Below are 65,000 nucleotides of genomic sequence, written 5' to 3'. Positions count from 1 at the left end.
GATATTTATCTTTATCTTTGATTTAAAATTTTATCAATTAAATGCCTTGAAAAATAATTTGTGTGTACACACAAATGACACAATGTCAGGCTAGAAGCAAAGTTTTACCTGTGACCTCCAATAATGACACAACCATTCAAAAGGCAATTTCATAATCAACTTATGTTATATCCTAAATGACTTATATATAATTTTTACTGTGACAAATAATGCATGACATGCAATTATGGATAGTGTGATGCTCTAACCTGACTGTCTTTAATTTTAGTTTGTTTTACCCCTTTAATCAATGTAATTCAAACATATTTCATATCTTTTTCACCTTTGAATCAAGCATTTACCAAAAAACAGTGAGCTTAAAAAGACATCCTAGACTACATACCAATAAATTCTCGGAAATTGTCCTGCACTTTGTTGATGCTAGCTCTTGGGCTTCCAAGCACATGTACCAATCACGGGGTTCTGCAGGGGGTTCCTGTGACTAATTGGGATTCCCGCGCATCCCCTTTTGCCGCGCATCCCCTTTAGCGCGGAATTTTTCCCTCTCAAGAAAAGTTGTCGCTGTCACTAAACCTAGAAAAAATGAGCTCTCCTCTCGATTCGCAAAGTGATAGAATCTTTAGTGATGACGAAGGTGAAGTAGGTTCCTGCACTGGTTCCTCGCCAAAACAGAGAAACGGGACTTGTAGTACTCCATGCCAAATTGGAAAGACCCCAAAACGACGCCGAATTCTGCCCACCATGTTGGATTCATCGGGAGCAGAGGAAAGTGATGCAGAAAATTCTCAGACACAGGTAGGGTTGTTCTTATCCTCATAAAATTTTGAACGAATGCAGATATAGCACACTTTTGTACCTTATCGCTTTATTTTGATTATCAAAAAAAGCAATTTAAAGATAATAAACTTATAAGATAGATGATCTTCGCATAGCTTCCCGCGTACAATTCATATATTGTTTACATTGTAGAGAAGGAAGTAAACAATATTAACATTAGTTTCGTATTTATGTGGAAACGTTACAAATATACACATACAGTAGCAAAATTATGCTGATTACTTCAATTTTTTTAATTTAGAGGACTTATTTGTACTTTCACCTTTTCTTTACCTTTTGTTTATACAAAAATTAACAATACGAAATGGCTTTATTACAAATACTAGAGAGGTTCCGAAAAATCTATTTCTACTTTCACTTTTAATGTTTTGATTACAGGGAAATGACAGTTCGAGAGCAAGTAGTACTTCTTCTACACCGACTGGTCACCAGCTGCAATCAAGTAAAAGGGTCAAAGTGAATCAAACACCTGTCTGTGAGCCAAATAAATGTAAGTAACACAATAACCGACGTTTATCAGTTGGACACTTGATGTATTTTTTATAATCGATTAATTAATGTAAGTTGTAAATGTAACGTTACATTTTTACATGATGATTATTAATTGTGTAATTGTATTGGCATTTTTTTAGAAACACTCAGACCATCGTACCTTTCAGTCTCTTTAAATTTTAAAACAAATCAAAGATTGTGCTGAACGTTTATTGACATAGTTTTACATCTTGTTGCCCCTTGAATGTCCCCCTATTGGTCAGTTAAATAATAGAAAAAACAGCATGAGAAGTGCAAAATTATCAGTTGTGTAACATGTTTGTGAGTTTTGATCTAATTTCAATCATTATTTAATTATATATAGCTACAACAAGTTTGTTAGAGAAAATCCTTCTCCAACAAGATGAAATATTAAAACGAATCAAGGCGTTAGAGAAAAAAGAACAGGAGAAGGAAGAAACACGGGAAGAAAAAGTATACGTACCACCTAGTATACGAGTAAGTACATGTGCAAATTTTTAAACGATAAAGCAATGATTTAATTTTAATTTTATTTTATTTTTTTAATTTTTCTATTCGATTATTTTATTTATATATATACACACACCCACACACATGGTGTATTTAGAAATCTAGGACGAATCGCTGGCAATAATAGAATATTTATCACATTTGTTGTTGCAGAATGCAATTAGGGATGGCTACAGCGATGGACTCAAACGGGGATATACTTGGATGTTTGACAAAAAGAAGTAAGAATAGAAACTATATAGAAACACATCCATAAATATTTGTTAAATGGCTGCTTTTATAGGTTAAAATTATGAAGAAATTAAAGTGAGACATAAGAAATTCACAGCAATTATAAATAACTAACTTTTGATATATCACATAATAAGTTTTAAAACTTTTAAAAAGTCAAATGATTGTTTTTATATTTATTATAAAGTAACAATTTCAGACAGCAAGATGATGAAAACATCGAAATGACCAACCATATTTTGATGTTTGTTAAGGGCTGGAGCTCTGATGTTGAAGAGAGGGTCATCCACTGTAAGTTTTACTGTCACTTTCATGCACATAGTTTACATGTTTGTGTAATTTCTTTAATGTATAATTGAATCAAGAGCTGATAAATTAGGATTTTTTCCCACTTTCTGGAGAAAAATGGTGACATAGGTTTTTCTTCTTCCAAACAAATATAGCATGCATCCTAATCGCAGTATCTACCTGATAGTTTTCACTCAGTCTGTTTGTTTTCATTTGCTACTCCTTTAAGAATTATCTGCTTTCTCAAATACAAAAAAATCATCACAATTGTAAAGTTCTCATTTAAATACACTCCACCCCAAGTAAGTGTACATGTCATCTGCAAACTCCATGCATCTGATAGGTGATTCATTACAAGGTTTGCATGTGCACACCTTTTTTTTATTTTTTTTTTCTTAGGTGGCATAAAGAGATACTTTATTTCTAAACGACAGGAGTCCGTCCTCAAATCGAAAAATAAATTGCAGGAGCAAAAGCAGAAGAGAGTTATTTATGAAAGAAAGAAGGAGGTAACATTAACATATTCATATTTACTTAAGGTGGTATGGGACACCTTTCTATTGTGACATACCTCCAATCGAAATAAACTATAAAATGAAGTACATGTATAATTTTATTTTAAAGTTTTCTTTACCAAATTTGTTATCCAACAGTGTAACGCACTGGGTTCAAGCATTAGCTACGTATCTGTAAGTCATGAGGTTTGAATTCCGCAATGACTTTTATACTTTTAATTAAATTTAACGTACCTTAATGTTTTCAAAATAATTTAAATCATATTTTTTTTTTGTCAGACACTGTGAATTTTAAAAATTCTAAAATGGTAAAAGCATTTTGATGATAATGTACTTTTATCCACATTAATATCAGCAGGTGTCTCATACCACCTCAATTATTCATTCTTGATCTGCATCACTGCAATGTACTGTATTTAATTAATTAAAACATTTAATTTCAATCCTCTACAGAAAGCAAAGAGGAGAAAAAATGCACTGGAACACCTTGCAAGTAGGGGGTGGGAAAATGAGATGAGAAGGGCCCAAGTAAGAAACATCTTAAAGGTGGAGTTTACCTCCAGTGATGAGGAGTGTGATGGTGGATTCATCTCCCATCCACTCTCGTGGCAGAGCGATAAACTTGCCAAGGTGAAGTCCCACCTAGATAAAACTTTTCTGGAGATTTGCTCGGTAAAAAGTAGGAGGATGCTACAATCTAGGAGTGTTGGGGCAATTAATATTAAGCCAACTCCTACGTGTCCAGAGGTGTGTCCTTGGATGGTAAAAAAAGATTAAGTTGTTTCATTTTTTAAAGGTATATATTGTGGCATTTTTTATGATCAAAATCTTGTAAAAAAAAGTTTCATTTTACTTCATTGAACCATCAAATGAATTTCAACGATATCAAATATTCATTTATTTATCCTCGTGGAAATATTACAAATTCTTTGCATAACTCTGTCTTCAGCTAGTTCAATTATATGTATCACCCTTTGTCTGAATTTTATGTGGACTGTTACTTAAGCATTAAATGCTTATATATATATGTTTGTATGAAATATTTTTGTATCATTTTCTTTGTCAAGGATATTAATAATATGTTGAATGGCCATATAATATCTTATTTAGTTTGCTTCTTTGTTGAAAAATCTCGAATACTCAGATATCTCGAAGTTTTTAAACAGTCCCATCTAGTTCGAGATGACTGAAGTTTGACCGTATATACCTTTAAAGAATTGCATGCCATTGATGTTAAGACTTAATGAGATTTATGCACTCAGTAATTTGATACCAACTTGAAAATCATGCAATTAAATATTTTTTTAAAATTATACATGTATGTGGAAATATACATGTGCATTAAATTGTATGAAATGAAAAACTCTATTTACATGTATCTGGTATGTACAGATACATGAATGTATATAGATTTATTTTATTTGCTAATTTTTTTTATAAAATACATTGTACATGCATGCATAAAAACATTTTCATTTTTTTTTTCAATGACAATTTTCCAAAAGTTGTAAGAAGACAATATGCATGTTCATTGAAAGAAAAATTAATTGTATACGTTTACATATACATATGTATAAAACTATATATATATATGTAGTGATGAATTCGAAGGATTTTTATTGACTCTAGTACATGTATCTGTATTATATATAACTGTATGTAGTGTTGAAGGTTTTTTTATTCACTCAAGTTGCTGTATCATTAATATTAGCAAACAGTTTCTACCAAATGGTATCGATAGTATATTTTTGTCAAAATTGAATATTCGATTTATGAAACTAGGGGGTCATTTTAGCTTCTTTTTTTGCCTCTTAACAAATTTCTGAATCATTTATTTAACCTAATTTGTAAAATAAATTTGTTTTGTTTTAGCTGTAAGCAATCAGAGAAAAATTCAACTAGTATGTACTGTGATTAGAGAAGAACATGTACTGGTATATATAGATTTTGTAAGTTTCAAGATTGTTATAAAGACCACCTGTAATGTTTATCACCTCTTCAATGATTTCTTTTAACAAGTTTCATCAATATGCTTACATTGATTACCATATTTGTATTAAAATTATTCATGTTGTGTATTCTTGCCATTTGAAACCTAGATGTAAACATGCAATCTAATCTCTAGTCATTATAAATGTTATTATGATATAATTGGTTTTTTTTTTTTAGAATAAATTTGTTGTTTAATCAATTGATAATTTTTATTTATATATTCATTTTAAAATTGTATTTAGCGTTACATTAATTGACTAATATAGTTTGTCATTATGAGATAGTTTGTCATTATGAGAAAGGAATTTAAAACTTAATGTAAATTGTGAACCAAAACTGACTGAAGGTAATATTTTCACTGGTCGAAAGGCAGAAAAGGGTAGAAAATACTCCAAGTACAAGATTCACGATGACAAAATGCTGTCAAACATAAGATTATATAAAAGGATAAAAGATAAAAAAAAAAGGTAACAAAAGACGACCTTTTTTTTAATAGAAAGGTAATCAATAGACATAAAAAGGTATAAAAGATGAATTAAAGATTGTTAAAGGTGATATTTTGTAATATATCACAAGGCAGATTGGGAGTATATAAGCGATGCATATTAGATAACAAAAGGTTTTAAAAGTTGACAGAAGTAAATCTTTCAAAATAAGAAAGATGATAAAAGTCCAAACTGCATTAGTTGAAAAGGTGTTGAAAGATTGTTTTTCTTGAATTAAAAGGTAATAAAAGATAGCATTTCTATTTTTAAAAGATTTATAAAAGTGGGCCTTTTGGATATCTTTTTTATGCTCAAAAGTTGAACAAAATATTAACTTTTATACCTTTCCACAAAATATAAAAGATATTTAAAAGGTGTAAAAAGGTAAACAAAAGTTAGCCATTTGGTTATCTTTTGGATAAACAAAAGGCGATTTTTCGTGCAGTGACAACTATTTAAAATTTTTCAGTATAATAATTAATAACAAGAATAGAATTCCTGGGTCCTCCGCCGTTCAAGCAGTATACTAGTATACTGTACTGTGGAATCATTAAATTCCGTGGGGGCCAATTTTCGTGGATTGCTTAAATTTTACAGGTTCGTGGGGACGTAATTTCGTGTATTCTCTAAAACCTACAAAGGAAATATGATTTCATTACCCTTATTTATTAATTCGTGTAGGATGTTAAATCGTGGATGAGAGGTACCCACGAATTCCACGGAAATTGAACAACCACGAAATCTAATGATTTGACAGTATATGAAATTGCAATATTTTCAAACATTCAGGGCTGTTCCAGAATTAAATGTGTGGGGAGGTTGGGAGCAACATTTTTTACCCCGACCACCCATTGTTTTCTATTTTTCCTGTCGCAAATATATCCAAATACTACAATCTAAAATCAAACAAATACCTATTAACATATATAAGTTTATTTAAAATGTACGAGACAATATCACTGTGCAGTTTTTGTTTAAAAATCATATTCAAGTTTCATACTCTGGTTTACATGTTGTATAAAATCACATACCTTATTGTAGAGATATACATGTAAGAAAATGGTCAGAATAGGGGACAGGAAAAACACAAGATGATGCCTTGTCATCTGTTGTCAATATCTGGTCAAGATTGTTCCCATGAGTATTGTCAGTATTTGTATTTTCAAGATCTTTTAACAGTTTCATATCTTCATCAATAATGTTTCCTATACGAATGCGTGACAAAATATTTGCATATATAGGATCGTTCTTTTGTCTTATAATTTCATATAGTTCATGAAGTTCAAAATTCTGTGTCCATAATGAACCAGCTAATGCACGGTATCCTGAAGAAGGGTTTTTGAAGACGGGTAAATCGCCGTCAGGATTCAATTGCAAAAGGTCTCCTACTGCCAAGACAGAAATTCCAGCGAATGGTTTGTTATAGATCTCGAAAATGTGCTGATGTGTTAGATGCAAGTGCAATAGACTTCTGGCTCCAAACATAAAAATTTCATCAGCTATTATGAGTTTGACATTGATGTAATTACTTCGTAACCTATTTAAATTCTCTGTGCCAGGTTTTTTATATTCAAATTTGTTTGATTTGTCCTTTATTGGTAGATTAAAAGCTGAATGAAGTGTTGTACCATTAATGTGTACTGCAGCTTTTCCTGTAGAGGCTGTTAGCAATACTGTTGGTTGATCAGGACTGTGTGCTGGGGTACGCAAGGCTCTTGTTACACCTTCATATATAGCATTGATCAAATGAGATTTGCCTACACCCCCTCCTCCACTCAGAAAGATATGAAATGGATCAGGTACATTTACAGACAATCTCATAGCTGTGGCCCAATAATAGATGAAGTCAAATAAAAGTCTCTGTTTGGAATTTAGGGATTGAATCAACTTGGAAAAATCAGTGTCTGGTAATGTTGATGTTTTTGTCAATGTGAATGATTTATTAGATGATGAATGACGTAAATTTGTTTCTAGAACATCATTTGGTAAGTTATCTGGATTGAGGAATTCATAGTTTGGATCTTCTAAAACTGCTCCTTCTTTTTCCTGCTCTATGTTTGCCATAAAATCTTCCCATGCTTCCGGAGCCATGTCATCCGGGTCAAAATTTTCTAAGACTGAGACTCAACATTCAAAGGATTAAAAAAACGTTTGCTGAAGTACTAGAACATTTTGAAACGGACTCAACTTGCAAACAGTTATTTAACACGGAACCTTTCACTGAATACAGCAAACACAAAAATATAGGAGATCTTTTGATAAAATCTCGCTTACATTAGATACATTAAATTTGGACCCCTGATGAGGCTTCCTTTACTGCCGAAACACTCCACAACTACCATTATAACTACATATATTTCTTCAATATTATAAAGATGCAACAATCAGATGTGGTTTAGAGTGTCGGGTCCTAAATATCAAGTCAGGTTGATTGATGTTGTTTATTCTAAACATACGGCATGCAGTGCAACACAATCTAAGTGCATTAAAAAGTGCTTTTAGAAAAAAATCAAATTTGAAAAAGAAGTGGCAGAAATTAGAGATCAAACATCCGAGGAACAAATTGCACTATGAACAACTTCCCCACTTCACCGAAAACGCCATAAATACTGTCTCAGAAGAACAGTATGGCGCCACGAGTCAATTTGGTGATCAAATTGAAGAAACTAGGCACCATGCCGAAAGAATGAAAAACATTCTTGTTTGCTTGTTGTGAGGAGAAGAAAATTCGAGACGCAAACAAATTTGTGATGGCTGTACCTGTAACAGGAGGTGGGGACTAAAAGACGCACGCGCAAAAAAGAACACACTGTTCCTAAGCCAGAGCCCCAAGGAACCGTTCAAATTATTGTGGAAGAGACAACGGAACAGAAAGAAGAAGAGGATACTGAAAGATACCAACATGTCCCAACGAACCACAAAATACCAGCTGATGTCACGCTTGGGATGCCAACATTTGTCAACACAAACAGCAATGAAGGAGTGTCTTTGGTTCTACGACATATCGATATGAACGGCGGGATAACAAGATATGAAGGAAAAGACCGACAGTGGATGTTTGCATGCAGTGATGGCAGGCCACGTAGCCTTTATCAAAGGATACTGGACGAGGTTATGATTTGAGACCATTGCAATGAGCCTTGCTTGAACATCCAATCTTACAAACAACACCATAAAGAAAACCACAAAGAATGTATCCCATCATGCTCAAGAGAATAAGTAAATGTGTGAATTGATGGGATTCAATACAGAGAATGCAACACAATTTCCAAAATTCTGCAAAAACCACCACGTCGCTTGGCACCTGTTGCTAACATTTCACATGACAGCATTGCCAAAAAATGGTGTATCCTTACATACAGCATGCCAAAGATCTCAACCAACATCAGTCGAGTCCTTTATAAGGTATTACAAAAATAAAATGTCCGAAAATCCGAACTGTGCATATTTGAATATTTGCAAGTCTTTCGATTTTTTCTGGCTATTTTCAATTTTGGTATTGGCATTCGGCGGAATAATGCAGAGCTTGTAAGAAGCGCAAAATTTCACATCAAAGAACTTTTTTTACGGTCTTTTTCATCCCCATTATTAAGATATTGAAATATTTGATGCAATTCAGTATAAATTTATGCCAAAAGATGTACGTGAAAAATAGGATCAAAATGCGTCTTTTACAGTTAGCGGAGACAAATCGAAAGGCCAGCACCTTGATTTTATATTAGAGGAAACAACAAAGCAATCAAACACTACTTACCAAGCGGAACCGTCCATTCTGATGATACATTGAAGTATATCTGCTGTAATATGAAGTGTTTTGAAAACTTACAGGAGAAAGCTTCAAATATGCTGGGAACAAAAACACCAACTGAATATGGCACCAAAATCATCGATATTGATAGTGCCATCCAAGCATTTAGACCCGTTCTAAGAAAGCATCTCTCGTAGTCGCCTGATTCGTTTGACAGGTTAGAGGGAATAAAACTGCACCCAGGTCTTCTTGAATTTTTGACCAATTCAACAAAAAAACGGATGTCCAAAATTGACAGCGATATTTTAGGCCAAAATTTAAAACAAATCAACAGAGCCAGTTTATATTACAAAAACAGAAGAAGAAACTTATTAACACAAACAAAACATGAACTTTATGGACAAATCAAGACATTTAAGTTTTTTAACATCTGACAATCTTCTCCGTGTACACTATTCACAAATCTTGGAAAGTCTGGAAGTTCAAAACGCCAACAAGGCACCTTATGCAAACCTGTACTTTGATCTGAAAGATCTGCTTGTAGCAGATACAAATTAAAGAAATATAGAACCATTAGAGGTCTCTCAAAGCGTTGACAGAAGAAAATTTACAATGTCAAACCCTTTCAACGAACATATCGAGTGCAGTGTTATTTAAATAAATGCCTTAAGGATAAACCTGATGTATCTGGGACAATGAGATAAACCGCACAATATTTCTGCAAAATCAATTGGGTAAATATTCATTTGCATTTGATTAAATTTTTATGTTGCGTTACCCCATCTGTACTTTGTATAGTATATCATATTTACAAACCGTTTCCCGAATTCTAAACTGTGATGATGATTGTGAAAATGAGCTAACTCGGACAAAACTCGTGTCCTTTATAACTGGTGTTTTATATACCACCCCCCCCCCCCCCCCACCCTTTCCTTAAATACACTTCATTTCTCGGATCTTCTTAATCAACGTTTAACTTAAGTAGACGAGCATAAGACATGCTTGTGATTATGCCCCTTATTTCAAAGATAAAGAGGATTGACATTAATTACAATGGTCAGCTTAAATGAGCTAACTCGGACAAAACACTGTTGTACATGTATTATATAATCACTCCATCCCCCTAATATTCTCTTGGTCTCATCACACATAATATCAGATTCCATTTCTCTGATCATCTTATTCAACGTTTAACTCAAGTAGACGAGCATAAGACATGCTCGTGGTTACAACATTTTTTTTTTACAAGATCAAGAGATTTAACATTAAATAGAATGGTCAACTAAAATGAGCAAACTCGGACAAAATACTGCTGTATTATATAATCATCCTTATATGCCTTATTATATCCCTATTATATGCCTTATTCAGGCGGTAGTGAATACCCGCGGCACGCCCTAGCTGGGTAACCTACTGAAGAGGTAAACCCTTAGTAGAGGCAGTCACTGTGTTAATGCCTTATGCAGGACGGACAGTGTACAACCTCTAACTAAAGGCGTACCCCTTCCCTAATACTACTAGAGTATCAGCGACGACTAAGCCAGGCTAACCTCCGAGAGGACAGCCTCTATAATAACCAACTAGTGGCAAACACGGTTGGTCCTATTAACTATGAAAATGTGGTAAGCCTATCTCTCAAGGCAACCCACCTACCAAAACCGTACCTTAGTCTCGCAATTTCTCTCTCTCTTCTCTATGAAGACTGCTAGGGAAAAGAACGCTGCAGCTGCGATGCGCTCGTTTATATACCCTCTGTGGGTCACGTGACAATCTCCGCTGGTTGCTAGGCGACAATACAAACACAGCTATCATGTGCCGTACGCATGATTCAACATTACATAACTTAAAATCGTTACACTACCCACGCCTTCGATGACATGCGACCCGCATGTAAATAAAATATGAAAACTACCAAGTTATATTTATTTAACATCAGTACTCAAACTACAAAGTTTCTTAACTTTGCAGAAATAAACAATTTTCCTTTAAAAAGTGCATTTCAAATGATTCACATATCAAACACAACTTTTTCTTTAGAAACGATCTTAGTGTCAACATTTCCATCTCTGAACTTCTTGACAGTTTTCGTTGTCAGGATTCTTTTCAAAGGATCCGTTTGAGTTCCGCAGTCCCTCCTGCTTCCAAACGAGTTTCCAAAGTGTTCACCACCTAATGAAGTCTGCACGGCTTGATCCTCCTTTCTCAACTTTTTAGGTTGTGCAGGAGACAAGTGAACATCCGAAGATTTCCGCTTACTAATTATCGGAAGCGAAGGCGTTGTCGGCTTCCTAAACATCCTTCCCTCAAGCAAACTTTCATCTACCTCTTTCTCTTGAGATTCAGCTTCTTTATCACTCGTGGTGTCTCCATCATCGTCTTTATCGCTATCCTCATCTGAAATTTCTCCAATAAGATCTCCCGGATCTTGAGCAAGCCAATCGTCTTCCCGCTGTTCTTTCACTTCTTCACACTTATCCTCCTTGCTTCCCAACTTAACGACTTCTTCCTTGGCTAGGCCAGGGTGACATCTCTTCATGTGTCGCTTCAGGTTAGCTTCTTTATTATTACAGAAGTCGCACACAGGACATTGGAAGGTCCGCATAGCACACTTGAAGACGTGTCCTTTGTAGTCTTCTTCACTTTTTGCTGAATAGGAACACATTGGACAACGCCGAAACTCATAATTTGGAGTGGTCTTAGTCTTTGCCATCTACAACAAATGAAAAGAGTATAAGTCACTGTACTCTTACAGACATTATCATACTTAACACTATTTATCAGGTTTATCAACATAATAATCATGAAGCCATTTAGGTGGCCTTCTATCTCTAACAGGTCTATTATTACGGACAGGGCTATCATATGCAACATCATCTTTGCCCTCTTTATCGAGTGGCTCTTGATCTTCCTCTAGTGGTGGAAGTTCCTCATTTGAAAGTACCTGCGGATACTTCTTTCGCATACGGTCAACGTGTATAACTTGTTCACCCCCTTTAGGACCACAGTTGATCAAATACGTTATGTCAGACATCTTTTTGATAACCCTATATGGACCTTGCCAATAGCTTGTAAATTTTGAAGAGGTCCCGGGCTTTCGTCTCGGAAAGAAAACATATACCTCTTCACTGCTAACAAATGTTTTCCATTTCAGTTTTCTATCATGGTAGTGCTTTTGTCTAACCATGGCTTGTCCAATATTCTCTCGGACAACATTGTGAGCAATCTCTAGGCGTTCTTGGAGTTCCCATACCCATTTGTTTGACGGAGACTGTTCAATGTTACGAGGTGGTTCATACATAACATCTAGTGGCGTCTTTGTCTCTCGGCCTAACATTAACATATTTGGAGTCATCCCAGTAGTTTCCTGTATGGATGATCGATAGGCCATCATAACATATGGCAAATGGACATCCCAATCGGAGTGGTGCTGATTTACAAAGGCACTGAGCATCGTTGTTAAAGTCCGATTAAAACGCTCTACCATACCATCTGACTCTGGGTGGTAGGGAGTCGTATGTGTCTTTTGAATGTCAAGTAGCTTACATGTCTCCTGGAAGAGTTCACTTTCGTATTGTCGACCTTGATCCGAGTGTATTGTGTCTGGGACACCAAGTCGAGTAATCACCTCTTCTACAATTTTTGTAGCTACTGTTTTCGACTCCATGTTAGGCATTGCAAAGCACTCCGTCCACTTAGTAAAATAATCAGCTACAACTAGTATATATCTGTTGCCTTTATCAGTCTCAGGCAGTTCTCCAAGAATGTCAGTGGCTATTCTTTCCATAGGAGATCCTGAACCAATTATTTGCATCGGGGCTTTATTTGTCATAGTAGGCGCCTTCCTCTTGGTGCAAACCTCACAACCTCTAATGTATTGTCTGACATCTCTTTGCAAGCCCGGCCAGTAGTAAGACTGTCGTATTTTTGCCAAGGTTTTATGCACACCGAGATGACCAGCTGCTCGATCATCATGGCAGAATTTTAGAGTTGTTCTCCTTTCTTCGTTTGGGATTACAGCTTGTAATTTTTGACTCTTTGAAATCAATCATCCCACTTTCTGTATAGAACACCTTCATGTAAAATCAATCTATCCCATTGAGACCATAACGATTTTACAGTCATGGACTCCCCTGATATGGCATTGTATTCAGGACGCTTTTTATTTGCCAACCACTTCTTTACCATACCTAGATTTCTATCGGAATCCTGCATTTCACTCAAAGTAACATCTTCTGTGAAACCAAAGGCATTGTCTGAATCCTGCTTTAAAGCAAGGCAACCCAGTCTATGATCACTCTTACACTGCTTGCATGGCATTCTGCTCAAACTGTCCGCGTTATTGTGAAACTTTCCTGGCCTATGTTCTATATAGAAGTCATAACTTGACAGCATTTCTATCCAACGAGCCAGCTGCCCCTGGGGATCTTTAAAGTTCATCAACCATTTTAATGAACTATGGTCGGTCCTTATTTTAAACTTTCGGCCATACAAGTATTGTCGAAAATGTTTGACGAATAGCACAACAGCTAAGAGTTCTTTGCGAGTAACGCAGTACTTCCTTTCAGACTTCGATAGACTTTTACTCGCAAATGCTACAGGTCTCTCTACTCCATTCTGTATTTGCGATAGCACCCCGCCTACGGCTTCATTGCTAGCGTCAGTATCAAGTATGAATTCTTGATCGAAATCGGGGTGAGCTAAAACTGGAGCTGTCGCTAGTTCTTTCCTTAGCCTATCGAAGGCATTTTGACAGTCATCGTTCCATCTAAAGGTTATATTCTTCTTCGTCAAGTCATGTAACGGTTTTGCAATCATTGCAAAATTTGGCACAAACCTTCTATAGTAACTGCAGAAGCCTACAAATGACCTTAACGCAGTGAGGTTAGATGGAATAGGCCACTGTTTAACCACTTTGATCTTTTCGGGGCTCGTTGCTATCCCTCTTTCAGATACGATATGACCTAAATACTCTACTTCTTTTGCAAACAATGTGCATTTACGCGCTTTTAATTTTAGACCAGCAGCCAGTAAGCGGTCGAACACTAGAGTAAGATTTTGAATCATATCCTCTATAGTATTTCCTACCACAATGATATCATCTAGATACACTAGACAGATATCCCATTGAAGATTTCTTAGAACTGTCTCCATCAGACGCTCAAAGGTTGCCGGGGCATTACAAAGCCCGAATGGCATGACCTTAATTGATACAAGCCTCTTCTTGTAGCAAAAGCTGTCTTGCTACGATCATCCGGAGACATTTCCACTTGCCAGTATCCAGAGTTTAAATCAAGAGTGGAAAACCACTTGACTCCATTCAACTGATCTAGTGAGTCGTCAATCCTTGGCAAGGGGTAAGCGTCTTTGATTGTCACGCCATTAAGCTTGCGATAATCGACGCAAAATCTGGTTGTACCGTCTTTCTTTTTAACAAGGACGACAGGTGACGACCATGGACTTGTTGACTCTTCAATAACATTTCTCTTCATCATGTCATCCACATGTTTATCAACCTCTGTTTGCATGTGAAATGGAAGTCGTCTTGGGCGTTGTTTGATGGGCTGTGCACTTCCAGTATCAATCTTATGCTCAGTCACATTTGTCTTCCCTAATTCTGCATCTGATACAGCAAATAACTTTGAATACAGCATTAAAAACTTATATATCAAACTGGCATCTTTGGCACCCATTCCTTTTATTGTTCGTTCGTAAAGATCATGGAGGTGATCAGGCATTGCCTGTTGATTGTCGTCAAAGCATTCATCATCCTTTACATCCTCTACATTTTCTATTGGCACCAGGTTTGCCACTAATGTCCCCTTATACACATTAAGAACTTGATCAGACAAGTTCAACATTCTAACTGGTGCAAATTTTTCTCCAGTTACAAGAGCTCGCGCTACTAAGGCTCTGTCTGACTCAATAAACCGACATGAAGGTTCTATTAGACCTAATTCTGGGACTTTATCAAATATTGGAGGTAAAACATTGCACTTGGCGACAACCTCACAACTCGGTGGTATACAAACATCATCTGCTAATGTGACCCTGCAACAGCCAATTTTACCTTCCATGTGTAAAGCATGCCGTTTGCCTCCTACTTTCAGTGACAGGGATTCCATATCTATGAAGCAATGGTGGTCTTTCAGAAAATCAAGACCTAGTATACCATCAACCCCTATTTCTGCAACGGCAAACGCTTGTGCAAAATTGTCATTCCCTAACTGCATGTTGATTGTTAGTAGACCGTCAGTCTTTAGTGGTGTACCATTTGCAGTTACTATTGGTCTACTCAGCCTCACAAGCTGTGAGTTCCGAAAACCAACGGAGTTTAAGATATCCGGAGATAATATGCTCAGGGTAGCTCCTGAATCTACCAGCAATTTAACAGCTTTGCCATTTACTAATGCATGTAAAAACATGCCAGCCTCTCCAACTTTGTAGGTGACACCAGACCTTCCTGCAGAACTTTTTGTATTTGGTTTGTTGGATTTAGGCAGACCATTCTTCGATGGACCTTGGTCTGAACTCTTTGTCTTATCTAATAACTTTAAGTACTTGAAACACTTGGCTTTGACATGTCCTTCCCGTTTACAATAATGACAAACTACAGTAGATTTTTGTCCGCCTCTTTTATGCGTATCTACTGTGGGATGGTCTCTGTCTTTCTTCAGAATTTTTATTTCATTTTGAAGGTCAAGTACCGCCTTTGTCAACACCGATATTGGGTCTAACTTTTCTTCATCACTCTGTGTAGACCTTGCATAGGTTGGACTGTCGTGCATTCGATGGTCTGCCGCCTGAAAAGCATCCAACTCAACAGCATGTCTCACGGCATCATTGAGATCAATGGGCCTTGCTTGTCGAACCCTTAGACGCATGTCTCTATCTCTCAGGGCGTCTATAAACTGCTCTTTGGAAAGCGTCTCTTTTACCTCAACTGGTGCTGTTGGGTAGGCAAGATTGGTAAGCCTCCTTATATCCTGACCTAATTCAGGCAATGAATCTGAGGCTTTCTGTCGTCTCTCACGCAGTTGAGCTCTATAGAGCTCTGTCTGATTTGTCGGGGAGAACCTCTCTTCAAGCGCTTTGCACAATAGTCTGTAGTTGCACTTCTCACCCTCTGGTAGGTTTCCTAAAACACCCTGGGCTTGACCCCTCAATGATACCGCCAAATGCATCCCCTTGTCTGAAACAGACCATTTGTTAAGGGCGGCACAAATTTCAAAATGTGATTTGAAATCAACCCAGGATGAACTACCATCAAACTTGTCTGCCTTAACTCCTGATCGGACGGGCTCATTGTCATCCTTTTTCTGACGCCTGCGTGTTACATTGTCCTTGTAAGGCCTTGAGTCATCTGGGTCATCAATGGCTGCAGAGTCGATATATGGTGTACTTGATACACGTTGCTTGCGGTTTGTCAGCTCATTGAAATTTTCCACAAAACTAGGCTCGTCATCTCCAAGAAAACTGGTGGTCTTCTTTAATTGCTTAGGTTTCGCACCAGAACTCTTATATGACTTTTCACCCAGTAATGTGGTGTGCCTGCTGTCAGGTATGCCTGAATCTCTGGCGTGCGATTTCTCAGCTGTCTTAGGCAACCCGTCATGCAACTGCCGCAATTCTTTTTCTAATGCGCTCATCATAATTTAAAATTAAACACAATACAATCAAAAGAATTTATTCCGACCAAAATTCACATAAAGTAATCAGCTAATAATTCAACAGTTACCCAGATCCCACCGCTGCCACCATTTATTTTTGTAACGTGTCGAGGGGTCCGTACCTAGTCAATTCTAGGGTCTGGGGGTTGAATATAAAAAAATATCGAACAATAATAATTTTCCTCTCTAAAATGATAAGTGATTACAATTGGCCTACAAATATTTACAAAATGGCCTTCCCTTACTTAGGGTAAAATCACAAATGAATCTGGTCGGCCGGGATTGTAACTTTATTAATACCACGAGGTAAACACTATTATATGCCTTATTCAGGCGGTAGTGAATACCCGCGGCACGCCCTAGCTGGGTAACCTACTGAAGAGGTAAACCCTTAGTAGAGGCAGTCACTGTGTTAATGCCTTATGCAGGACGGACAGTGTACAACCTCTAACTAAAGGCGTACCCCTTCCCTAATACTACTAGAGTATCAGCGACGACTAAGCCAGGCTAACCTCCGAGAGGACAGCCTCTATAATAACCAACTAGTGGCAAACACGGTTGGTCCTATTAACTATGAAAATGTGGTAAGCCTATCTCTCAAGGCAACCCACCTACCAAAACCGTACCTTAGTCTCGCAATTTCTCTCTCTCTTCTCTATGAAGACTGCTAGGGAAAAGAACGCTGCAGCTGCGATGCGCTCGTTTATATACCCTCTGTGGGTCACGTGACAATCTCCGCTGGTTGCTAGGCGACAATACAAACACAGCTATCATGTGCCGTACGCATGATTCAACATTACATAACTTAAAATCGTTACACTATTAAACGTTTCACTCAAGTATACGCGCATAAGACATACTTGTTGTTATGACATTTTATTTCCAAGATCAAAAGAACTAGAAAACTGACCAGTCAGGAAGGGCCCCGCTATGACAATTAATATAGAGAAGTGAAAAAAACTTTGAATTCCAACCTCTTTATATTAACAATGATGAAAAATAAATGCCCTGCAGAAGATGTAAAGAACTGGGATATATAGGATCTCGTGATTTGTAGTTGGATATGATTTTCATCCAACAATTAAAATGTTTTTTTCTTGAGCCTTAGTGGTTTTTCAGAAATGACAGAATGGGTTTATTATCTGATTACCTGTTAAAATTAACAGCATTAATGCAGAAAAAAATAAAATAATAAAAAAATAAAATAGTGAAAACGGATATCTTAATATGTATCTTGATTTTAGAATTCAATAAAATTATTATAAATCATTGTGTACGGTATTTTAACCAAAATAAAATATGAATATTATATTTTAAATCCATATTTCAAAGAATGTACACAATACTACACATCATTCAAAATTGACCTTAACTTCAAAACAAATTTCATATGCAGACACAGGCAGTGCAGTAATTAATCTCATTGTGACAGTAGTTGCAGATCTGCAGCTCTCTGGTTGAAAAAATTCGGATAGACAAACCAGAGAGCTACAGTTCCAAGCGTTGTAAAAACCTCCGATTTACGCCGCCGTTTTTGTGTCGCTCGCTTCGGGAATTATATCCGACTTTAAAAGCATTCAACCGCCTAAAAAATTGGATTTATTAATTAAACATATAGTTTACCCTAACTCTGTTAACTTTGTTTTCCTTTCAATGGTTCACAACGGCCATCCTTCGCCTTGGAAAGTCATCGTTTTAAAAAACTCGCCTTATGACAACCATGTTTACCTAGTAGCGAGATCTCAGGTGCGTCGATTTACCCAAATGGACCCAAATTCAAGCGGAAAACAATTATAATAAAATCCTCATAATTTAGGGAAATTTGGAAAAATAAAAATAAAATAAAAGCTACTTTAAAAAGTTGTTTTATTTTTATATAATATATATATTTATATTATTTGAATATACATGTAATTACATACATTATATACTTTTACAAATCGAGATAAAATGCTCATCTTTAATTTTCAAAAACAATTTTTAAAGATATACTGAAATAATTTTAATTATTGTTTTGGACCTTCGGCTTTTATTTTTCCAAATTTCCCTAAATTATGAGGATTTTATTATAATTGTTTTCCGCTTGAATCGCCATTTGGATCTTTATTTTTCTTAATAACGGCTAACAACCCCATGAAATGACTAAAACAAGTGATAATATTAGTAATAAGGATTTTATTATAATTGTTTTCCACTTTAATCGCCATTTGGGTTCATTTGGGTCCATTTGGGTAAATCGTGCTGTCCAAGTGCTTTTAATTGTATGACTAATTTATGCTCGAGTTTAACAAAACTTACATAAGTTGCAATAAACTAACTTTTTCTTGAGTTCACTTAATCAAAGTAATACATAATAGTTCCAACTAATAAAAAAGATTATATGTAATTAGAAGTTATGAAATAGATTTATAACTGCTTAATGTCATATCTTATTATATAAAATAACTGAAGTCCTAAATTAATTAAGCTACAACTAGTAAACACTAACAAGTTGTTTATGGAAATGCATATATTAACTCGTACCGTAGATATCTCGAATGAAACTCTATAAAAGGCCTTTCTAGTCGTTTTGATATATTCACCGTTCGACCACTTCTTCATATAGCCCTGATTGTGTGAAGCGGCTGGAAACGTCAACAAAGGTTGGGTTAATGTGCAACATCTTCAATTTTGGACACTCAAGAAATCCAGTTTATTGAAACTCGTGTGAGATTATGTCTAAACAATGAGACAAAATGAAAAAGTCCAAACATCCGTTAAACTATTCACCGCGGTATTACCCAAACGTATACTATCGTGTCAAAAGTATGTCACCCCCCCCCCCCCCCACCCAAAAAGAGACATATTTTAAAGGGTTTTTGTTGATATTTTTTGTCAGAAATGAAGATTTTCCATTTTTATCCAAATGCCAACAATTTTGAAAAATGACATTATAAGGTAACCTGACAAAATATTTCTTGTCCAAAGCGTTGCTATTGTAGATTGTTGCAACTTCAGTACTTTGATTTCATGTCAGTTCACTTGAAACTGTAAAAGTCCATCAGGCCCAAATAGTGCTGGTCCTTTCTGAGCAACAACCATCAAGTCCATGTTTTTTCTGTTGTTTATTCAACGTCACCGGTACATGTACCATGCCCAAGGGATTAATGCTCTCACCCGAAAAAAGTATTTAGCTTGATTCTGGTCTTTTGAAGTGGAACATCACTAAGCTTTTCCCTATAGAACGTCTCTGGTATGATGGAGACAGATGATCCATTATCAAGTTCCATGTCATTTTGTTGTCCTTTGATCATTGGCACTTTCTTCACATTGTTCACAGAATGCACAAGTAGTATAGGTTCAAATTGATGTTCATCGTTGTCACCATCATCATCTAAGTAGTTCACCCCTTTTTGGTTTCTTGTCTAAATCCTTCTTCTTCTTGAAACATGCTCTCTCAATATGACCTTCATTTGAACAATAGTGACAAATACTGTGCAAGTGTTTACAAGATTTCACACTGTGATCACGTCCACACCTCCAACATGGTCTATGACTGTCCTTATGTTGCTGTGATGCAGGTGGATGTTTTTGCATCTGTGGTTTAGGTTTCGATTTCTGACTTCAACTTTGTGTACTGTGGCACTGGTGTTCCGCTGTTCGCGTAGTTTCGTGGCATCCCGTCCTGCTGTTTCCATCGCATGCGCGATTTTTATTGCTCCATCCAGGGTAAGTGCTGATTCAGACAGCAGTTTCTTCTGTACCGATTCATTTTTTATCCCACAAACAAATCTGTCTCTTATAGTATCATTCAAAGTCTCTCCGAAGTTACAGTCATTTTTGATGGAGAGAATAATTTAAGCTATTAAGTTTATTTCAAAACAGTAGCATCAGTATCTTGCTTTAATTATTACCTCTAAAGGATTTACTTTAAGGTCAGACGACACTTTCCTCGAGCATCTTTTTAGTATCTCCTCGTAATAAAGAGTTCCAATAAAAATTATTATTTATAATCATTTTTAAATGATTTAGATTTTTATTTTTTGCATTTGTAAACCTAGATGGCCGAGTGGTTAGAGCGGTGGCCGCACACTGCTAGAAGTGTAGGTTCCATGAGTCGTGAGTTCAAAAACCATCTCCGGCTGTATATATCAATGTATAAATTTTAATATCAGCAATTAAAGTGTATTTTAAAAAGAATATATAGGAAATTGTATACTCCGGTATTTTGCAGAAATACCTGGTAAGGTATCCTAATTTTTGGCAAGAAAGCTTGTCAAAGTAGTAGTAAACCATTAACAAATTCCTGGAAAAAGTTATAAAAAATTGAGGAACGTGTCGTCTGACCGTAATTGCCACATTTACCAGTAGTCGGTGATTTTTGATAAAAAAAAAATTATAGGCTTAGAGACCATTTCTTTCTGTTCCTTTACATCATTAATAATACCTTTCAATAAAGATTCAAGAATACTTCTTGTTTTCATTGTCGTAAAAAGTTATATTAGTACAAACCTGTGCAGATGTCATACTTTCAAATACCGGTACTTATAATTGTCACAGTGTCTGTTTTCTTGCCAATGAGGCATTAAATTACTTGTGTATATCTAACTGTACAACTATGAATAACTTTTAAAATACTTGTAGTTATTGATTAATCAATACATGTATATTTGCAATATGAAATTGCACTGATTTTTAGTTATTACACCTATATTCTATAAATGATGAAGTATTTTTTGTTCTTGTTTAATCAAAATCAATAAATGTCTTAAATATATCTTTATTTTCTTGCTTTAGTTTTTGAGGCAAAAAAGACACAGTGGTTGATAATGATAATGAATATTCAATGTAGACCTTTTGTTTTCTTTTGAAGAATAATAATTTTGCATTTAAGTTGTATTTGAAATGCATTTCATGTGAAATTTGAAGTCATTTTAAACAGGTTACACTCTTTTATGAATAACTGAATGTTAAGTACATGTTGAACATCGAGTTTCCATGAAATTGTCGATGTTTGCTCAATCTGACAAAACTGACAAACCAATAGTGAACATGTTCTTGGTATGAAAATTCATGAAGGAAATGATAAATCCTCTTGAAAGCTTTTAGGTGCTGGGCATTTATTTTTTGGACGAGGCAAGTCCTGAGAGGGAAAATAAGTGCTTTTATTGATCCCTTATGGATATTTTGCGTTATTACTTTTTATATTGATAGTCAACTATTCTGAAATAAAATAAGTAATCTCATAGGAAAAGTGTATCTTTTTGCAAGACCATGGAAACAACATAAAGACATAGAAGTCGATGAAAAATGTTCTTAAAATAGGTTGTTTTTATAACACATGGAAACAGATTTTTCTTGGAAATTTTAATGTGTTTAAACATTTTTTTTTTATTATCCAAATTTGATTTTATGCGGCTCCATTTGCCTTTAAGACCAAAGTTGTATGAGCAAGATATTCTCAACTATTTTTGCGTAAATGTTCATTATTATTCTCATATTGCCAAAATTCGATTATATGCGGCTCCGTTTGCCCTATTCAAGGAAATGTTCATTTTCAACCGCATATGACCAACAATCGATTACAGTTGAACCTCAATATCTCGAATACTGATATCTCAAATACAACGGATATGATGAAGTGATTTGTAAGTCCGAAGCCCATACTTTAAAGGTATTTTACACTCACTATCTCGGAAGTGTTTTAACAGTCCCATCTAGTTCGAGAAAACGAAGTTTTACTGTATTTACTCCGTTTGCCATTTTATGTGCAAATTCAGGTTTATAAGCACGATACTCTAGACTATTTCAAGGAAATGTCGATTTTCAGCCGCACATGACCAAAGTTCGAATTTTTGCGGCTCCATTTGCCGTTTTCAAGCAATTCAATGTTTATTATCATGATATTCTGTAATATTTGAAGGAAATGTTCATTTTCAGCCGCACATGACCAAAATTTGATTTTTGCGGCTCCATTTACCCTTTTTAAGCAAACCTAGGTATTTTAGCATGATATTCTCAACTAATTCAAGGAAATGTTCATTTTCAGCCGCACATGACCAAAGTTCGATTTTTTGCGGCTACATTTGCCGTTTTCAAGAAATTCAAGGTTTATTATCATGATATTCTCTAATACTTAAAGAAAATGTTCATTTTCAGCCGCACATGACCAAAGTTCGATTTTTTGCGGCCCCATTTGCCGTTTTCAAGCAATTCAAGGTTTATTATCATGATATTCTCGATTTTTTAAAGGAAATGTTCATTTTCAGCCGCGCATGACCAAAATTTGTTTTTATGCGGCTTCATTTACCCTTTTCAAGCAAACCAAGGTATTTATTATCATGATATTCTCAACTAATTCAAGGAAATGTTCATTTTCAGCCGCACATGACCAAAATTTGATTTTTGCAGCTCCATTTACCCTTTTTAAGCAAACCAAGGAATTTTAGCATGATATTCTCAACTAATTCAAGGAAATGTTCATTTTCAGCCGCACATGACCAAAGTTCGATTTTTTGCGGCTCCATTTGCCGTTTTCAAGCAATTCAATGTTTATTATCATGATATTCTCTAATATTTAAAGGAACTGTTCATTTTCAGCCGCACATGACCAAAATTTGATTTTATGCGGCTCCATTTGCCCTTTTTAAGCAAACAAAGGTTTATTATCATGATATTCTCGATTTTTTAAAAGGAAATGTTCATTTTCAGCCGCGCATGACCAAAATTTGTTTTTATGCGGCTCCATTTACCCTTTTCAAGCAAACCAAGGTATTTATTATCATGATATTCTCAACTAATTCAAGGAAATGTTCATTTTCAGCCGCACATGACCAAAATTTGATTTTATGCGGCTCCATTTACCCTTTTTAAGCAAACCAAGGAATTTTAGCATGATATTCTCAACTAATGCAAGGAAATGTTCATTTTCAGCCGCACATGACCAAAGTTTGATTTTTTGCGGCTCCATTTGCCGTTTTCAAGCAATTCAATGTTTATTATCATGATATTCTCTAATATTTGAAGGAACTGTTCATTTTCAGCCGCACATGACCAAAATTTGATTTTATGCGGCTCCATTTGCCCTTTTTAAGCAAACAAAGGTTTTTTAGCATGATATTCTCAACTAATTCAAGGAAATGTTCATTTTCAGCCACACATTACCACAAATTGATTTTATGTGGCTCCATTTGCCGTTTTTAAGCAATTCAATGTTTATTATCATGATATTCTCTACTATTTGAAGAAAATAAAAATTTTCAGTGGCATATAACTAAAATTCGATTATATGCGGCCCCGGTTGGCTTTTCGGCCGAATTAAGGTTTATGAGCACTATATTCTCTAATATATAAAGGAAATATTCAATTTCAGCCGCATAATGAAATTCGATTATCTGCGGCTCCATTTGCTTTTTTCCTGCAAAATAAGGTTTTTGAGCAACTATTTTATAAAAATGTTCATTTTTCAGCTGCATTTATGAGGCTCTATTATTTGCCTTCCTCTTGCAATATATTTAATACGTCTTGAGTGTTTGAAATATTTCTACAACCAAACTTTATGCAAGGGCATGCTCTACGTACAAACATTTTCTAGGCAAGCTATTAACAAACAAGTTGATGAAACAAGGATATCAACAGCCCCGTTTGAAGACAACAGTTCGCTGGTCTATACAATGACCTTGTCGGCACATACAACCTATCATTAAATGCTAACTGAGGTTTTTCATATAAAGTTTATACACTGATTTTCCAACTTTTTCTCGTACTTTGCACAACCATGAGCAGACGGCATGTACTTTTTTATATAGAGGTCCGTGTTTGCTCTGCTCCAGATTTGTATTATTTCTATGGCCATATGAGATTGAGTACTGTTCGTTAACATCATATTTCATTTGACATCTCTGAACTACTTCTCCAATTGTGTTTCATTGATTTGTAATCCTTATTTAATACACTTTGAAATTGCAACAAAGGAAACTAAAAAAACACAAGCATAAAATATAATGTTTCTTTATTTTCAGTCATTTTAATACTATCAGAATTATGTTCATTATTAATATTAATGAATGAATGAATGAAAGTGATACAGAAAAAAATGTAAAACAGGATATATTTGTTGGAAATTAAAATTTGAATAAAGTACTATATAAGATCTCAAATTACCCCTTTAAATGAATGTTTATACAGATTTATTGTTTAAATCAATAAATGTAACATACAGTCATGATTTTGAATTTGACCAAAAACAAATTGACATCATGATGGCAAATATAAGCTCTTTATCTTTAAGAACAGCAAAAGTGTGATTTAAGCTTCGAGTTCATTGTCTACTATCATTGCACATGAAAATGTACAGCAAAACTAACAATGACAAAAATAAAATTGGATAAACAGATTGAAATGGAGTGAATAAATAACAAGTCTGTATCAGTTTGTATAATATTCAAACATGATGATAAAAAGATGATTAAAAGGAGTGTCTCGGGTTTTTTTTTGGAAATCTACAAGGTGAACTTGACCTTGCACCTAGATTTTGCCAAACAGACATGAGTCACAATACAGATATATATCTTGAATATAATACACTCTCAAATCAACTTCCGTGCTCAATTTAACCTTGTATATACCGATCAAGCACAAACGGACAATGAAAAATAGACAAAATGATTAGAATATACCCTTAACATTTGGGGTGGGTAAGAGTTGGGTGAAATACTGATTTCATTCAGTTTCACTATCATCCGATTCAGATAAGTCAGACATGTCTTCAAATATACAATCTAATTCAATAAAATCTGTCTGCAGAGGCATATCGATAAAAGAGTGAATTTGACTCTCTGCACTTTTATCGGAAAATTCAGATAAACACAAACGATATCTTATCCACTGCTCTTCAGCTTTCAACTTAAACATCATAAGCATATGCTTACGACCAATTTGATATCTGTCATCTTGTGTGGCTTCCACTATAAGATTTAATAAATGTTGATTTTCATCATCAATATGATTCAACAAAGCTTTGACCTCTAGCATTCTCATTTTTTCCTGCTCCATTGCATGCTGGTAGAGGGAGTAGGCCTGGCAAGCCTTTATTTTGTCTTCATCGAGGAAAGGCGAAACATTCAAATCCTTGAAGAATGTAGCAGATGGTGAGCTGACTCCTTTCACTGAACTTGCTATTAAATTCTTTAAGGCTTTTCTTTATCTTTTCACTGTTGGAAGACAGCTGTTTGGAAATTCTTTTTGCCATCTCTTGTCCATCTGCCAAAATTACACAAAAGCATTAGATAATAACATGCATGAGAGATTACCTGCACATATTAGTGCAGTCACCCAGTATGCAGTAGTACATATGTAGGGCTAAAGAAAACTATCAAAAGTTAAACAATGTACTAGAAATTTAAACAAACATGGCTACAAATAGACCAAAGGTTTTTACTGTGCAACCTTAGTTTAGTTCTTGAGGATTTAGTTGTAATTATCATTAAAAATAACCGTAATCTCTGTTATTTTGACGAATTGAAAAATTGACAATTTCTTGTTTATGGAAATTAATGAGCAAAATTTTGAGAAACATTAAATCAAGAGTATTCAGTTATAAATATAAGAAAGATAAACAAAATTTTCTTATCAAAGTATTTCTTCAGTAAAGACAGAATGTATTGCCTTTCATTAGCAAACATTTGTAGTTTTTTGAGATGTCCTTGCTTTAGTTTGTTTTTCGCTGATTCGGCTAGCTCTTCTTTCTGGTCATCCAAACTTTGTACATTTATCTGCTTGCCTACTTTCTTCATTTCATTTTCTGTTCTGCAAAAGAATTTTAAAAAGTCAAAAAACCATAACAGAATCAAAAACTATTACAATCAAAAACAAATCCTTTCAATATTTTTTTTATTATTTTGATAGTTTTCCGTTAGTAATCATTTTCAAAAAGATGCAGATTCTTTATTCTAAATGGATATCTAGGTTTAACAATAAATATTGCAAAATAACATTGAAAATTGAAAAAAATATATTATAAGTTTTTGTCTTCAAACTTGCCTTCATTACTAGGCAAACCTCATTATCTAAAATTTGTTAAACTTAAAGATATCTGAGGATTTGAGACAATAAAAATTACAAACTACAAAGAAAAAGAGGGACTGTCATAATATTGTGACATATCCCTTGTATTCAAGATGTTAGTGTTTGAGCTAATTTTTTTTTTTTGGTTGACATCCATCATACACACACAAATATGACTTACTTTTGAAAATGGTCTTTAAAAAGTACCTTTTCATCCTCAACATTGGAATCAGCTAACATTATCCTGCACAACATAATATTAAAGTTTACATATCAAAAATCATATGAAATAAAAACAGATGCAGAGAAAATATGTTTTTGTTTAAATACTTCAAATAAGTCAAACTTCATTATCTCAAACTGGATGGGGCAAACAAAAACAATGTCAATACTTCAAATAAGTCAAACTTCATTATCTCAAACTGGATGGGGCAAAGAAAAACAATGTCAATTTTGTTTTTTAAAAATCATTTTAAGAGACTGAAAATATTTACGACTTTGTCGTAAGTTCTTTTGTAAAATAAGTTCAGCCATTACCTGTATACATGTACAAGTACCACATGTATATAGGTAATGGCTATAAATTAATACCACACATGAAACAAAATTTCAGTCTTTACTTCACCATTCTGAATTGCTTGATCTACTACTACAAAACAATTAAACTTGTCTGTTACTTAACAAACAAACAAAAATTAATAATGAAGATTCTAGAAATAACCCTCCATTGGTCTTTCAAGGAGTTCTACTAACCTCTGTGTAGCAATCTGCTTGGAGAGCCAACAGTATCTTTCATCTGGTGTTAAACTGACTGTGAGAAATGGATAATGAATTCAGCATTAACTGGTTATTCATAAGCAACGTGTAAAAAAAATACATGTTTGCTTATACATGTATATACACCAGGCTTGGGGCGAATTACATTGTAAAGTAATGCATTACATTACCATTACTTCATGAATTTGGGCATTAAATTACCATTACTTGATTTTCTTGAAGTAATGCATTGCATTACCATAATATGAGTAAAGTAATGCATTACCATAACCATTACTTTTTTTTAAAGTAAAGCTAATAAAGAGTTTTTGCAAATGTTTCAATATTTGAAACATTTGCAAAAACTCTTTATTAGCTTTATTACAACGCTCTTTAACATATCTACAGCTTCATGCTCAGTATAAGGTTCAAATTCAATGAATAAACAAGAGTCATTCTGTATTTGAGACATTTGGCATGATACAATATCAGATATGAAATAGAGACACAGGATAACATGCGTAACAAAAAACAATTTATGAAATAATGTTGCGGTTTTTAAAAGCTAAATAAAGATACATCCCCAGATTACACAAATCTTTATAATTTTGGGCACTTAATTTTATTAATTTATAAACAGATGATTTTTCCGAGTTATATTTCTTAATATATTTTAATCGTATTTCTTTTTACGGAGGACACTTTAAAACAAAAGATTGCTGTTGCACTTTACGATCGAAGTTTCAAAGGGTTCATCTTTTAAATGCATCCATCTTCCGGGCTTTACTAAGCTTGGACTAGAAAATACTGTTTGACGATCTTTATCTTCGGATATATTAAGTGCAATAATAGATTAAATACATAAATCTTGTATTTTCTATCAGTCCAAACTAATGTACAGTGTAATTAATATACAAAAGAGAGAGAGAGAGAGAGAGAGAGAGAGAGAGAGAAAGAGAGAAAATAAGTAAAATTATTTTCAAATGGGTTATAATATTGGAAGTGATATTGATTTTCATCATGGATGGACAGTGCATTCATTTTGCTTTTAAAGGCGCATGTCCGTCTCCTATTCTATTGTGACATAGCGAAGGGAAGGGGATTGGGGTGTTTAGCACTTCTTATAACAATAGATTGTTTTGATACTTAGATTATCCTGGGGGCTTAGTGTGTTGTTGACCCATTTCTTATTAAAGTGCAAACTAATTGGAGTAAATTGTTTAAATGGTTAAAAACTTTTAATAACAACACTCTTAAAAATGTTATAAAATTGTGCTGTTATCTTTAGTAATATAAACAATTCAAAAATGAATTTTAAAAAACCTTTTTTAATAAAACAAGTACAATTAAAACATTTTTTTCTTAATTAGAATTATTTCTTTCTTCTTTAAAAATAATTTTAATCAAATTCAATTTCAACTATGCAGTTATTCATCATATTTTTTAAAGTGAACATGCATAAATTTGCATAGTAATGCAAAGTAATGCCATGTAATGCCAGCATTACACTAGATTTTGGAAAGTAATGCATTACATTAGCATTACTTGTAATGCTAACTTTGAGGCATTACACATTACTAGCATTACTTTGAAAACATTACCATTACATTTAGCATTACCCCAAGCCTGATATACACACACCATTGACAAATGCATGTATATCTTTACAAGCTTAATACTCAACAGTATTTACCAGTAAATCTTACCAGAAACTTGTCTTCCACTTCTTGATAACTCTTTCCAGAGTAAAATCCATTCTGCTGCACTGCCTTCAAAAGATAACCATTTTTGGTAAATGTATATGGTTAAGTAAGATCATTGATAGTCTCCCCATGTATTTTCCTCAATATTTCTTTTTATCTATCAAACTTCGTTTACAACATACCATCATGCTTTGCTTCTACAGCAGTGAACACGTCTCTGGTTTCTTGTTGCAATTTTTTGGCTTTCTCAAGCATGGCCTTTTAATCGTTCCCCGAAATATAATTTAAAGTTCAAATTATCAATCAACTAGCAGCATAATCAGTGTGTCAAATTATGAAAACATTTTAATTAATAAATAAATAATGCAGCGCTTCTTTACCAGTACATAATAATCCACCCCCGAATATGAAAATGTTTAAAATAATATCATGTAAAACCAAATATACCTAATTTTTCCTTTATTCTGTTTGAATAGTGTTCTAATGCATCCACTAACAAATAGTGTCTGTTTGACACAGTCATTTCTTTTGTGATAGAACTGAATTTTCTGAGGTAGGACCACAATCTCGCGACACCATCATTAAGTCCAGTTCCCTCCACAAACCTTTGACCAAATTCAAGCTAAAAAAAGGTTTGTTAAGATTTACTTTCTGCTTTTTAAAACAAAGTCAAATCTGGAAACCAACGCCTTTAAATTTAATTTGGAGACAAATCTCTAAAGCAGAAATTATGCAGAATTCAGTAGGGTTAATCCTTTCTTAATATATACACTATCAGAAGTAACGGATCATCGACACATTTTGAGAATTAATACGCAAATACTTCTGAACTTTGCAATCTCGAACACTGATATCTCAAATACCATTGTCAAAATGATTAAGAAGTTTAAATTCCTTCTTCTTTAAGTATTTTAACCTAAATATCTTGAATCCTTGGATATCTCTGAGTTTTTTCTCAGTACCTTGATTTCAATATAACGAGGTTTGACTGTATATTTTTTTCTGACTAGTTTCCACTGTAGGTTGGTCTTCATTATAACAAACAAATAAGAGTTTACAAAAGTTTGCAGCTTAAAAAATGCTACTTAAAAAGAGGAGTTACAATTACAGTTCTTATTGAATAATATCAATATAATGTACTTCTCAATTTCAAATACCCCATTCACTCCAATAATTGCATATGACTACTAAAGCTAGTGATTTCCAATAAAAAATATCTTTCCAAATACTAAACTTCAATCATATTCTGTCACGTACAATACTATGCAATGTATATAAAAAAAACATACACATATAATTCTTATTTTTAAATTTAATTTCAAAATTGCTGGTAAAGGATTCCAGTATTCTTAATACAGTGTGCTGACTTATTAGATTAAGCCAACAGTGTACTTTGATCCAATAGATTTTAATAGAGCATACCTGGCATGCTATATTATGTGCATAACTGTGAAACACTGGCACAACAAACTTAAAATTTGCCTGTAGGTCTTTGTTTTCTTTCTAGAAACAAAAAAAACAATATAAAGAAAAATGAAATAAGACAGGTAAAAAATAACTCATGAGTTTTCATACTACTTATTTTTATTAACTATACCTGCAAGTGTCTCTGAAGGCTACATGCTATGTCATACATAATAATTCCAGCTCTTTCATCCTGTTCAGAATTGTCAACCAAGTGTTGTAGGAGGTGCACTGAATATGCCAATCTAAAAAAATTTAGTATAATACATGTATAAGCAGACTGTTACTTGTGGCACATTTTAATTATCAACAACTCAGTCAAACCTCATTATCTTGAACTTAAATTACTGTAGAAGCAGAAATATTTGTTGAGGATTTAATTTTGTTATTTTTGTTGACAGTTTAAATCAACGAAATTAAATTTATGACAAATTTTTAACCCAACTATCAATAGACACAGAGTTGATACACAATACATATAAGGAAAATACGATATGTGACAAAATTGAATGCCAATGAAATTATATTTGGTATAATAACAACACAATTTCAACCCAAGGAAAATATATGCTTCTATAGTATTTTTTATGGCGTCGAGCGAAGCTCGAAAGCCATCTAGGGATCGTACGTCCGGAATTTACATTTTTAGGAGCCAAACAACTCAAATGAGTGCAAAGTTTTCGTATGTGTTCGAAGAAAAATAGATGACATACTTCAATTTCGAGCAGAACTGTACGTCAACAAAACAAGTTTGCAGATTCGAAATGGTTGCCGTCTTTAAAAATGTTCACATTTTATTGAAAACAAATATGTCTCGGTTTCAGCGGATGAATACACTAGCACCGAGACACATGCGATAGCTGGGCTTACATACTCAATTTGGTTATGAAATGTTCTAGCCTGCAAAATAGATTATTTTGATACATATCGAAAATTGACAATGCACAAATGTTTGATCTTGTAGAAACAAAACTTCCTAATCGAGCGATAAGTACATCTACAACCAAAAGTTATTTTAAACCAACTACTGAACTACTTTCACTTTGTAAACAACGTGAATGGGTGCTTTCCTTTATCTACCCCTGATCTTTTCGGCCCGTGTCATTTGGAACCTTGTGAATTTTAGATGAAATTGATAATAAGAGACAGAGTGGTTATCAGCAGTATACAATATGTAGAATTAAACACAATAATAATTTTAATATTTATTTTCATAAAAATAGAGAAAAAAAATCTAAAAAAATTTTTAACTCTAAGATATTTCTATAAACTTAAATTTTTAATTGAAATTCCAAACTTTTTAAGAATTAGGTGAGCAAATTTGTAAAAAAAACATGCATAATATACGAGGAAGGGGTCAGGAAAAATATATGTACAAAAATAAATTACACAGGAAAAAATGGTCCTACATGCACAACTTCAGTCTGTTCACAGGTCTTCTAATTCTCATTGACCTTCTATGAGGAGCAGCTGAGGTGGTTGAGGGGGGCGTTGTCGTGGGGGAGCGTTGTATGGGTAGTTCCCTAATGTATTGGTGTAGAGCTGCAGCAGGTATTGGCCTCTCTTCATACGCGACACACTCTTTCTACACAGATTCTGTGTACTTCACATGTACAAAAAAACCATAAAGTGGGTGAAACATTGTGTATCAAACATACATGTTTTGCAGCAGTAAAATAAAAATCTGCAAAATTACAGATACTGTGAACTTCACATGTACATTAAAAAACCATAAAGTTTAATATTCATTGTGTAAAAAAAAAAATCTGCTAAGATATTGTGTACTTCACATGTACAAAAAAAAGAATATTAAGCTGTCAAAATATGTACTTTGCATCTATTAAAGCATCATTTGCATAAAAGAAAAAGTCAAATGCTGTTGCGTCTCTCAAAAAAAAATGACTTGACATAAGATTACACCTATAATTGTTAATTTACAAAGCAAGTTTCTTGGCCATTTGCTATCTGGTACGCTTAGCAATAGTCCCTTCAGGGGTATCCAATGGCTTAGTAGAACAATCAGTACTGGGTGTGGGGGTGTGGCAGTGCTGCTGCTAGGAGTGGTGTAGAAGGAGGGTGGACTATGTAGCTGTACTACCAAATCGGCTGGTTGGGGGGTTAATGTTGGCTGTGGTGTAGCAGATGCCTGGGGTACAACAGGGTTATCCTCAGTATCCTGTGGTGTTGGTTGTGGTGTAGCAGATGTCTGGGGTACATCGAATGTATCCTGGGTATCCTCATGTGTTGCAGCTATACATAGGTCGCAGCGAGAGTCCTTTCCTAACTTGCGTAGTAGCCACCTTCTTATAGTCAGCAATATGATGATTAGGGTACTGAGAACACATCATGCAAGCATTCATATCAAAATATAAAATAAATACTTCTGCAAAACTTTTAAACTCTGTCAAACATTACATAGTCGTGATCATTATCATCATCAAATGTTGATATGTATGCATGTATTGTTTTCCACTCTATTTCAGACTTTTTGTAGGTAATCTACCTTTTCTATTTATAATGTGCTGTCTCGATTTCTTTGTGTAAATCTTAGTTTCTTAAGTTTATCTTTCATTAAAATTAACATGCAAGCACAAATACAAAAACTAAACTAGAAGACTAATTGTTCTCGAACAATTAGAGGTCTTTCCACGTGCCTAAATCAAAGTTTGATATATTAATTAACTGAAATGTGTTTCAAGCAAATGAATGAATTTTTTGATTTACATGTTGCTCAAAATGATTTAAAAAATAGGTAAAAAATGAAATGAAATCTGCATGTTGTTTATTGTGTTTAATAGGGTGAAAACACGAAGTATCTTCTATACTTATAAATTAAGACATTTTGCCAATAAGCTAAAGCATGCCTGTACCAGAGTAACTGCTTACACATTTGGTATTTCAACACAAGAAATATGATGTCCGTAAGCTATAATTGAAGTTTACCTGATAAGTAGTTATTGCAAACTTAATTAAAAACCTACTTTCAATTTCGATAAACCAGCCCGAAATAGCAAAAATGAGAGTTAGGTGGTGGACACGCTTTGGTGGATCCAAGTCAGTGGAAATCTGAATTGAAATACATGCTTACAATTAAATGATATTGTATGATTACGCAAAGAGTGAATATCTTTACTGGGAACTTACTTGCAGTATACATAGAAGTTAAGATTCGACAAATGTTGGATAAATAAAACAAGGCAATTCTTTTCTTGAATGTGCGATTTTAGTTTTGATGGATAGAACGCTTGCGAAGCACGACCTCTGGCGAGAGAATGGAATAGAACTTTCCAGAACGGAGTAACCAAGAACGCGGTTTGACTAATGAACGTCATGGCAAATACTCTGTATAAACAATTCATCAAGCATTACCGGCAGATACATGTACCTTAGATAGGTCATCTTTGGTTAATACAAAAAAGCTACTATACAAAGTGGAACAATTTGATGCGATTTTAATTTTGGTGGAAAGAACTTTCAAGAACGGGGTGCCTTGGAACGCGGGTAGACTAATTAACGTCAAGGCGGAAGATGTAGGGCGAGTTAGCCATCGGACAGATACTTTGGATCTGACAACTTTGGTTTAAAATAACGTAATAAAGATGCGTACGCTAGCGATTTTTTAATTTCATATATTTTACAGCACGACAGGTTGGTAGAGTAGTAAACATTATACATTAATTTGTAAATCATGAACAGTCTATTCTGCAGTATGAATGATGTATGCATAAAACGGGGAAGTTGAATTGGGGGAGGGGGTGGCCTCCTCCCAAGTTTTTTTTATTCACAACAGGTATATTTTTTACTGAAATTCTGTTTTGGGAGAATGGTAAAAACAATAGTAAAATTTGACTTAAAGAACAAAATTAAGAGATACGACGCACTAAATACCCACTTACGTGTTTGAAATAAAATAAAAATGTTTGTTATTTTTTGTTTCCAGTTAGCTGCAAGACTTCTTTTAATATTCAGCCATGCAGTTTTGTTTTTATTTCAATTTAAAAGAATAGGCTAAGAAAGCAATTAAGAAAAATTTCGGATAAAGCATGTACAACAATGAACAAACCCCCCCCCCCCCCCCCCCCAAGGTTCATCATTATAAGCATTGTATCATATTTTTGTGTAACGTGTTAATTCCCGCACTTGCGCGGGATATCATCTAGTTTCATAAAAATGTCTAAAAACATCCGCAATTTAAGTCGACCACCATAACTTTTGATATATACATTTCTTCCTAATATTCACTTTTTTATTCAGAATGAAATATATTTTTTTCTTTAAACTACACGAGCGCAGTTACGTACATTTTGCTATGTATTTTGTCGTTTGCAATTTACGGCATACACAAATGCAATAGTTTTGGGCCAGAACTATCTCAGTTTTTATGTGCCATAAATTGCAAGCGTTTAGCGTAGGAGGAATTATAGCCACAAGGCATGTCAACGCGGATTTTACCGAAGAGCTACAGATCGGCAGCTAATGGCGCACCTTTTATTGACCAGTCTAACAGAATGTATAGTTTCATATCTCTTGCAACTTGACAAGTTGAGAATTCAGATGTTTGGTTGAACAGTACATATATCTTTGTAAAAGTCATGCAACAATTTAAATTGGAACTGTAGACTTTTCAAAAACATTCAACCTTTACTATATCCATGATCGTAAAAAAGGTATTATGTTACCATGTTGGTTTAACAAATATTAAACGCCAATTGTAAGCTAGTTTTCCCCGAATAGTGTACAAATAATTCCTTCATTCTTGCAAAACAATGAAAATGTTTCATGGCGAAACGATGCATTCTCAAATTCATCAAAATAAAATATAATTCAGGTTCTTTCATTTTTTTAAATTTTGAAATACATAAATAGTCTCTTCTCACTCATTCATTTCATACATACATTTTAAAGTACCCTGATCTTAGTATGCAAATTTATTATGAACTTATTTAACTGAAACGTAAAATGAAAGGATAAACATTAACAAAATAGGGGAAACAGTATGAAAAAACACCAAATATCTGAATAAAAAATATTGTCCAAAATGATTTTGCATGTTTTGTTTTTAAAGTAACTGAACTTAAAGTACCGAACCCCCCCCCCCCCCCCCCCCACCCCACCCCACTCCTTTGGATCAAGGTACTTTAATGACTCTCACAGTTTCTCACATTTTGGCCTTCTTCACATCTCTGAAAAGAAAAAATAAGATTATTAGAAATTCATTTACAAATTGATAAAGCAGGCGAAATATCACATAGCTTTATAAAATGATTAAAGATAATAAATTTGACTTACATTTCACAAATTTCTCCATTTCTTTTCAGTCCGGTAACCTTTACCGGACTGAATTGTCTGCCTGGAAAAATCTTAGCAAGGTTGTCCTTCGATATTGTCAGCATCATATCGTTAATCTCAATGAGATTGCTGCAATGATTAATTCATAAATATCAGTTGGATAGAACATGGATGTAGACAATTGGGTTATGTTTATTGGGTTTTTTGCCTTGTTAAATGAAATCAAATCATTTAAATGTGATATTTTTAAAAGCTCTCTTTTAAAATCATTTTAATACCTTACTTTGACAAACGTAAAAAGGTGGCATGGCAAGGAAAATTATGTTAGAAAGAAATTAAAACAATAAATATAATCAATGTAATAAACATCAGCAATAGTTTTAGAACGGAAGATGCATTTAAAAAAAATAAAACGAAAGGCAAAACCTTTCTAAGAGAAAAAGAAAGTAGTACCTGGCAAAGGACACAGACTCGACCACCCCCTCAAATGTTTCCTGGAGTTCTGTGCATTCATATGGCTGCAATTGTTAATCAATATCAATCAATATTAGAGTCTGATGAGGCATCAAAATAGCATCTTCATATGAAGAAATTCGTTGACAATATTTCAATATTTTACTTAAACTAAATAGAATTCATTTAATTTTGAAGCAATACTTTTGTCTCTATGTATAGATATTACAATGACTTTTTTGATAGCAAAAACAATTGTGACGAGACAGTGTATGCATTTTATCTCGAACTTTGTCAGAGGGGTGGACGAGTAGCACCTCTGCTTATTGAAGTCGTTACTGGGGACTATATTTCGGACAATATACATGTCCTCAGCAACGACTTCCAGGTCTGTCTCCTTACCCCAGAGGGTAAGGAGAGCAGACCGACCGTCCATGGACAGCTGCACCTCCCTTCTTTGCGAACCGGTGGACACCACTCCCGTCTCACCAATCTAAATTTAAAATCAATTATTAGAATAGTACTCACTTGTACATACTCAAACAGACAACGACGCAAATGATATTTACACTTACGCTTTTTACTTGGACCGGGCCAAGCGACAGTCGTGTGCTGTTAGCAAATGACGATGCGTCAGCCATGTTGTAGGTTGTAGGATTAAAAAAATAATTTCTGATTTGTTTTTCCTCCTTGGTCAGTTCGAATGAGGTGTCCATTATCTATAAAATATATTTAGATCACTATTCAATATTCCTATTATTTTCGTTGATATACATCCTCTCGTCGTGTGTGTGTGTGTGTGTGTGTGTGTGTATTTGAGCGTTTGTGTGTGTTTGCCATTATTTTGTTGTTGTATTATAACTGTTAAAATATTTTTGAAGAAAAAGGGATGCAATTTCGTAAAATGAAAATACTTACGACCGAGTCCGCCTTGAGCTCAATGCCAAATGTGGGGTGGCTAGTGGCATTCAGAATTTTGTATTTCTTTCCAGGAATTAAACTTTCAATGGTAGATTTTTTGAAGCTGGAAACATTTCGCACAGCCCTCTCCCCCTGAACAATCGCTGGCATATAATACTTGATGCTCCGGCCAGATGAGTCGAAACGGCTCTTAATTGTTCTCATCGTAAATTGATGTACAGTGCTGCTATCCTGAAAGTTGACAAGGACATGTACACTCTGAGATTCTGAAATTGAAGAAAAATACTATGAATAAATATCTAGAGAAACGAATGAATATATGCATCTATTGACACAATTTAAATGTAAATTGTACGTCCTGAGGCAAAAAAAGAAAGCACAACAACAACAACAACAAACACGGTGTAGTAAAATACTGATGATACATATATTATAGAATGAGAGAGAAAAGCAGGGAATACTTCATTAAATAAATCTGCAAAGTCACATGACTCAGTGTGAATACACACCAGAAACTCACTACAGTGTGTATTTCTTCCTTATTTACCCGAAAGTCAATACATCTAGCTAGTCATGTAATCGACTGAAGATTCAAAGGAAATTTACCACATAAACCATTTATTACTGAACACACACACACACACACACAGAGAGAGAGAGAGAGAGAGAGAGAGAGAGAGAGAGAGAGAGAGAGAGAGATCTAATAACTTCAGCAAGCTGCAAGACGAATTATTCTAATACATGAATAAACTCCATCCTCTAGATCAACTCCTTAACATTTGCCTCAGGCTAATCTAATCAATTCATCATGGTATACTCAAGATGCATATATTGTCAAATTTGTGGAGATCAATATATATTAAGAGAATTCTGGATAAATAAGATTGAACTGCATTTCACACTTTTCTCCACGTATGCACGTTTTCTATTTAAACTACATTATATTTAGCACTAAACCCTACTTCGATACAAAGACTCTTATGTTAATTACATTATATATAATTCAATTGTGTAAATTCATTCCACATTTTATGTTATAAGTATTGTAATTTGAAACATATACGAGTAATATATCTTGTCAAAGGACATGCACAGTCTAGTACCATTGCAATTTGTATGCTTTTATTAACTGTTTTGCCTATAAAAGACTTTACACATTCACTGTATGACTTATATAATTAGGATTTCTTGCTGATTTTTACGCACCCTATCAAGACTGAATTTATAAGAAAATCTAATTGAATTGAAAAGTCTTCATGTGTGTTTCATTTCTTTAAAAACATATACTGTTTAAATTAAATCAATTCCTATTTGCCACCTGCTTTGTAAAATCTAGACCTGTAGACTTTGAACACTTCTTCAAACATAAATCAACTACAGAATCTTAATCATAATTCATTTTATTTAAGGATCAAACAACTTTTGAGCTAAAATTTAAAAGTGTTTTAATTTTCGAGGGAGGGTCCGAACACCCCTTTGCTCCTGCTGTCAAATGTGTGTAATGAAGCTTGTCGTACATCTAAAACTGCTTGGTTTTAGGTTTCATGTGAAGTTTTTAAAACAATAAAATCATATGCAAATCAAATAGGGTTTATACAGATCTGCAACTCAATTTGATCAATACTTACATGTATCAGCCAATTTTCATCAGATTGTGATGGTCTGCCTTGGATAACTGCATGCACTTAGATGTTTTGTAGAGATTATTCATGAGCATGACCTTGTCAAAATTTTAAGGCATGGTATTATTGACTGTTTTCATATTTGAAAATACCACACCTTATTCATTAGTTAGTCAGCTGTTCTAACTTAGTATTAAATGTTTCCTGTGTACAATAAAGAATGTGACCAGTATTAGTATAATAATCAAGTATTAATAGTGTTGACCCCCTCGCTTATGTACCAGGGTTCTTCGATTGCACACATGGACACGTATCGTAGAGCATCGGCAGAGGTTGAAATGTACATGTACAGTTTAGTTCTGAAGATTAAAGAAAACAATACAAATATAGAAAACGGACTGAAAGGGGTTTTTAAAGTGTTTTTCCACAAATACTCATGCCCTGACTAATAGAACGCTAAACATGTTAAAAAAAAATAATAAGCTCTCGATTTACTTACTTTCTCCGGTCCAATCCTCATAATACAGGCTTTTTTAATGGTCCATGCGTGTGTAAATCTCTGATTCACTATCAATAGTTTCTAAATTGAAGAAAAGACACATCAATAAACAGCCTTAAAAATTCTTTGGGAATAGACAGAAAATAAAAACATGATTTATAAAACACACCTTTGTCAGCGAAATCAATTTCATCAAAGTCTTTTCCTTTGAATTTTTCAATGGTCCCATTATTGATTCCATGTAATATTTTAGAGACTTTGGCAACTTCTAGTGTACTCTCGGGTAAACGGTAGAACTCCCTATGCACCCTAATATCATGTCCTTGAAATGTGGCAAGAATATCTTGCGAAGTTTCACTAAAGTTCAAGACCTGAGCTAGTGTCGCAAGTTGTTTTCGGAGTTTTGTTGAAGTAATTGCACTAGGGTTCTAGAGCTGAGCTAAGTTACAAAACTTTCGAATACAGTCTGTGCCTCTATATGGTTTGGATATCCCTGGCCTTGAAAACAGATATGGTTGCGTGACACCAGCTTCTTCTCTAGCTTCCAGAAGAATGTCAATAAACCTCTTCATTTCTTCTGTAAAAAGTACTGGCACTTTTCTCCCCCTCTTTCCCTTAATCTCTACTCGTAAATGGGATTTACATAACGTTTTCTCAAACTCGTTGAGGGTACTCAAAATAATAGGATCTGTTTCTCCACTACCCTTCAACGCATCATTATAGGCTGACACAGTCATTCTCTCTGCTTCTCCACTACGTCGCCGATTATATAGAATGACTTGTGCCAAACAAAGCTATAGTCCCCTCCGGTGAAAACCGGTAGAGGGCTAATAATAAGCTTGCACATCCAATATTGAAGCTATGCCTATCTTGACCATTCCTTTTTTAGTTCATTCTTCCACCCGATATAAAACAGAATTTCATTGGTTTAACTACTTCCCAATTCGATTTCTTAACTGTAATGATGTATTTGTTGATTCTGCTTGCATTTCCTTTAGGAGCTTTGACTGCGTGTATAAAAAAAAACACCACACTGACATGTATGGACTTCAGAGATTTAGCAAGCAGGACCTGGAGAGACGTCGAAATTTTCAGGATCAACAAACTGAGCTCCGGAGTAAACTTGAAGAAATTCAAGGTCATGCACTCCCTCTTAAGATGCGATGACATCATTGGTCAGAGGGGGTCACAGAAAAGCTTGAGGATGAAGTTTTCTCTGTAAGTATCGTGTATTATTAAAGTCTTCCGTCTTCAGCGGAAGACCTTACTGTTTTTCTACGCGTTCTCATTCTTCTATATTATTATTTTTTTTCTTGGTAGTCACCCTTCATTTCTCAGCCATTTCTCAATCGATTTTAATGATTTTTACAGGGATGATGTCTAAGGTGAATATCTCTTTGCATCTTACTTCCTGTCTGAAAATTCACTTCCGTTTCTGAATTATCTCCCTTTTTCATGTATTTTGGAACATGATATTGTCCACGCATCTCCTCAAAAACTGTTATAGTTAGGGACTTGAAATTTATATGCAAGATAGAGTGGTTATGGTAGATTTGCTTGCTTGTTTAAATTTGACCAGAAGTCATCATCCTTGAAGCTCGCCCGGAACTGAAAATGTTGATGTTAAAATTTTTTGACAATTTTTACGAAATTTGAGATTTGATCACGAATATCTTTCTTCTAATCAATATTTTTGCTAACACATGTAGAGCATCAAAAATTTATCTATAAAAGATCTTTCAACTGACACCAAGCAAAAGGGGCTGACCCCTCACATTGGGGGCCAAGAGGGGTCTTAAGTCTTATATCTATATCTCTTTAATGAAAAATATTTTGTCATGTATTATAGAAGCAATAATGTTTATCTTCCAGTTATCTACCTATATTTGTTAAAAGTTTTCTGATATGTTACATAATTTGGATTTTAAAGGGGCTAGAAGTCCAATATTTTGATCATTTATTTCTTAAAAAGGAGAAATATTTTGAAATGCATTATAGAAGAGAAGATACTCAGAATAATTTTCGTAATAATAATAATATTTAACCACCAAAATTTCGTTTAATGGTCCTTATAAGGAGATAAAGGGTTGGTCCCTAAAACAATCTTTCCCTAATATCTCAAAAACAGTAACAAATTTCTAAACACTTGTTGAACAAAATGTGTTTAATATTAAGGGACCTTTCATTGATATCAAGAAAAAGGGGCTAGCCCCTCAAATTACATGATAAGAGGGATGTAAATGTTTCAATCAAAGCTCTTATATATATATATCAGAAACAAAACAAGGGCGAGAAGTCCAATACATGTATGATTTATTTGTAAAAGAAAAAGAGGATATAGAAATTGAAGAAAAGAGTCTGTTTAAAATTAAAGGATTTTTCATTCTATTTCCAAATCATGTTTAGCTGGTAAATAGCAGAATAAAGGTCAAGCATGTATCTCAAACTCTAGTGATATTGGGAATTTAGTATTTTCCGTTTAATATAGAAGTCACCGACCACCACCCCCCCCCCCCCCACCTCTCATAAAATCATTTAGTTTTTCTGGCCCGATTTTACTTGATCTTTGATCTCGGACCTTTAATTTCAACTTAGTACCATTCTAGATTACCGTACTAATTACCAGACCAATTCGTTCATTATTAACAGAGTTATGAACTTTTTGGCATTTGAGTTTTAATTTTCGTGTTTGACATGTACTGCAGAAAAAAGTTCTAACTCCCGAGCCCTTCACTCAATCCTCATGAAATTTTGTGTAAATGTACCTCGGACCTCATTCTGTTTTCTGCCAAATTTGCAGCAGGTTGAACAATTAAGAAGAAATTTCCGATATCAAGCCGCGAGTATAGCCTGTATGGGGACTTAAAATTTACACAGTGCAAGGGATGTAAGCAGCCGCGTAATATTTCTGTTGCATGTATATTTCTTGTTTTCCGTTTAGTCTGTATCTACGATAGCGTGTGAACTACTTATGAATGTTAGAACTGTGGAAATTACGGTCATCAATTTTTTTTATGAATAAATTTACGTGTTACTGATTTCGTTATTTCTACATTTATAAGAATTTTATCAATCCTGTTGATATAAAACAGGCAAACATAATAGTAAACGACACAAACAAATCTCTACTCTGAAATACATGTGTAAAATGCATCAGTCATTGTTTTAGGACTTCCCCTAATTGTCGTTAACCGAATCCGAAATCCACACCTCAAAATTCTACTTTCGATTTATTTACGACGAAAATCAAGCTCGGTCCTTTTCACCCCCCTCCAGACACAAACACGCATTAATATTTCAAATGACCTCGCACTGTTACCAAACCTGAGTAGTGAGACATCTTACACGTTGTTTATCATCTCATACAAAAATTCAGCTCCTGTCCCGGGCGGAAACGCCCCAAATTCAAAGAGAAAATCGGGAATTATTTCGCGTCAGCCATGTTTTGACGCGAACCTTCGATGATGAAATATAGACTGGCAATGCCTGTCTGATATGCGCGATATATATTTCGTATGATAGAGACAGAGGACCAGTCTGTTATGACACCTGCATAGGCTGTCGCTGTGTGTTCGAATCTCGCCGGAGCCAAGATTTGTTCTTTCTCTCTATTTCCTTCTCTCCATTTTTTTTTGACTGTCTAACTAAGATATTCAAAATAAAGGGGTTGTTGGACTGAAGTACACGTTGAAAACACTCGTACATTAAGATTTAGACAAAAACATTCTTTAATTATTAGGGTCTTCCGTCTTCAGCGGAAGACCCTTCTATTATTCTATTGTTTCTTTTTCACTTTTCTTATTATTAAGGTCTTCCGTTTCCAACGGAAAACATTATTGTTATTGCTTTGTTCCTTTTTCCCTATTCTTCTATATAATTATTTTTTTTATTACCAATTTTGTGCACGCAAGATCTCGAAAACTACTCAATTGATTTTTATGAAACTTGTCGATCTTATAGATGACGATGTGAAGCGTGTTGCAAATTTTTTTTATTGATGACGTCACTTCAGGTTTTGAGATATAGTCGTTTTGTTGATTTTCAGAGAGGTATTTTGTCGGCAGTACTCCTTTTAAACTATAGCAGATATACACTTGAAATTTTCAGTGATGGAAGACGGAAGATTGAAATTGTGCATGAAGGTTTAAAATCATTTCAATCGCAAAAAGCGCCGAAGCTCGCCTGGACCCAAATATTGAGATTTAACAAATATCATAATTTTTTCTGGTTTTCTTTGTATATCTCTTTTCTGAATAATATTTTGTTAAAACATATGTTAATTTTTTTTTTATATTTATAAGACCTTTTATTTGATATCAAGACAAAGGGGCTGGCCCCTCAAATTAGGGGACCAAAGGGCTCTCAAGTCTTTCATCTATAGTCCCTTTACTGAGATATATTTTGTGAAAGATTATAGAAGCAAATATGTTTATCTTACAGTTATGTATCCAAGCAGTGTCATGATTTTATAATGTGATACGTAATTAAGGTTTTTAAGAGTTCAAAATTCAAAACTTTGATCACCGATATCTCAGAAAGGAAAAATATTTTGAAATGCAGTATAGAAGAAAAGATACTCAAAATGATCTACTAAAGACTAAGAATATGGATTCTTCAAAATTTCGTTAAACGACCCCTATAAGGAGATAAGGGATCGGCCCCTTAAACGCTCTTTCTGAGATATCTCAAGAATGGTAACAAATTTCTATACACTTGTTGAACAAAATATCTTTAAAAGTAAATGACTTTTCATTTGATACGAGGAAAAAGAGGCTGCACCTCGAATTAGAGATCTAAATGTTTTCAACCAAAGCTCATACATCTAAAACAAAAAAGTATCTGGCCCTTAGAATGTAGACCTTTGTCTTATATTTTTAATCACGTTTAGCCGTTAAATAGCAAAACCAAGGTCGTACATGTATTTCATGTTCTAAAACACACGGAAGACCTCCTCGTTGCTCGCAACGAGATCGTGTCTAGTTATTATTATCATCACTTTTTTTACCGACAATAAATAGTTATATTTTTTTCTTTCTTACTTTCAGATGTCCAGTACAGTATCTAAAGAAGTCGAGAGAAACACGAGGTCACAGTCAGAAGTGGAGACGAGAGATGCCATTTATGGTATTATTACTGGAGGTATGCATTAAGTAGTTCATTAAGATATAATTATATAATTACAACGCATATTTATTCATACCAATTAAATGTAATGGATAATTCTATGATATCTATTTTAAATAAGGGGTCATCATTATTGTTCTTGTCTTCGGATTGATTGCTTTTCTTGTATTACAAAGAACCTCGTCAAAATGATGTTGAAATTATAAGTTGAGACAGCATCTGTGACTGTATAGTGTATGAACGTCAGAAAATGGCCTTGTGATTTAGAGTGATTGTTACAGGCATTTTGGTGTTGGTGATCCAGTGTGTCGCGTATGGAGAGAGGCCATAACTACTGCAGCTCTACACTAAAACATTAGGGAACTACCCATTCAACGACCCCTTCTCAACCACCTGCTTTTTTTAGAAGGTCAAAGAGAATTAGAAGACCTGTGCACGGACTGCAATTGTAGGACCATTTTTTCCTGTGTATATTTTTTGTACATATATTTTTAATGGCCCCTCCTCGTATATTGTGTATAATTATTAACTATTTCTTTTTCTTTGATTTTTTTTCCAATTCTTTTGCAATATTGGTTTTTCTGAGTTATGTATGAAAAAATTCCCCCAAAATTGTGTATTTTAAGAAATGTGAAATTGTGAATTTTTGGGTTTTTTTAATCTTAAATTGGATTTTTTTTCCCTTTAAGTATTATTTTTTTTTGTACAAAACTACTTTTTGTAAATATTACTGTTTAAAAATATAGTCAAGGAATAAACTTAACACTCATTTTATGGTATTGCTTAAAACCATAGAGATGTATCGCAAATGGCTTGCTCAGTCCTCAATATTTCTTGGTCAAAGCAAAGCTATCGTTGAAGCTTATCAAGAGTGTATGCTAAACACATTTGAGTACTTGGTGGTCGATTTATCTCCCAATGCAGAGGAAGACTATCGAATGCGCACTAATATTTTCTAAGATCAATAATAGTAAGGTCTTCTGCTTCCGATCGGAAGACCTTAATAATAAGAAACAGTACTAAAACATTAAGGTCTTTCGTTGGAAACGGAAGACCTTGGTAATATGCTGTATATATCTACTTTATGGGGCCCCCTCTTTACACAATGAATAATGTGAAATCTACATCATTTTTGATAGTGTTTCAGACACGAGTAAATAAAAACGACACCGTAAAAACAGTTTCCATAGTTCAGACACATTTCTGTTACGGGGATAAAGGAATTATAGCTATTCCCAAGAAAATATTACAGCGGAAAATTATCCTGGTTTCTAGCAATTTTTGATACTTTTGAATAAAGATGGGAATAATGATGGGCCCAAGTAAATTAGAGTGATGTGCCTAACAATACTGTAACTGATTTATACATGTATAGCTCTTTAACATGTCACGTGACAACATTCATTCCAGTGTATTCATCAATCAAATGTGAGTTAAGTTATTGAAGTCATACGAGCTACGCCAGGTAAACAACAGTCATTTAATTATAATTGAGAAGATACATTTTTTTATGTTTTTAATTTGAAGAATTGGGCGAATTGAAGTACAATTTTCTTTTTCACATCTATAAGATTTTTTTTTCCTCAATAAAATACAATAACAAATTTAAAAAAATCAATAACTAGTAAGTAGTTGAGGAAGAAAATGCACCTATATATCAATTATCAGCTGATATATCAAAGCTTTAAAAAGCAACACGATGAATTGAATGTTTTATATAACTTTATGATTTATCTACCCCTATACAATAGTGAAAAATAACTTCTTTAACAGTACTTGTTGAAAGTTAACATACATGTACATACTGGTAAAGTGAACTATGATAACTTATAAACTAGTCACATCCTTGTTACTAGTCTGAAATATCTGACGTTATCCTGGATTTTTAAACAAATTTGATATTTTGTTTGATATTTTACATTGCAGAAAAACATGCCTGATATAAAAATCATAAAAAGGCAAGTGAAATGTCATATATGTCGAACTACTATGTTATTAACATACTGTTCTTCAATTTGAAATAAGTATTTGGGTGTACATATAACCTTGCCATATCTATGTTACTTACAGTTACATACTGTTCTTCAATTTCTTCGTCTTCACCATGGATATGATCAACATTATCGTCACCATCTCTGTCAAAATCCATATTTATGGCACTGCTACAATACAAAATAGAGTCTAAAGTGCCATCCAAAGCAACATTTTTGTTTCTATAAAACTTGTTTCCAATTGTATCTATCCTAGTAACCGTTCGTATTCTTGAAGCAATAACTAATAATTTCTCCCTTGTGGTAACACATTTTACATGTACTTTAATTTTCAGGTACCGCTCTGCGCATGAGCAAAGCATATCGTGAACAGTCCGTGCTGGAGGTAAACGCGTGGTTTTAATCGGTCCGTGTTGAATTTCTCTAACACTTTTACAATGTCATGTTGTCGTTATTTTATTTTTCAATTGAATGCATGTAAAAGTACATGTACAGTTTAGGCAGATACGCTTTAAAAAAAATTCTTACCTGAACTTTTGAAATAAAGAACCGATATTGGTATTCGAAGTAGAAATTTTCCTTTCCGTGCGCTAGGATCCCGTGTGTTGCCAGCAGTTCTTGAACGTCAAGAATGAGTTGTAAAGTACATGTATTCTATTTTATTTCTGAACTCGGGGCATTTCCGAAACCTTTGCGATTTGTTGTATTTTTCATACCCCGGAAATCATTTTCTTTAGTATGCCTTTTGTATAAGCCGATGCGACTCGAACACGTTGACAATCTCAACAAAATCATTCGTGTGTGACCATTTACCTGGGTTACCTGTTTGGCAGATATTAGGGCTATAGAAACTAATATGGCTGACAGTGGCCTGTCGTTTAAATGACTTCAGTAGAGCTTTAAGAAAGCATATAACAGAGACCAATAACATGCAATTATCAAAATTCTTATACCTGAGAATTCATTATTAACAAATTTTACTGTACATGTTACCACTAGAAAAAAAGTGATCAGAATATTTTGCTGAATGTTTGACAATGCACATAAAATTTTAATTACGTGAAAATATGTTAAGGAGAGTGAGCTGGGCATCCTTAGTTGCATGGAAGCAGTATCACAGCAAATTAAATACCTTAAGTCAAAGGGAAAAGCAATGGTGCCACTGATTTAAAAATGCAAGGTATGGAAATCAGCCGTGCAGTAACAAGTTAACTAGCTTCTTTTTGATAAATGTATTGCATAAATTTAATAGCTGAAAATTAGGAAGGGGGTCCTTACCAAAACCCAATCCCCTTTTTAATCCACACATGGAATTTATACATTTCTATATTACATGTATTCCTTCTGTTATGTTGGAAATTATAGGGGGTATACATGTAGCATTACTGCCTAATAGACCAGTGTGTCGTTAGGTCTTTCCATGTGCCAATATTATAAATCCATAAATTTGCAAGATATGTGATTTCTACTCTAGGAATTAATGCAAATAATATTTATCCTGAAAATACACATTTGGGAAAGAAAATTACATGACTGACTTATCTTTATATAACGATATTTCATTATACAGTCTTCCAACATGGTACTGACTGGGGAAAAATCTGAGGCACCAAGGCTTGTTGTTGTCACTAATGGAGATAAATCTGTATCAACTTGTATCTTGGTTGGTGATGGTGTCAGTATGGATGTAGGGCTCAACATAAAGGAAGCGTTGAACATTTTAATCTTTCCGTACTATGCACTAGATCTGACGTATCCTACACAACATCAGTTGGTGGGATTTCTTCAACACGATGTACTTCAGGACAGAAAGAATTACTTCTTCATGTCGACCAGCTACCTCAAGTTTTCCAGAAAGGTTGATGTTGAGCTAGCCAATGAGTAATAAGATTTTTACATGTCCGAAAATAAAGTAGTAAACATTCTTTTCGTTTGTTATCAGAACTGTAGAAAAGACAATTGAAAATTGAATACATGAGTTTTTAAAATTAATAAAAGTTTGAAATGTATATTCCAGTCTCATTTTAGATTTTTCTGTAAAAATATATACAAAATAGCCATCTAAAAAAATATGTATCCCTTGTGAAATTTTTGAGTATGCCTTAGAACCATTGAATAAATGTGTTAAGTTTTTAAACACCTGAAATTTCATGTCTTTATAACCTTATCGCAAAACATGAGTAACATGTTTAGATTTTGAGCACTTTTGTAAATATGTTAAGAACATGTTAACAAATTTAACACATAACAAATCTCTTACATGGTTGGTGTTTCGAAAAATGTTTCGGAGCTAAACACATTTTTTACAGTGTACGTTTTAAATAGTATTGCTACTGTATTAATGATCAAGTACTTTATTAGTATTCACTCCTTCAACGAAACCCATCTCTGCTTCTGCTACAGGTGTGAAGGGATTAGCGATCAGAGACAATATAATTTACAAGAATGTACATCAAGTTCTCAGTAAGACAACTAAGGAAGCTTCACATTTATTGATTGGACGAAGCAATATACAAACATTATTCTTGTTGCCCACAATCAGTTCTAACAAACAAACATTAAGTGATTAGTTATACATACTTTAGAATGAACTCTTTATTTTAAAAAAGAGTTCATGAAAATAATGTACTAATAAACTACACATATCCTGAAAAAAAAAATTCTGAAGGTAAATGCCTTATTTAATTTGTAGACGCAGAAGACTGCCGAACTCTAGCAGGCATTCCTTTTCTCTTCAAAGAAAAGCAAGAGGACCTCACTTAATTCCAGCTGGATGACTAATGCCCCATCTATATATTGGCCAAAGACAAGCTGTTGTCAATGGGAGAAGAACAGTTTGCTGTATATGTAGAATGGTGTTAACTGCTAATATGCGAAAATTTCTTCCAGACATTTGTTGTTTTCATGGCTTTATGGACATCATAACTATGCAACCAGTTTTTTCCTCACATGTGTGGGAGTAGAGAAGACGATTTTAGAAAATTTGGCTTTTTTTATATTTGGCCCCATATGTGGCGCCCAGGGGATGGAAGTGCCATGCATTTCACAATTTAGATTACCATAGAGATGCCTCACACCAAAAATAGGTTAAAGATGTAAAATTGTTAACGCACGACGGACAACGACGGACGAAAACAGATAGCAATAGGTCAAATGAGTTAACAGTTGCTGAATGCCTTACCAGAATATATTCTTCTGAGTATTAAGCAATTAAAAAAATGAAGGGACAGAGCAAAAATAAGAGTGCGCATTTCAAAGCCAAAAACTACCGTTGCAGAGGCTCTGGGCAAAAAGGAGCTGGTAAAAACGGGGCAGCCCTCAATGTAGTTGCAAATTAAATTAGAGTACATATATGCAAGATAGGAAATGCATTCTGAATGTGGCCTTAGCTATAGAGACCACTGTCCCACCATTCAACTCTGTCCGAGAACTGCATGCACAATACCTGAGAATGAACCCACTAACTAACAGGAGCAGAACTCCTACAGAATGGTTCACATTGGGAAGACCAGCAAGATATTCAACGCTTCCTACCTGAAGCACAAACAACTGACTGCTTAACGTGCCTTGAATTTGACTTTAAAGCTGAACGACAAAAAGAAGTTTACTGGAAATAGACCCTTAAATGCCTGTACTGCAACTTCTGGTCAGAACAAAATAATATGTAGGAAGAAATGCAGACAGACAGCCGGGGTCCAAAGACTGCTTAAACCAATCATAAGCGTATGGGTAGCCTTAATTGAAAATTCGATAATGGGGACCATCCTACAAGAAATATTCCTGGCCCTCAACTGTCCAGCTCTATCCTACACCGGACTGCAATTCAGTGGGAGAAAGATGGTCCCATGATGGTGGAGATGGTTAAAGAAGGTAAGAAAGTACCTGAAGGACACTCTGGAAACTGCGGATACCCACCCCTTACACCTATACCATTTGAAGGTGACGGCCGCTACAACAATCCACTTTACTGGTATCGGGACAGAAATCCATTCCAGTCTGCACCACAGGGTACTTATACCATATGTGAAAATCTTACCACTGGGAAAAAAAACCATAGGGTCGCTGCAATAAAAACAAGCTTTGTCGTAAGCGTACAAAAATGGGCAAATGCCCATATCATCCAGGAAAATGCTCAGCATCCCTTACCATGGAGTGAACACTTCACCACCGAGGAAATCTGACACCTTTTTTACATGCTAGACCTTCATGCGTAGCAGTGTATAAACACACTGACTTCCCAAATCACTTTCAAAAATTGAAAATTGCGAACAACAGTGTATCACGGATCACTAAGGTTTGTTTTCTCAAAAGGTTTTACACACTTTCTCAATTGTCATTAATTGATGTAAAAAAAGTCATTATTGTTGACTATAGGTTGTACTGTGAAATAAATGATTAAACAGATTGAATTTTATACTTTAGACATCAGCTGTACTATAGTAAAAAAAGTGGTCGATGGTCTGCCTACCTAGTGCGACAGGAAAAGCAGTTCCTATATGTAGCCGATATCTTGAAACTGTCCGTACAGAACAGAATCATCGACACTGTAGGCATGAATAGGCCAGTAACGCTTGGTGTAGAAGATCCAAGACTTGTGTCGGAGACCCTAGCTCCTGTCCCTCTTGAGCTGAAGATCACCCCCCCCCCTTACACCTTCAATGGAAAAATCTAATTTCTTTAATTTACATTAATAATAAACGTGGTCAATAAACTTTTATATATAAAAGGAAATTAACAGCGTCCTGGCACCCGTGTACTTTCACAGGTGGGTAGTCTTGGGTTTCGATAGGGAGTCCTCCCTACCTCTCCCACCTCCTCGGCCTCAACCTGCTCTTTTGACGTGGAACAACATAAACAAAACACGGACATAAAACAGGACAACATCTATAAAGGAAAAAATGTGTCCTACATTCCTTTGTTGTTTGGAATGACCTTTGTTGTTCGTGGACGTGTATGATGAGTGGCCCGGTCTTGTAGGTTGGTTATGTAACGACAGAAGTTGTTAACTATGTTCTTGTAGCCCAGTCGTGTTCTTCGCCGTTATGGCTGTGATAGTCTTTCTTTTTTTAGTGGCAAAGGTATAACTGTCTTTTTAAATGTTCTACCCTTGTTACTTTCAATTTTTTTTTTCACTGATGATAGAGTTTCCGAACGCCGATGTAGTTTCTGTTTGTAATCCATGGAGAAAAGTGTCATAGCTGTCGTTATCCTCTCTAGGGCGGTTTAACTCACAATGGAGTTAGGTTCCAAACCAAGATGGGAAGCGGCCCGTCCTTAATCCATGAGAAATACTCTCTTTCCGTTTGGCGAAAAGTAGGCGGGTAGATAAAATGACTTCGGTAGACTTTTGATTTCGTCATTGCCGATGTTCTATCAATATCTGGTAGGTTAATAGACATGTCCAAGTCCTGTATAGCGGCTTCTTGGTTTGAAAGAACCTGGTCTTTCATGATGTCCATGTAGTCACATTCTGACTTGTATCACGGTTGTGCTGTTTTTCCTTTGAAAACTTCTGTTCATTAATTCTTAATACCCTTATTGCATGTACAATAACTTCCAAAATATACATAAATCCACAGCCACGCTATTAAAATTATTTCCAAAACTGACAGTTACTTTTTAAACTTGCACGAAATCATTCAACAAGCATGGGTCCAACTATGTTTTTATTGGTCGCTTATATTAACAAAACGGCAAATTAATGGTCATTTCCATACATTAAATGCAAAAAAAAAAACAACAACAAAAAAAGTTCATAAGATTCAGCTGCGATCGCTGAAAATTGGTCGTTTTACACAAAATATCGAACAAACAAAAACATTTCACACAGCACCTCCTAAGGTTAAGCAGTTGAAAGAAATGTTGCAATTGCTAAATATCGGACGGTTTTGGGATAATTCTTTTAATACAAGTAGTATAGAGTGGGGCTGTTCGTGCTAATTTGAAACGCCAACTAATTTGAGGCGCTGACGATAGATCACGGAAGTGTATTATACCAAGAAAACAAGTTCAGGAAGTCAAAATCGGATATGAATAGATCAATAACACGACTGTTTTAATCCTTTTAACAACTTAATCCGTTGATCAATACATTAATATTAACATATTAAACTAATTTGACAACTAATAATTTTGATAAAGGTCATTTCGATGAATAATTTAAATCACAATTTATAGGGAACAAATTTAATGAAATGTGTCCATATGTATTTGCTGAGAATATGTATTAAGTGTATTAAAGTTGAAGGAAATTAGATATTGTTGTTACAATAGATATGAATTAAAATACGAGGAATCAAATTAAAGATATTTCTTGGCTTATGATATCAGCAGATTGTATCACCATCACCTGTGATGTCATGGAAAATCTCATGACATCACAGGTATTTCCTTGACTAGGACGTCAAACATTATAATCACGTGATGACTGCTATATAAAATACGATGAACCCTATTTTTGATTTATTTACGAGACTGTTAAGCATGACTTCCAAATTAGATTGCAAACCCCATTGCTTGGAGACAGATTCTGCGGATTCTACGTCGGAACCTGTCCCTTCTAGATTGGCTCCCGCTGCAAATTTTATTTTGTCAACAGGCACACGAGCAACCTCAGGCGAATTCATGAATGCAGGGAGGTCAGTCCACAACATCTCTTCACCTTTCCTACTAAACTGGAACAAATGGAAACACCCAAAGTATGCCAATTTTACCGAACGTTATGCCAGCTTCAGCGATTGGCCAAAGTTCCTCAAAGGTCACAATAAGAAGGACTTGGCTAGAGCTGGTTTCATCTACACCGAAATTGGAGACAGAGTCACCTGTTTTTCGTGTGGATTGTCTCTCAAGGACTGGGAACCCTTCGATGATTCCTACAGAGAACATTTCCGTTGGTCATAGAATTGTGTTTATGCTAACATGGTGTCAGACGGGAAAGACTATTGAGTTATATATGTTGTAACATTATTCTTACATCCTTGTTAGAATAAAATCAAATGTAATTATTATATTAAACAAATTTCCGTTTGACCTGGTATTTATTTCATAAGATGAAATCAGTTAAATGTTATAAACCAATCAGACAAATATTCGGAAATGACAGTGTTGCCGATTTAAACTCTGTTTAGGTATAGGTATATTCATTTAGTTAAATTAACTGATCACGACAACATATCTACTACCCAGTGCAGTCTAGAATTAGGAAACAAGCGATACATTCAAGCATGTACATTGGACAATGGTGAACGTAGACATACGGGAATGGAAATCATCGGAAAATCGACAGTTTCCAACAATTAATATATCGTTATATAAAAATACCTGCAATTTTCTTGTGAGGTATTTTACATCTATCAATAGCCGTTCATACATATTGTAAATAAAATATTATTTCCAATAGAGATTTCATAATTTTATCTTAAATTTCAAATATAGTACATGTAGTACTTATTAAAAAGGCAAGAAACATATGACGTTTTGTTGTTTTTTTTAGCCCGATTTTGGATTATACCCAAGTATGTTTGAAGAGACTGATCGAGGCTCATCAAAGGAATTTTCGTCAACTTCTTGGATCCAGCTGCAAATGGAAAATAATAAGTGAATTCTGAAAAATATATTAAAGATGAAACCAAAATAATTAAACTTGCAATCAATTTTGAAGCTTCAATTTGAATTTCATACTCTAGACCGTCTATTACTTTAAGTAATTGTGTATGATTTTAACAGTTTGATATAAATATATAAATATATCTCTTTGAGTATTATGAGGGGATCAAATAGTGTTGGGAGGTGATCAAATCCAAGAAAGTCCTAAGAGCTTTATGATAGATTTGATTATGCCCCGACCGAAATTATTATATGTCATAATATTCAAATAATGATTCCTTATATTTATATCATTATCAGAATTTGTATGATTATATATTGAAATAGTCATTAATTAAATTTTTTGGGTCCATACATTTAACAATTGACTGGTAGTGTTATTATAGACAAAGACACTGGAAATTGTACGTAAAATCTGGCCAGCCACTGTTATTTTGCTACATGGTGTAACTAAGACTAAAAAATTCATCAAATGATCAAATTACATGGTGCATGATTCACAGACTGGAATGGTAGCCCTGTTCTTGTCCACCAGTCTGGACAATTCTGCCTGTCTGTGGTGCACCTCTATGCCTTTGCTCTACTTGTAATGCCTTATGCAGGTCTTACGTTCAAGTGAACACAAAACATCTGAGAGAACAGTTATTTAGTCTTAAATGCCATGTTCATGTCATACAACTGGCAATAGACCGCAATAGCTTGAACAATTTGTAGCGATCAATTATGTTTCATATAATGCAGACTTATTATGATCTGGCAGTCCTGACTTATGAATAAAAATTATTAGCATCCACTGTGGTGTTTGAGAGAACATTTGTCTTATGTGCCGGCAGAAATTAAAATAAAACCAATGCCATTATAGTATATATTAGACATTTCTTTAAAAATGTTGTTGAACTTCTGGGTGCTGCCTCACTTAATTTGGGAGAAATATCAATAATTTAACAAGTTTAAAAGTTGCTTGTTTTCGTTTTTCATATGACATGTCATTTACCCGGAACTGTTTATTTCTTATTTTATGCAAGTACTTATATTGGGAAAAGACTTATAGACATCAAATGTTCACATATGGAATGTTGATCATGAGTTTTCTTAATGCGTTTTAGCAATATCAAAATAAAGGGGATAAATCTTATTCTGTGAATGGTGCTTCTTTCAAAGTTGGACAAGAATTATTATTTCTCTCATAATCTTTAGTATGTTCTCTGCCAGTGGTCTTATAAAGATGTACAAAGAACATTCGCTTACTTGAAATTGCTTTTGGGGGATATGCAGTTTGAGATATGATTGAGCGCATCAGGGATATGTCCATATCATATGCATGCTGGTGAAGAACTTCATTAACAGATTGTTCTTCTGTTGAAGGATTACTAGTGCTTCATTAACAGATAGTTCTTCTGTTGAAGGTTTACCAGTGCTTCATTAACAGATAGTTCTTCTGTTGAAGGTTTACCAGTGCTTCATTAACAGATAGTTCTTCTGTTGAAGGATAACCAGTGCTTCCTTAACAGATAGTTCTTCTGTTGAAAGGTTACCAGTGCATCCTCAACAGATAGTTCATCTGTTGAAGGATTACCAGTGTGTTTACCTCATACGTCTTGCCTTTCTTTGTCTATTATAAAACACATAAAGGAATGCTCTTTTAAAAGAATATATTAATAATGAAACAGTGAGAATGCTACATTAATGACTAATACCATACATATTTTTATAGACATTTATGTAGGTTGTTTTGGCCCATGGTCTCAGGTATGCAGTTAATGTAATGAGACCATGACACAAATATAGTTTGTTATGGTCCATGGTCTAATTTTTTCAGTTGACATAATGAGACCATGACACATATATATGTTGTAATGGTCCATGGTCTCATGTATACAGTTGATATAACGAGACCATGACATCTCTATAGGTTGTAATGGTCCATTGTCTTATTTATGCAGTTGGTGTACTAGGACCATGACATGTTATATAGGTTGTAATAATCCGTGGTCTCCAATGTGCAGTTGATATAATTCATATCATGTATAAAGGTCGTTATGGTCCATGGTCTCTTTATAAAGTTGGTCTAATGTATACAGTTGATATAATTATACCATATCATGTATATAGGTCGTTATGGTCTATGGTCTCATTTATAAAGTTGGTGTAATGAGATCATGATATGCATAAAGGTTGTTATGGTCCATGGTCTCATGTATACAGTTGATATAATGAGACCATGACATCTTGAGAGGTTTTTAATGGTCCATGGTCTTATGTAGATGTGGTTCTGATGATACCATAACATTTAAAATGGTTGAAATGGTCCATGGTCTCATTTATTAAATTGATAAAAAGATACCATGACATCTTAAGGGGTTTTTATGGTCTCATGGCTGCAGTTGTTTAAATCCCCCGAACCCAGGATTTTAAAATGCCATTTGAACATATAAAATATCTTAATATATGAAACTGTGCATCCGTAAATGTACATGATTAATAAAGAACTGCATTCTCTGACAGATACATGATATACAATAATACACGCACTTGCTACTTATTCGATGTACATTGGCGCCGAGGTGCAGTCGGTAGTCTACCCGTTCGTCCCTTTTTACTTCTTCTAGTTTTTGGTCGATTTGTTCGACGTTATCACATAAGATACGCCACCTGGATAAGGTCATGGCCTGTCCTTTCTCAGTTGGTTGATCGTCGGCGAACAGTCTAACATCGATGATGGTTTCCTCTTCGCTGTTTTTGGATTCTAACACTCTCAACGTGCGTTCGCATCCTAATTCGAATTTTAAAGTTTCTGAAAAGTCTTGGCTCATCATGTTTACTTACAGTTTACGATATGCTACTCGTACCTCGTCGAGTGAAGAGATGGTTTGCTTTTTTGTAAAAGCAGACATTATATAGCGTGTCTTGGAAAATAATCGTGTTTATAGTAACAGCACATGCGCAACCCATATTAATAAAATCGCTGCTTGATATCAATTAATTGTCTATTCAAATGCAAGTACTGTCCAGTGTCCTCAATATAATATTACCGTTAATTATATCCTAAGTACTAAATGCTCTTTTGCCCCGTTATCTCTCCTGCTTAGTCGAAACACAGCATGTTACTTATTGCTAATTACTAAGATCATAGATGGTTCACTACATCTTGAAATATTATCTCAAATCAGCAGAAAATAACTTGATAATGATAGAAATCATGATCAATATGAAGTATGTCAAATAGGTGAAAAAATGACCAATTTTGGATGAATGTTTATATTTTAATTTAATAAAGTTCCAAGCGGTTTCGAAATTATGATCTGTGGTTCACAATATCCCGTTACTTAAACAGTTTAACAAACCATTTTATTAGCCATCTTGTGACGTAATGTCTTTTTAAAAAAAAAAGGTATAAGACTAGGAGTAGTGAGTACTTAATGATTATCTTCAATTTACTGTCCATTCAAAAGGTATTTGTTTGCCCAGTGTCCAAGGTACAACAGAACTCAAATATATCTAATCATTACGTAATGACCCTTTCCCTGTTCAGCTTCGAATGCTCAATCTATAATGAGCCATATTGAAATGAAGATTTGTATTATCTTTTAATGCATTTTATTTTGATAACAGATACATTTTAACACATCGACATTTTAACAAAAACAAACAACAAAAACCAATTTCTTTAGTATAAAATAAGTTTGACTTTAACAGTTCATGGCCCACACGCTTCGAAAACCATAACTCTGGGGTGCTCTCCTCGCACGTCGCGAGCGTCTAAGAACGGGGACGGGTGTCGGCTCCCTTTGATGGTGTGCGGGGATCTGGACAGGCGCGGGTACTGTCACGGTTGGTTGGCGGCGACATGTAAGACACTTCCAGAATACGAAAAGCACCATGTACAAAAGAAAACTGTAGTTAGTCTACCTTAACATTTTCATATGCAACCTCAAAAGTCTTTGAAGGCTTTTACTCCTGGCACATTGCTTGCGCACGATGACGTCACACACAAATCGCAATGCGGGAGATGGCGAGGGACGATATTTCTGTGACTATGATCAATTGTGTGTCTAGAAAATAACAGATATGCTCAAACTTTCGTTTCCGTCCCAGCACATTATATATTTAGAGCAATTGCATTTCCAAAAAAAATATATAACTATTCATGATATAAAAATGATATAAAAACATCTGTACTTTACTACCTCTGTAGATAATAAACGAAGGGCGTACGGTCTGCGACAGAAGGTACTGAAGCAGGAACGGGCCGTCATATGACAGGTTGTGAAACACGACCATATACCCTCTGTGGTTTTCGTGGAATATCAAGGAACCCAGATCATACAGAGTCTTGAACACACGCTCACGAAACCCACACTTTCCCGGACAGGGGGGGTCTAATAAATCGTTTGGTCTTTTTATCTTTCTTAGAACAACGTTCGCACCGATCTCCGCATTCCTTGCACGTGCTTTCGAGAATGACGTCCGCGTTTTCACACTTTGTACAGGCAGTCTGGCAGACGGCTAAGACAACAGAATGTCTTATGGGCATTAGGGCGAGGGGCATATCCCCATCCACACTGAACTATTTCGTCCTTTTGCGAGGTCTCTACGTCCGCAAAGATGAAGCGTCGATTTCCGTCTTCCGAAGGGGGGGGGGGTAACTTCTAGCATAACATAGATGTTCCGGATCAACGTACTGCCGACAGGATTTACACGTAAAGTGACCGCACTTGTGATCCTCAGGCTTCATCTCGTGATGTTCCACGAACTTGTGACAGGTCGGACATTTGTACACTAGTTTGCATGGCACGCTACCGCTTTCGGTGCGGATCTTATGTCTTCTGTAACACTCTTCAGACCTGCAAGTCCTGTGACAATCTTGACAAATACACACCTCCTTTTTTTCAGTTATCCGACAAACACACACTGCAGTGATTTTTACAAGCGTGTTTATATTTGTGCTCATAAGGGGTCAAACACGTTGTACAGAAATAGGAACCTGCAAAAAATCCACTTATTTTAACAATGGCGTGAAAGTGCCCCGATTTCTCTCTACGTGGTATAAAAGGAGTTTTTTCCTTTCCTGATCGCAGTTCTGGCTGATGTAGGAAAACGCGTTTCCGAGAGCAGAGCTTACGACATAAATGTTTGCGTTCAAATAATCTTCTAACGTCGGGATCAATGCATAAGTTAAGGGTTGATCATCTGAAATACCCAAGGACTGGCAGACGGCGCGAGTGAGAGAGTCCTGAGTATGCTGATTGTTTCCACGCACCTCTCTATAGTACCACTTTGGACATTTTTCAAATTGAATGAGAATCTCGGCGGGGGTGAGTGTAGGATGCATTCTTTTTATTCTCTTGTACTCGTCTTTGCTCGTTCTACATACACCGCAGTAAACCACGAGAGCAGCTCTTAACAGGCAGAGGTTATCCGTATTTTTGATCTGTACTATTGATTTTTTATTAATGCTCCCTGCCTCGATGTTAGTCATTTTCACACCTTTGCCACCGCGCGGGTGCTTGATGGCGCCGATGTCGATGCGACAGGTGGAGTCGAAGGGAATGTCCTCGTTACTATTAAGAACAACACTCTCCATCATAGCCTCGGCGTCCATCTCTTCCATCGGACGGCAAGGAACGTAAATGGGTATGTCCAGTTTTTGATTGTGAATGGCCCCCCTCATGATGTCGCCGGGTCGAAGGTTTTTCTTTACGTGATTAATCATTTTTTCAAAGGCATCCCGAAGAATATCCTTGACTTCACCCAATTTCTTTTTTTCGCGGAAAAACTTGTTGTTAAACGTCAGCTGGTAATTGACGTCGACGGCCTTCATATCTTTGAGGGTCCTCTCGTTGACTATCTTTATATTGTAGTCGTCAGAACCCGCGCCGACTTGTTTTCTGATGAGGTCGTCGGCAAGCAACAAATCGTCGTCTAAGGACATATTTTCGATTTCGCGGAAACTGGAATTGGCAATGTCGGGAAAGTCCGTCGAAAGGCTCGCATCGCCCTTGAGTAGTAGAGAACAATCTCTGTGAAACGATGATTCTGCGATGTCGTCAAAATGTTGGCTCCTTCACTTGCAGGGCTAGTAGCTCTCAGTTGTGAAGTTTCATTACCTGACGGTAATTCGCTCCAACTCATATCTTCAATTTATTGATATAAATTTTGCTCCCGGACTTTGGAACTAAACGAAATTAAAAAAAAATATATAAATATTTAGCCCCCCAAAAAAATTACCACTATAGATTAATAAATTTGTCATAAATCAAAATTTTTGGTTGACAATATCATATATTTTTTTTTGAAAATTGTTTCTATTTATTTTTTTATTACTATTAATATTTTTTTCACAAAATAAAGAGATCTGTTGTGTAAGTAAAAGCGTCAAAATAAAATAAAAACTCTTTTTTTAATCTGAAATTTCGTTGAAAAGTAGTATAAGACAGATAACTACATTTGAGATTTTTTTTTAAACCTACTATTTCTTTCCATTGTATTTCAAAATTCTTTTCGTGTATTTTTAATACGAGAGAGAGAGAGAGAGAGAGAGAGAGAGAGAGAGCTAGTTGATAGAGTTACCCCTCTTGCAATGTAAAGTTTCAAAGCCGCGTATATGGACAGATAAATACATTTTTAAACATACCCTGCATTGTTTTCGTGTACTTTCTCATGTTCCGTCATGCCATCGTACGAATCAAATATTAAATGACAAAATCCACACTGAAACATCTTGTTCAAAAGTTTAAAGAAATAATGAAAAAAAAAATCCAAACTGCCATGCGGACTCGAAGCAAATCAAATTCATACCACAAGAAATCAAAGAAATCTTAAACTGATAACAGTAAATCTGAAATAGTTTTTCATTGGTTATTACCTCTGACGACTGAAAATAAACATTTTAAAATTAATTATAATGATTGGGTTTTAAATAAAGTGGGCGTATTTCATGTACTATGTCAATCCAAAAAAAAATCGATTTTTCCCCCTTTGATTTAAGCGTTAATGGTTTTTAAATACCAAAACTTATTCAATTAATGTATTTTTTTAAACGTTGGGTAGATTTTATATCATTGATCGGTATAACATTCAATAAACATTTCTATTCATTTCTAACTTTCTCATTGTATATAGTCCTTAATTCCATTGTTCAACCACAATAAATACCAAAAGGTAGAATAATAGTTTCCTTGTTCGTTAAATTTGACCAATTTCTTTTAAACTCGTAATTTATTTCTTGAGGGTTTTCCCCCAACTTTCAAGTTGATTTTAGTATCAACTGTTTTCTTTGTTACGAAACTCTTTAACTGATAAGGAAGTTCAATACATTTTTGAGACGTGTAAAGAAATATTTACATTTTATTCCCGCAACCCATTATCTGATTTTTTTTCAATTAAAGCACCAACAAATGCAAATATTTCTTTTTGTCTCAGGTAAGAATAGACGTACACACACAAAAAAAAATAAAAAATAAATCAAGTTTTATTATTTTTTTATCGGGTAATTAATTATAGAATTTCTACACCAGTAGCAAATCCCCCTGCGTGGCGAACTTCTTGGTCGGGGTGAGCACTGGCATGGACTGGGCGCGGGCTGGGGTCACTGGCTCTTTCTTGATCCTCCTCACCAGTTCCTCCATGGGAATTGGTGGGATGTCCTCGGCCGGCTCCGCTGTCCTGAACAGTTGCTTGTTGGCCTCCCGGCGCTGCTCCGCGGCTCGACCTGGCATCAGTTGGGGGTTGGAAAGTGACGCTGCACCCGCCTGTCGACGTTCACGGACGACGATGAAGTTGCGGTATCTCCTGAGGAGATACCGCAACACCGCAACAAGAACTAGCCCCCCTATAACAATCAAGCCCGAAAGGGCCATGTCGAAAGCTTCGTTCACTAAAGAAAAATAGGAAAACATATATTACCTGACTGTGATAAAAATGCATGATTTTTATTAAGACACATCAAAATCCTCTGTTCCATAAAACACAAAATGTATTCGATAAAATTGTATTATTTAGAATCTATCAATCATGTCCGATTTAAAAAAAAAAAAATTAACTTTTAAGTTCACCATAAAAAATATGATTAAGAAAAAGAATTACTTACTTGTCTTATTCCGTGCGCAGTTCATGCAAACAAAAAACAAACAAATCAACAAACAAACAACTATAAAACAACATGCACTAATACTTTAAAAAAAATAATTTATTAGATTTATTGTTGAAACACCATCTCATCCCCATCATCATCATCACATTCAATTTTGATTCATTCAAATTTTTTTCAAATTGACTGTCTATTGTGTCTAAAGATAGGTGATTTGATCAACGATTAGGACTTATTTTCATAATATAATTACGAAATACAAAAAAACATGCTATGAATAAAATGGGTATAAAGAATTATATGTAATACAGTTTGTCGTATTTCGTACCGCGAGCCTCAATGTTTTTCAAACTGATGGTGCTCATTTCAGCGTACAAGTCGGTAGTCGTCGAGTCCGTCAGTATTTACAGAGGATAGAGTGACATTTGTATTAAAGCGGGTCGTGTGAGGCATAGTGTTGTTGGATTTGGTAAATGGGGTGGTCTGTTCTACTGAATGCGCTCGAGGTGTACTTTCATGCAATGTAATAGTGGTTACAGGTGACGTCAGAGATTTAGTATAGTCATGCGGGATGGGTGTACTATTAAATGCAGACGTGTCATTATTGTGCATGCTACTATTATTAATAAGCGCGATACTATTATTAAGCGTGCTACTGATAACAGAAGTTTGTGTGGTCGCGTCAGTCGTCGTAAAGTTCTGGTGTGAGCTTGACGACTTCCTCTCGTGTGTTACATCTAAATTAAAATGTTAAAAAAAAATCAGTATTTTGAGTTTACAAAAAATAAAGATTAAAGTATGTCGACATGAATCAAATAGAGACTTCTCTCTCTCTCTTAACAGAGGGGATTTCATTCATCACAAACACGCCTTTCTCATTACTGATTCGGTCGAAACCAGTTTACACCAGATTGCCTGCACTCAAACGTAAGTTCGAACACGCGGGATCGCGAGAAATAACTGAAATGCAATGACAGATTTTCCACGAAATTGGAACAAAAATCCGAATCAAAATCGTTCAATAAACGGTAACATTAAAACAAAACATAAAACCTTGACAAAAGAGATTACTTACGTTTCTCACTGAATCTCGGCATGGTCGAGGATAATGTCGTCATTTCTACAGATAAGATTACCGATAAAGATATTTAGAGATTTACGAAATGCATTTAAACAAATGAAGTAAAAGATTAAAATCTAAGGGGTTACAACATTTCGCATTTAAACAAATGAAATAATAGATAAAAATCTATTCAAGCAACAACAATTCTGTACCTGAGCAAATCACCGCTCCGTTCTCAAGAGAACACACCATGCTGAATGACTAATTTATCACTTGACATACAGATGTGACGTGACAAAAGAAGAGAATGAATTGCGAAGTCATGTGACTAAAGACTGATCTCGCAAAATCGATAAGTTGCCAAAAACTATCAAAAGTCATATTTCTTGATTATTTTTTTTTATGTTTCGAACGCTTTAGATTTGTTTTTACACATTTAAATATTTTTTCTCAAAAAATTAAGCTCTGAAGCCCAATAGCGATTTTTAATTCAAAAAATAAAATCTATGAAATAAAAAACGAAAAATATATCCTCCTGTAGGTAAAATCAACTCTCGAGGTCAAGTAATTTCACTTCTCCAATCACATCTTAATTTTAAAGTTTAAGAAATGAATAAAATAGAATTACCTGCACAGAGGAAACTTTCGCTGGTGGCCTGCATCTTTATTTCTTTAATTGCTTGCATGCAAAATCGCTTGTACGCCGATATGTTGGTACATTGTCCGTGGATCAGTACTTGGTCCAGCGATGTGTTCGTTTTAACAATGATTTCTTTAATTGCGCACTCAACCTGGGCAATGGTCACAAACTCCGGACAAGCTCGTACATTATAACAGAAAGCCATTCCAAAATCGTCTTTACAGTTACAGGACGGGGTGTCCTGAGATAGACTCATACCAAAAACCACATGTAAAATAATTATCGCAATCATGACGACAAAAAAAGGAAAAACTGAATAACAACCAACTGTACCACTTGATAACTTTTTGGAAAAGAGAAGAGGAGAAGTTCATTCAATTTATTTTTATCAATTTTATTTCGACTTTGATATTTGTCTTTCAATAATGCAAACAATAGGCGATTCGTTTGGCTGACCTACGAGGTTATTCTGTACCCCTATTACTAACATTAAAAACAATACCTTCATTATTGTTGCATTCATGATATAATTTTGTGACTAATAATGTTTAATTTTATTTTCATTACATATACGAGGATACTGTGACCTGCCCCTTAATCTTCTAATGTCAACCGACTCTCTACACATATACAAAATAACAACAGTTTATTAGCAGATGATGAAAGAGGTATGGAACGGAAGTGGGGGGGGGGGGTCATTAGCAAACATACAATACGTTTCTAGCTTACCGCATTCACCCGTAAAAAAATAGTTTTTATTCCACATCACCCCTCTTCCTCCCCCCACCCCGTTCAATCCGAACCAATCATTGGCGTCAATTTTTTTTGATGGAAATCGAAATATAAAATCGTTGAAAACCTCCAAATCTTCCCCTTTTTTCTGAAGGATCCCGTTATTTGTTAATAATTCATATTTTTGGGATTAAGATTACCATGGCAAGGTAAGTTAAT

At 34.8% G+C, this 65,000-nt stretch overlaps 4 protein-coding genes and 1 pseudogene across 5 annotated transcripts; 1 reads left to right on the top strand and 4 right to left on the bottom strand.

Annotated features, from left to right (window-relative positions):
- Positions 1 to 113: 113 nt before the first annotated feature.
- On the top strand, positions 114 to 4,171 carry LOC128170007 (uncharacterized). The gene is made up of 7 exons (XM_052836002.1): positions 114 to 795; positions 1,216 to 1,327; positions 1,694 to 1,827; positions 2,014 to 2,081; positions 2,291 to 2,382; positions 2,779 to 2,888; positions 3,348 to 4,171. The coding sequence occupies exons 1-7, from the start codon at positions 583 to 585 to the stop codon at positions 3,669 to 3,671; spliced, it is 1,053 nt and encodes a 350-aa protein (XP_052691962.1). The 5' UTR covers positions 114 to 582; the 3' UTR covers positions 3,672 to 4,171.
- A 6,951-nt stretch (positions 4,172 to 11,122) lies between these two features.
- On the bottom strand, positions 11,123 to 13,066 carry LOC128170009 (RE1-silencing transcription factor-like). The gene has a single exon (XM_052836003.1). The coding sequence runs from the start codon at positions 11,827 to 11,829 to the stop codon at positions 11,128 to 11,130; it is 702 nt and encodes a 233-aa protein (XP_052691963.1). The 5' UTR covers positions 11,830 to 13,066; the 3' UTR covers positions 11,123 to 11,127.
- Positions 13,067 to 24,784: 11,718 nt separating this feature from the next.
- LOC128170006 (uncharacterized) lies at positions 24,785 to 32,412 on the bottom strand (annotated as a pseudogene).
- Positions 32,413 to 35,874: 3,462 nt separating this feature from the next.
- On the bottom strand, positions 35,875 to 37,581 carry LOC128170004 (uncharacterized). Its single transcript, XM_052835999.1, has 6 exons — positions 37,414 to 37,581; positions 37,071 to 37,214; positions 36,778 to 36,988; positions 36,496 to 36,559; positions 36,043 to 36,171; positions 35,875 to 35,936 (listed from the first exon to the last, which is right to left on the bottom strand). The coding sequence occupies exons 1-6, from the start codon at positions 37,564 to 37,566 to the stop codon at positions 35,912 to 35,914; spliced, it is 726 nt and encodes a 241-aa protein (XP_052691959.1). The 5' UTR covers positions 37,567 to 37,581; the 3' UTR covers positions 35,875 to 35,911.
- Positions 37,582 to 61,746: 24,165 nt separating this feature from the next.
- LOC128170005 (uncharacterized) lies at positions 61,747 to 64,933 on the bottom strand. 2 transcript variants are annotated; one of them, XM_052836001.1, is made up of 4 exons: positions 64,038 to 64,933; positions 63,422 to 63,466; positions 62,347 to 63,083; positions 61,747 to 62,133 (listed from the first exon to the last, which is right to left on the bottom strand). In XM_052836001.1, exons 3-4 carry the CDS (start codon positions 62,369 to 62,371, stop codon positions 61,766 to 61,768), a joined length of 393 nt encoding a protein of 130 aa, XP_052691961.1. In that variant the 5' UTR covers positions 62,372 to 63,083; positions 63,422 to 63,466; positions 64,038 to 64,933; the 3' UTR covers positions 61,747 to 61,765. The 2 variants fall into 2 exon arrangements, with proteins under 2 accessions (XP_052691961.1, XP_052691960.1); XM_052836000.1 differs by lacking the exon at positions 61,747 to 62,133 and having other exon boundaries at positions 62,384 to 63,083.
- Between the last annotated feature and the right edge of the window lie 67 nt (positions 64,934 to 65,000).

The sequence above is a fragment of the Crassostrea angulata genome, unplaced genomic scaffold (assembly GCF_025612915.1).
Source record: "Crassostrea angulata isolate pt1a10 unplaced genomic scaffold, ASM2561291v2 HiC_scaffold_277, whole genome shotgun sequence".
NCBI classification, from domain to species: domain Eukaryota; kingdom Metazoa; phylum Mollusca; class Bivalvia; order Ostreida; family Ostreidae; genus Magallana; species Magallana angulata.
The sequence above is the reverse complement of the archived record's forward strand: the minus strand, read 5'-3'. Positions and strand labels throughout refer to the sequence as shown.

What these genes read in the sequence shown, in the direction of transcription:
- LOC128170007 (XM_052836002.1), top strand. Translation starts at nt 583, where the DNA reads ATGAGCTCTCCTCTCGATTCGCAAAGTGATAGAATCTTTAGTGATGAC. An exon ending in TGGATGTTTGACAAAAAGAA is followed by an intron (nt 2,082 to 2,290) that starts GTAAGAATAGAA and finishes TAACAATTTCAG; the next exon opens with ACAGCAAGATGATGAAAACA. An exon ending in TGAAGAGAGGGTCATCCACT is followed by an intron (nt 2,383 to 2,778) that starts GTAAGTTTTACT and finishes TTTTTTTCTTAG; the next exon opens with GTGGCATAAAGAGATACTTT.
- LOC128170009 (XM_052836003.1), bottom strand. Translation starts at nt 11,829, where the DNA reads ATGGCAAAGACTAAGACCACTCCAAATTATGAGTTTCGGCGTTGTCCA.
- LOC128170004 (XM_052835999.1), bottom strand. Translation starts at nt 37,566, where the DNA reads ATGCCAGCGATTGTTCAGGGGGAGAGGGCTGTGCGAAATGTTTCCAGC. An exon ending in GCCCGGTCCAAGTAAAAAGC is followed by an intron (nt 36,989 to 37,070) that starts GTAAGTGTAAAT and finishes TTTTAAATTTAG; the next exon opens with ATTGGTGAGACGGGAGTGGT. An exon ending in GAGTCTGTGTCCTTTGCCAG is followed by an intron (nt 36,172 to 36,495) that starts GTACTACTTTCT and finishes TAATCATTGCAG; the next exon opens with CAATCTCATTGAGATTAACG.
- LOC128170005 (XM_052836000.1), bottom strand. Translation starts at nt 64,341, where the DNA reads ATGATTGCGATAATTATTTTACATGTGGTTTTTGGTATGAGTCTATCT. An exon ending in CGAAAGTTTCCTCTGTGCAG is followed by an intron (nt 63,467 to 64,037) that starts GTAATTCTATTT and finishes TCTTATCTGTAG; the next exon opens with AAATGACGACATTATCCTCG. An exon ending in GCCGAGATTCAGTGAGAAAC is followed by an intron (nt 63,084 to 63,421) that starts GTAAGTAATCTC and finishes ATTTTAATTTAG; the next exon opens with ATGTAACACACGAGAGGAAG.